Raw genomic sequence first — 72,089 nt, forward strand, 5'->3', positions numbered from 1 at the left:
ACACAACATATTAAAAAGCAGAGAGATTACTTTGCTGACAAAGGTCTATCTAGTTGAAGTTATGGTTTCTCCAGTAGTCATGTATGGATGTGAGAGTTGGACTATAAAGAAAGCCAAGCACCGAAGAATTGATGCTTTTAAACTATGGTGTTGGAGAAGACTCTTGAGAGTCCCTTGGGCTGCAAGGAGATCAAACCAGTCAATCCTAAAGGAAATCAACCCTGAATATTCACTGGTAGGACTGATAGTGAAGTTAAAACTCCAATACTTGGCCACCTGATGAGAAGAAGTGACTCAATGAAAAAGACCCTGATTCTGGGAAAGATTGAAGGCAGGAAGAGAAGGGGACGACAAAGGATGAGATAGTTGGATGGCATCACCTACTCAATGGACATGAGTTTGAGCAAGCTTCAGGAGTTGGTGAAAGACAGGGAAGCCTGGCCTGCTGCAGTCCATGGGGTTGCAAAGAGTCGGACACGACTGAGCAAATGAACTGAACTGAACCCCAATGTTCATTTCAGCACTGCTTACAATAGCTAGAACACGGAAGCAACCTAAATGTCCATCGACAGATGAATGGATAAAGAAGCTGTGGTACATATATACAATGGAATATATTGCTCAGTCATAAAAAGGAGTGCATTTGAGTCAGTTCTAATGAGGTGGACAAACCTAGAGCCTACTATACAGGGTAAAGTAAGTCAGAAAGAGAAATATAAATATTATATACTGATGCATATATTGGAATCTAGAAAGATGGTACAGATGAATTTATTTGCAGGGCAGCAATGGAGAACAGACCTATGGATGTGGGGGAAGGGGAAGAAGGAGAGGGTGAGATATATGGAGAGAGTAACATGGAAACTGTCAATACCATATGTAAAATAGATAGCCAATGGGAATTTGCTGTATGACTCAGGGAACTCAAACAGGGACTCTGTGACAATCTAGAGGGGTGGGGTGGGGAGAGAGATGGGAGAGAGGTTTAGGAGGGAGGGGACATGGGTGTACCATGACTGATTCTTGTTGATGTTTGACAGAAAACAACAAAATTCTGTTAAGCAATTATCTTTCAATTAAAAAATAAATGAAGTAGCAAAAAAAGAAGCAAATTAAACTCTTTACTAGTTATGGTTTAGGATGTATTTCAGATTCTTCTCCTCTTTCTCCTCCTTCTTTTACATAGACATAGGAAATTTTCAAATATACATAGAAATAGAGAAAATGATGTAATAAACTCCTATGCACACCTTACCTGGGGCTTCCTTGGTGGCTCAGCAGTAAAGAATCCTCTGGCAATGCAGGAGATGCGGGTTCAACCCCTGGGTCAGGAAGATCCCCTGGAGAAGGAAATGGTAGCCCACTCAAGTATTCTTGCCTGGGAAATCCCATAGACAAAGGAGCCCGGTGGGTTACAGTCTATAGGGTCACAAAGAGTTGGACATGACTGAGAGATTAAACAACAACAACCCCTTATCCAACTTCAACAATTGTCAACATTTCACCAATATTATTTCATCTATCCTCCCACTTCCCACCTTTTTTCTAGAACAGCAGACATTGCATTATTTCACCCACAAAATGTGTCTCTAACAACTAAAGAATTTTTAACATATAACCAAAATGTTTATCACATCTGTCAAAAGATTAATTATTCCATATTATCATCTAATTCCCAGGGAATATGCCAATTTCCTTGATTGTCAAAAAATTTTAAGTTACCTTGTTCAAATTAGAACTTAAAACAAGACCCAGGGGTTGAATTGGTTATATATCCTAAAACACTTCTACTCTTTTCTTTTACCTTTTATGCTAGTTACTTGTTGAAGAAATGGCATCTTTTGTTCTTTGGTATTTCCAATATTCTGAATTTGGCTTATGTGATTTAACATGTTATTTTGCATTTAACAGCATTTTACAGAAAGTCCCTCAATTTGGGTTTGTCTGAAATTGCTTCATGATTTCATTCAGGGTGTGCATTTTTGGCAGCAACATCACAGAAGTGATGCTGGCTTCTCAGAGTATTGCGTTAGAAGGAAGACAATAGTAATTTGTCCCATTATCATTTCTGTTAACTTTATTTGCTTGGTTAAGGTGGTGTCTGACAGGTTTCTACACTGTAAATTTTCCTTTGTAATTAATGAGCAGTCTGTGAGGAGATATTTTGAGACTACTTTTCTTCCTCATCGAACTTTCATCCTCCAGTTTTAGTATCCATTGATGGTTCTTGCCTGAATCAATTATTACTATATTCATTGCCAAATAGTGATTTTCTGATTATATCATTCCTTATACATTTGTCGACTGACATTCTAAAGTAAACAAGTACTTCTCTTTCTCCATTTACTTGTTTTTATCAGCATGGACTTAGGGGTTTCTTTTATATTCAGTGGGTTATATACATTTCTATCATTCCTTTTCCCATTTTTTTTATTGTGGTTAAGAAACACATACCATAAAATTTATTATCTTGGCCATTTTAAAATGTACAATTCAGTGGTATTAATTACATCCATATTGCTGTGCAAACTGTCACCATCATTTATCTCTAGAACTCTTCATCTTGCAAAATTAAAACTCTATACCAAGTAACCAATAATTCCTCATTTTCCCCTACTTCCAGCCCCTGGCAACCACCTCTTTACTTTCTATCTCGATGATTTTGACTACACTAAGTACTTCATTTAAGCAGAATCATATAATATTTGCTTTTTGTTCATCCATGCTGTAGCATATGTCAATCCTTTCCTTCTTTTAAGGCTGAAAAATATTCCATTGTGTGTACATATCATATTTGCTTCTTCATTCATCTAGCAATGGACACTTGGGTTGCTTCCACACTTTAACTATTGCAAATAATACTTCTATAAACCATGAGTGTGTAAATATCTCTATCAGACCTTGCTTTCAATTCTTATGGGTATATACTCTGAAGTGAAATTTCTGGCTTATATGGTAACCCTATATCAAAATGTTTTGAGAAATTTCCTTACTTATTTTCCACAATGGCTGCACCACTTTACATTCCAACCAACAGGGTTTTGATTTATCCACATTCTCACCACTTACAATATTCTGGTTTTTTGATAGTAGTTTTCCAATGGGTTCAGTTCAGTTTTAGTTCAGTCGCTCAGTCATGTCTGACTCTTTGCAACCCCATTGACTGCAGCACGCCAGGCTTCCCTGTCCATCACCAATTCCCAGAGCTTACTCAAACTCTGTCCATCACTTTATAGTCAATCCATCTGTGTCTTTGGATCAAAGTAAATCCATTCTAGATAATGTATTATTAGATCTTTTTTTTTTCTTCCCATTCTGCTAATTTCTGTCTTTTTGTTGGAGCGTTTAATTTGTTTTTATTGAAAGTAGTTACTGATAAGGAGGGGCTTCTGTCATAGTACTATTTGTTTGCTATAAGCCATATAGCTTTTTTGTTCCTCATTTTCAGCATTACTGTCTTCTCCTGTGTTTAGTTGATTTTTTCAGTAGTGAAATATTTTCATTTCCTTCTCATTTCCTTTTGTATGTTTCCTATAGCTATTTACCTTGTGGTTACTATAGATTATATAATTTAAATTTATACCACTCTAATTTGAATTTATACCATCTTAACTTAAGGAGATCCAACCAGTCCATCCTAAAGGAGATCAGTCCTGGGTGTTCATTGGAGGGACTGATGCTGAAGCTGAAACTCCAATACTTTGGCCACCTAATGCAGAGAGCTGACTCATTTGAGAAGACACTGATGCTGGGAAAGATTGAGGGCAGGAGGAGAAGGGGACGACAGAGGATGAGATGGTTGGATGGCATCACCAACACAATGGACATGGGTTTGGGTGGACTCCGGGAGTTGGTGATGGACAGGGAGGCCTGGCGTTCATGGGGTTGCAAACAGTCGGACACCACTGAGTGACTGAACTGAACTGAACTGAACTGAAGTAACATGCAAAAACTGCTCCTTTACAGCTCCATTCCCCACTCTTTCAATAGTTCATTTCATAAAATTACATCCTTATACACTGTGTTTGAAAACATAGACTAATAATTTATTTTGCATTGCATGTGTGCTAAGTCACTTCAGCTGTGTCCAGCTCTATGTGACCCTATGGCCTGTAGTCTGTCAGGCTCCTCTGTCCGTGGGATTCTCCAGGCAAGAATACTGGAGTAGGTTGTCATGCTGACTACAGGGGATCTTGCTGACTTAGGGATCAAACCTGCATCTCCTAGGTCTCCTACATTGGCAGGCAGGCTCTTTACCACTAGAGCCGCCTGGCCACATATAGAAAACAAAATGCGGAATTGCATGCCATTGTTACAATAATACTAGCTTTTATAATCACTCTGTATCTTCTTTTACTGTGATCTTTGTTTCTGCATAAAGCTTCAAGTTATTGTCTGGTGTCCTTTGATTTCAACCTGCAGGATTACCCTTACTATATTTTGTAGAACAGATCTAGTGGTAACAATCGTGCCTAGCTTTCGTTTCTCTGGGAATATCTTAATTTCTCCCTCACTTTTGAAGGCCAATTTTGCCAGATACAGGATTCTTGGTTGATTGTGCTTTTCCCTTTAGCCCCTTAAATATTCAGCCCACTGCCTTCTGACCTCCAAAGTTTTTGAGGAGGAATTTGTTAATAATCTTGTCAAAGATTGCTTGTATGTCAAGAATTTCTTTCCTCTTGCTGCATTCAAGACTATCTTACTGTCTCTGGCTTTTGATACTTTGGTTATGTCTCACTTTGAGTCCTGAGGTCACCCTACTTGGTGTTCCTTGAGATTCTTGGATTTATATTCATATCTTTCATCTAATCTGGGGAATTTTTGACCATGTTTTCAAATATTCTCTCTACTCCTTTCTCTTCTCCTTCTGGGACTCCCACAATGTATATGTTATTCTGCGTTATGATGACCCACAATTTCCTTATACTTTGTTCACTTTTCCTCTCTATTTTTTCTTTTTGTTCCTCAGACTCAATAATTTCAGTTCACTGATTCTTCTCCCTTTTCAAATATTCCTTTGAATTCTTCTAGTGAATTTTATTTCAGTTATTATACTTTTAACTTCAGAAATTCTAAGTTTCTTTTTAGGTTTTCTATCTCTTTACTCATATTTCCACTTTGTTTATACATCTTTAAAAAAAAAAAAAAAAAAACTTCCTCAACATCTCCTTTTAGTTCTTTGAGCACTTTTAAAGCAGTCATTTTAAAGTTTTTGTCTAGTAGATCCACCATCAGGTCTTTTTCAGGGACCTTTTCTGTTGATTTTTCCCCCCTTTGAATGTTTTTTGTATGTCTTGTGTTTTTGTTGTTGTTGAAAATGGGACATTTGAATTTAACAATATAGTAATCCTGGAAATCAGACTCTCCTTCTTCATTGGGGTTTGCAGTTTTGTTTTGTTTTTTAAATGGCTGTGTACTATCTCTGTGCCAAGAATCAATCAGAAATACAAAGTTAAGGTCTTTTCATGTATTTTTGATCCCACATCTTTCCCTGTGTATGCACAATGACTTCTTAATTTCCTCTCACTATAAAGTTGCTTTTTAAGTCTTAAATGCCTTGCTCTTCAAAAGGAAGAAAGGGAGAAAAGTGGAAAAGTGTGATAAAAAGATTGTTGTTGTTGTTTAGTCTCTAAGTGATGTCCAACATTTTTGTGACCTCATGGACTATAACCCACTAGGCTCCTCTGTCCATGGGGTTTCCCAAGCAAGAATACTGGAGTGGGTTGCCATTTCCTTCTCCAGGGGATTTTCCTAACCCAGAGATTGAGCCCAAGTCTTCTGCATTGCTAGTGGATTCTTTACCACTAAACCACCTGGAAAGCCCAGGTAAAACTATATTGGCCTTTTAAATTCTCTGGAAGTCACTCAGTGGAGGAGGGTCTTGCAACAAAGAGGTAAAGTACAATAACAATGACATCCCTCCTCCGTACCTGCACCTCCATGTTCATAAGCAACTATCAATGACCCTAACATTAGATTCTAAATATTTCATAACAGAATCCTTATTGTCCACCTTGATTCCACAAGCTATGTGCAAGCTGCTCCTGGAATACATGCACAGCTGTCTGATGTGGGGCAGTGGGGACAGAGATAGGTAGCCACTGCTAAGATAAGAACTGAAACTGACTGAAATTAATAACAATTTACCCTTTAAACCTTCCCTTAGAAGTTGGAAGCCTCCAAAAATACTTAAATCAAACAATTCTACTAGTGAAGTTGTTGTTTGAGTAGGAAGACTAATTTTTGATGTTTTATACTCTGCCATCTTCCCAGAGCTCTACTCCTCATTTATTTGGATGATCAGATGGTGTGGTCCTTCAAGCTTGCTCTTGTGTATTTTTCACAAGCCCTATAATTTTTCAAACACTTCACTTTCTGGCAGAATATGACATTCAGCCCTATCTCACACTTTCCCTATACCAGTTCTAGAATCTCTGTTTCAGGAATCTCATTTCTCTAAGAAACTTTATCATTGTAGTTTAGAATGGTATTTAGGAAGAAAAATGTGGATGCTAGGTATGGGAACTGCTTGGGAGAGAAACTGATAATAGGGTCTTTCAACAGACATGCTGCTGCTGCTGCTAAGTCGCTTCAGTCATGTCCGACTCTGGGCGACCCCATAGACGGCAGCCCACCAGGCTCCCCCGTCCCTGGGATTCTCCAGGCAAGAATACTGGAGTGGGTTGCCATTTCCTTCTCCAGTGCATGAAAGTGAAAAGTGAAAGCGAAGTCGCTCAGTCGTGTCTGACTCTTAGTGACCCCACGGACTGAAGCCTACCAGGCTCCTCTATCCATGGGATTCTCCAGGCAAGAGTACTGGAGTGGGGTGCCATTGCCTTTTCTGTTCAACAGACATATATAGATATATCTTAGGTATAGATATGGATCTCCATACTAACACACATCTACATTCATTTCTCTCTCTCTCCAACCATGCTGCTGCTGCTGCTAAGTCGCTTCAGTCCTGTCCGATTCTGTGTGACCCCATAGATGGCAGCCCACCAGGCTCCCCCGTCCCTGGGATTCTCCAGGCAAGAACACTGGAGTGGGTTGCCATTTCCTTCTCCAATGTATGAAAGTGGAAAGTGAAAGGGAATTCGCTCAGTCGTGTCTGACTCTTAGCGACCCCATGGACTGCAGCCCACCAGGCTCCTCCGTCCATGGGATTTTCCAGGCAAGAGTACTGGAGTGGGTTGCCAGTGCCTTCTCCAACCATGAGTTCACACTGATTCCTGCAATTCAAGTTGACTTTACTGCAAGTCTTAGTTTTCTCCCTCCGCATATTTGTAACTCCCTTCTCCTTGACCTAAATATTCTCAATATTTCTAGCCCTTGTTCCCTTCCCCTGTACATTATCAATCTCCTGATCCTCCAGCTGCCTCTTTGCCCCAGTCTCTCAGGCTTCACTCCCCCTGACACACTCAAGGAAATGAAATGAACAAGAACAAATATTTTTAACTGAAAAAAAAAATGAACAAAAAGAGAAGAGAAAGAGAAAAGTAGAGAAAAGGAAAAGGAAGAGGAGCCTTTTTACTCTTTTTACCTGTCTCCATAGTTAAACAGTATTCTGTGAAGGGCAGAATGCAGGATCATGTGTGGAATGAGGAATAATTGAACAGAGATAGTCAGCACTTTTCACCATTAAACAAAGCTCTGGACTCTTTCTCCTCAACCCAATCATTCTTCTATAGAGTATTGGGAGAGTCTATCAGATGTTTGTCCTTGCTTCAAAAGTCACAGATGTCCATTCTGCAAGCAAAAGAGTCTCCTAAGAAAACGCTTTCCTTATCAGTATAATGTTCAACCTAACCTGGCCAATCTGACCTCTAGGCCAATAGATGCACAGGCCACTGACCCTGGAACTGAGTGGACTCTGGTCATATGCAAAGGGACAAAAGTCCCTGATCAAAAGCAGGCATGCAGGAAAAGTTGGTCTTCTCTGGTGTACTCTTTGCAGAGCACTCAGACAGATTTGGCCAAGATGGGAAAGCAGTTAGAAGTTAGGGGCAGGATGCAGTTTAGAGCTCCATGACAGGGCTGATTTCAGGCAAAACTGTGAAACAGGCAGGATCTGTCCCAGGGTGGAACATCTGTCCAGAGGTGACTCCGACAATTGATTTCTCCTAGACCACTCAGTGGGATAAAATGGAGGGGAAAGGAAGCCTGGGAAATTCTGAGAGTTCAGTATACAGTGGGCCAGAACACCAGGGTATCAAGGAGTCTGGATTTTTAAATAAAGGAAGAACTTCAGATAGAAGAATCTTCTTCCAGAAGTGGAGTTAATTTCCAGATTTGAATTTGGAATCATCTGCCCAGTGCCAAATAAGAATGTAGTGGTGATAGCAGTAGAATTAAGTAAACGTGAGAAATGATCACAACTGCAAAGATTGAGACAAGAAGGGAATGAGACCCTGGTTCTCCCTAGCTAGTGTGGTTTGATCATTTGCTTCCGCACTTTCACTTCTATTCTACTGAATAGACTTTCAGTTGTTTAGAGAATTAGGCAAGTTAATCTAACTCTCATTGCCTCAGTTCTTACCTAGAAAATGAGAATAATAATATCCACTTTTGTAGGGTTATTATGAGAACTAAATTAGCAACTAAGGCAAATCATCTACTACAGTACCCATCACATTATTCTCCTTATTTTTATTTATGTCATGACCAATATCTTTCCCTTCAGTTTCTGTTTGCACAGTGTTGTGACCCCAGCTCCTCAAGTCACACCACATCAGGGAGCCCTGAAAGAATACTGACCACTAAATCCTAGACAATGTATCATAAAGGCTATAGCAAACAGATGCTGCAAACCTTTTTCTCTTCATGCTAGTTATGTATGCACACTTTTTATTCACTTGTCTATTATTGAGGACAGATGTTGGGTATTATGTGCAATCTGTGGAACAAAATGGATATGAAATTGGAGTCAGGGACTCCTGGTTTTGAATCACAGGCCACTTAGAAAATACATGATGCTGCACAAGTTACTTATCTATTCCTAGCATCTGTTTTCTCCTTAATAATAAAAATATGATCACCTACATTCTTGGGTCACTTTGAAGATTACTATTAAGGTACAAGTCCTGCCTGACATGTAGCAGTCACCAATAAATGGCAATGCTATCATTATTACAGAACACTCAGCATAGACTGCTGCTGCTAAGTCACTTCAGTCATGTCCGACTCTGTGCGACCCCATAGACGGCAGCCCACCAGGCTCCGCCGTCCCTGGGATTCTCCAAGCAAGAACACTGGAGTGGGTTGCCATTTCCTTCTCCAATGCATGAAAGTGAAAAGTGAAAGTGAAGTCACTCAGTCATGTCTGACTCTTTGCGACCCCATGGACTGCAGCCCACCAGGCTCCTCTGTCCATGGGATTTTTCAGGCAAGAGTACTGCAGTGGGGTGCCATTGCCTTCTACACAGCATAGACTAGGTACTAACAATACATTCAGTGAATTAATGAAGTGACTTCATATAATTTCTTTATGGCACCTTCATTGTTAATGGACTCTTCAACAATACATATCCTATAAGACCATCCAGTACAATGATCTCATTTTATAGAGAGAAAAACTGAGGCCTAGCCAGAGGCATAACTGGTAGGGTACCCAGCAAGGCAGACAAAGCCAGAAACCAGAACTTTAGACTCAGTATCCTGAGCTATCCCCACCAGCCTGTGACATGCTTTCTTGAAAGTTGTCATTCATAATGTTTTCTAAGTCATTTAGGGATTTCACTTCCCATTCTCTTTCACCAAGAGAAGCCAAGTCCCAGGATCTTCAAATGGGCCATGAGCAGTGGCTGGTGAAGCTGGGCAAAGTCTGGTGCTCCTGGGGCAAAACAAACAGATAGCAGATTTCCTCTACTGCCATGATAGCAAATGCCATTGTTTGATGTTCCTGCTCTGCATGGGAGGAAGATGGCAAAGTCCACCTTGTTTCTCAGCTGTCCCAAAGTAAACCTCTGATCTTTACAGATTTGTAGAAATTGGTGTCAACTGTTGGTATCTACAGTTGAATTATCTTACTCTTTTAATTGTTATAAATGTTCCACAGATAAATGTTCCTTTAACATAAATATATGCAACTTGTGCAACCTATCCCCACAGGATAGCATCTGCCTCAAAACAGATGAAGTAGCCTTTATCCCTATTAACTCTAAACACCCTAGGGGAAGGTGGTGTGAGGTTGTGGAAGAATCACTGGACTGGAGCTATAAATATACAAAAATTACACACCAAGGTGTGTGTGTGTGTGTTACTAGGGTGAGAGTCCCAGGATTTTATTAATCCTCAAAAGGGTCCATCAGTACCTCAAACATGTTGAAATACTAAACATTAATAATCTGGTCTGGTCTTCTTTCCAAGTGATAAGATACTTGATAGGTCTTCCCCAATTAGGGAGAGGTCCCCATTGGACCAGAATCTTTAGACTTCTGCCTCAGGTCTATTCTGCTGAAGACTGCATGGGTGGCTCTCCTGGTGGGGGAAACTGGTGGTAGAAACTCAAAGCCAGAGGCCATAGTCACTGGGTAAAGGATAAAAGCTCCAGTGTAAAGGATAAGCATGCCTGTGGCTTCCTAGGGATATCTTGCAAGGAGATAACCTAGGACCAGGTGTGAAAATCTTTCCCAGTCAAGAAGGACAAAATGACCTGGAGCTGTCTGGAGCAAGAGACCACTGAAAGTGGAATAAAATTTGTATAGGAAAAGGAAAACAAGGAGGAAGTAAAAAGAAGGTCTAGACCAAAGTGGACAAAGACATAAAACCAAGAAACCCAAGAAAGCAAGGAACTATGTTTTTGAATAATGCACAAAACAACAGAAGATGGAGCTCTGTAAAGTAAGAAACGCTTTCTTGAAAATAGCCTTATTCTAAAAGTTCAGGAAAGCAAATTTCACCTAAAACTGAATACCAGAAAGTATCATGGTCAAATACTATATAAAGTTATTACCAAAAATTAAATAAGATGAAAAATAACATATCTACAGACAATAAAGCAAGCCAGAAAGATGTATCCACAAAATATCTAAAATCTCCAAGCTACACAAAGTATGGAGAGAGCCAGAAACAGTAAAGATGTGGGTAAATACTAAAGATTTTTTTCATTTTCTGTTGTTGTTGTTGTTCAGTAGCTAAGTCATGTTAGACTCTTTGCAATGCTATGGACTGCAACACGCTATGTCCTTCACCATCTCCCGGAGATCGCTCAAACTCATGTCCATCGAGTCGATGACACCATTCCAACAATCTCATCCTCTGTTGTCTCCTTCTCCTCCTGCCTTTTATCTTTCCCAGCATCAGGGCCTTTTCCAATGAGTCCACTCTTCACATTAGGTGGCCAAAGTATTGGAGCTTCAATTTCACTATCAGTCCTTCCAGTGAATATTCAGGATTGATTTCGTTTAGGATTGACTGGTTTGATCTCCCTGCAGTCCAAGGGACTCTCAAGAGTTTTCTCCAATACCACAGTTTGAAAGCATCAATTCTTCGGTGCTCAGCCTTCTTTATGGTCCAACTCTCACACCCGTACATGACTACTGGAAAAACCACAGCTTTGACTATATGGACCTTTGTTGGCAAAGTAATGTCTCAGCTTTTTAATACACTGTGTAGGTTTGTCATAGCTTTTCTTTCAAAGAGCAAGCGTCTTTTAATTTCATGGCTACAGTCACCATCTGCAGAGATTTTAGAGCCCAAGAAAATGAAATCTTTGGCTGTTTCCATTGTTTCCTCACCTATTTGCCATGAAGTGATGGGACTGGATGCCATGATCTTAGTTTTTTGAATGTTGAGTTTTAAGCCTCTTTTCCTTCATCAAGAGGCTCTTTAATGCCTCTTTACTTTCTGCAATAAGGGTGGTGTCATCTGCATATCTGAAGTTATTGATATTTCTCCCAGAAATCTTGATTCCAGCTTGTGCTTCATCCAGTTTGGCATTTTGCATGATGTACTCTGCATATAAGTTAAATAAGCTGGGTGACAGTATACAACTTTGATGTACTCCTTTCTGAATTTTGAACCAGTAATACTGGTTGCTCCGTGTCCAGTTCTAACTGTTGCTTCTTGACTTGCGTACAGGTTTCTCAGGAGACAGGTAAGGTGGTCTCATATTCCTATTTCTTTAAGAATTTTCAACGGTTTGTCATGATCCACACAGTCAAAGGCTTTAGCATAGTCAATGAAGCAGAAGTCGATGTTTTTTTGGAATTCTCTTGCTTTTTCTATGATCCAATGGATGTTGGCAATTCCATCTCTGGTTCCTCTGCTTTTTGTAAATCCAGCTTGTACATCTGGAAGTTCTCAGTTCATGTACTGTTGATGTCTCGCTTGGAGGATTTGAGCATTACCTTGCTAGCACGTGAAATGAGTGCTACTGTGAAGTAGTTTGAACATTCTTTGGCGTTGCCCCTCTTTGGGCTTGTAATGAAAACTAATCTTTTCCAGTCCTATGGCCCCTGCTGAGTTTTCCAAATTTGCTGGCATATTAAGTGTGGCACTTTAACAGCATCATCTTTTAGGATTTGAAATAGCAGCTAGAGCTATTCCAAATTCATTTTAAAATATCATTAAAAGGTAATTGACAGCTTGATGTAAAACTATCACCTTTATTATTTTGTATATATTTCATTGTGGAGTTTCTAACATATGTAGGAGTAAAATGTCTGATAATAAAAGCACAAAAAATAAACCAGAGAAGTCAGGGAGGTAGTGCAGCTAGCTTGTGCTGGCTTGCAAAGGCTGTCTGTGTATCTCTTCTCATCTCTGACATTACTTTGATAGTTTGAAATCATTCATGGCAAGGGAATGTGCTCTGTGAAACTGGCAAATGATACCAATCTGGGCCCTTTTTACCTTGAACATCCGGTTGTTAAAAGTTTATCCACACTCCACTGGTGAAGGTAGAGCTGCACTATTACAGGATCTTACTGCGTTGGCCAAAAATAAGATGTTACAGAAAACCTAAATGAACTTTTTGGCCAACCCAATATGTTATCCACAAAGTGATATAAAGTTATTTGATGCCAGTCTTAAGATAAATATGTATATTACAAACTTTCGAGAAGATATTTAAAACAAATATCTTTTTATTTATAAAAATAGAAAAATTATTATTATAGAATAACAAAGAAATAAAATAATAATAAACCAATAGAGAATAACAAACTAATAGAGAACATAAAGTGAAATACTAAAAATTATTCAATTAATCCAATAGAAGGCAGAAAAGAGGAAATAAGGAATAAAGAACAGATGAGACAGAAAACAAACATCAACAATTATGTTATACATAAATGAACTAAACACTTCATTTAAAAGAAAAAAGAATGTCACACTGAATGGAAAAAAAAAAAAAAAACAGCTATATTTCTTTGTAAGAAGCCCTCCTAAATAGAAAGAAACATGGATTAAAAGTAAAAGAATGTAATACAATAAACCAAGAAGAAACTATCAGAAGAAAGAGTCATATTAATATCCAATTAATAAACTTAAAGAGAAAAAGTGTTACTGGACAACTAGGGACATCTCATAATGGTAACAGAGTCAGTTCATCAAGAAAGCCTGACATCCTAAATGTGTATGTACCTAACAAAACCTCCAAATATATAACGCACAGTCTGATCAAACTGGATGGAGAAATGAGAAAATTCATACTTTTAGTTGGAGACTTTAACTGTCTTCTCTCAGTAGCTAATGCAAAAAGTTGATAGAAAATGAGTCAAGGCAGAGGATTTGAATAATAAGTTGAACCAACTTGACCTAACTGCTACTTATAATACTATACTACATATTACAGAACTATACCAAACAATTAAGAATATCTATTAAAAAAAAAAGAGTATACCTGGAACATAGAAATAAACTACAAAAGCATATCTGGAAAATTGCCAAATATTTGGAAATTAAAAATAGCTCTTAGATAATCAACAGATCAAAGAAGTAATCTTTGAAAAACTGGAAAAAATTTACCTCAATGATAATGAAAATAAACATATCAAAATTTAGGGATGCAGCTAAAGTAGTGCTTGGATGGAAATTTATAATTTTAAGTACCTGTATTAGAAAAATAAAATGTTCTAACATTGATATAAGCCTGCACCTTAAGAATCTAAGAGAAAAAGGAAAAATAAATGAAAAATAAGTAGAAGGAAGGCTAAGAACAGAAAGTGAGATTAAAAAATAGTAGTGAAAATTTATAAAAATTAATTTTTGAGAAGTTCAAGAATATTGATAAAGCTATAGCTACATGGGTCAAGAAAAAAGAGAGAAAATACAAATTACTAGCAGGAAAATGGAAGAAGAGATATCACTAGACATCTCATATATACTAAAAGAATAAGAAAATCTTTTGAACAATTTTATGGCAAAAATAGACAATTTAGATGAAACAAATTCCTTGAAACACAAACTTTGCCACTGTATATTTGTCACTAATTCTTTCAAAAATCTAACAGGTTTTTCTTTGCTATGTTCATTTATTTATTCACTTATTCATTTATTTATTTTTGGCTGTGTGACTTAGTTCCCCCATCAGGGAGCAAACCTGGGCCCTTGGCAGTGAAAGGGCAGAGTCCTAACCATTAGAGGGCAGGAAATTCTCCTTCAAGTTTTCATTTAAATCCTTAGGCCTGTTTATTACAACTGTTCAAAGTTCATTGTCCGAATACCATCATCTCTGTGGTTTCTAGGTGTGTTTCCATTGGTTGATTTTTTGATGACTCTGGGTCACGTTTTGAGCTTCTTTACACATCTAACAATCTTCTCATGCCACATCTAGATATTATGCATGCCATCCTGTTGAGATTTTGTTGTATTCCTTTAGTGAATATTGAGGTTTATTTTAGAGGACAGTCAAGTAAGTGACTTGCAGATCTGGTTTATCCCACAAGGGTTACTGTCACTCTCAGTAAGGACAGTTATGGAGCAGGCCTTGCTGCTACTGCTGCTGCTAAGTCACTTCAGTCGTGTCCGACTCTGTGTGACCCCATAGACAGCAGTCCACCAGGCTCCCCCGTCCCTGGGATTCTCCAGGCAAGAACACTGGAGTGGGTTGCCATTTCCTTCTTCAATGCATGAAAGTGAAAAGTGAAAGTGAAGTCGCTCAGTAGTGTCTGACTCTTAGCAACCCCATGGACTGCACAGGCTCCTCCGTCCGTGGGATCTTCTAGGTAAGAGTACTGGAGTGGGGTACCATTGCCTTCTCCAGGAGCAGGCCTTAATTTACAGCTATTTCACCCCAGCTGCCTTCAGTGAAAAGCTTAGGTGTTCAGTGGGGTCTCTTCATACTGGTTGGTTAGGACCGTAATTGATTCCTGGTCTTATGGGAGCCCTGGGCATTGTTCAGCTTCTAGATCTCTCACAGTCATTCTCTGCCTAGCCTGACAGACTTCAGTTTCATTTTACACACAGGAAGATTAGTATTTGGCCAAGCATTTCAAGCAGATTCCAGTACGTATCTCTGCTGTATGCCAATCAAGTTCCAGTCACTTTGGCTTCCCCAAACTCCTATCTTTGTTCCTCAACTCAAACGTGATGGGCTCTTGTGGGTTCCTCCTCCCTTTGCTCTCATCTGGAAATTTCCTCTAGGCAAAGACTAAGGTCATCACTGTGCTCACCACTTTTCTTTGCCCTCTTTCAAGGATCATATAGTCCTGCACTATTATCGTCCAGTGTTTAAAAACATTTGCACAACATATTTTTCCCCAGTTTTTTAGTTGTTTATGGAAGAGGAGCAAATTCTGTACTGGTTACTCTTTCACAGGCAGAAGCAGAGATCCAAACACCAAACTGTACTTCACAGTATATAACTTGGGTTCCCATACAATGTTTATTCCAACATAGGCTGGAATCATGGTATAACAGAAATGGTAAAATCTCTGACAAGAAACTCACTTAAGTAAATGTAAATCACACTTTCAGGAAATTGAGTGAGGAAGGATAGTAGGATTAGATTTTTACAGTAATTTTGATATTTTTCAATTAATCTGATCAGGAGTTTAATTCTACCTGAAATTATGAATTTTAAATACATGAGTATACCTTTAAAATGCACAAACTCATTCTTTCTTCTTTATTTTCATTATGTAAGTCCTTGATACTGCGCATACTGATGCTTTCTTTGCACACTTATAATCACCACTCAAAGACTCCCTTCAGACAGATTTATTGCTTAAATTCAATTTAAGTGAGTTGACTCTTGGGTAAAATAATCAAAGAATAGACAGGGAAGTTGAGTTAGTCTTGCAGAGGTCTTTAAAATACATATAATTTAATAAATACTAAATTTTCACAAGCACAATTCTAGCATAAAGAAATCATTCTCTTGCCCTCCCCCTAAAAATCTGAGAACATTTCATGGTTTTCTGAGAAGACACAATAATTTTTATTCATTCCAACTTTCGCATCAGTTACAGTACACAATTATAAAGACAAGTGATGTTAACACAGACCCACCACGCAGACAAGTGAGGATGTGACCCCACTGTATTTTCAGGCTCTGAGCATCTCTGTGTTTGCCCACTTTGATCAGTTTTTAATTTCCATGGAATGTGCAGGCATCCAGAAGTTCTGTGAGCGGTAACATAAGAGAAAGATCGTCAGGTACTGCCTGGGCTTATTAAACACGATCCTTTTCCTATTTTCTAAAAGTAAATGGTAGATAATAAATATTCTTTTTAAATTTCTCTCTCATCCCTCTAACTGATGTCAGTGCTATTCTTAAACATCTACATTTTCCTCTCCTGCTCCTCATCTTTAACACATGATATAATTTAACAAAAATTCAGGCATACTCCCAATAATTTGATTATTCCAGGTCTAATTTTATTTCTCCAACTTATTTCTTTTAGAGGTAGCTGTGCCATTTCTACAATACACAAAAATAGAGAGAAATGATATACTTAGTGCTACTTCCATGTATGTATATATGTAGAAATGGCCTACTTAGTGCTAATACTTTGTTTCTATTAAATTGTATAAAGTATTATCTATAGGTTTTACTTAAAATCTTTGCAAATTGGTCCTCTGTGAGTGGTATATGTGTCATTTCCAACCTTCTCCCTACACTGAAATGCTAACACACATTTTCATTCTAGTAGCCAAAGAAAACAGACAAGGACATGTAAACAAGTTCAATTTGCAAAAGATCTCTAGTTCTGCTGTACCCTCTGTCTCCTTCAAACAATTTGGCCTTTTCAGGTAGTATCTTATACAGTTGCCTAATTGAGTTGCTTCCCTGGTAAGCCTGAATCTTCCTGCAGGGCCAGGAGCAAGCCCTCTGAATCTTTATGCTCCTATTGGTACTGGCCCAGGCTTGGCACAAGGTCATCTTTAAGACAAACATGTTTGCCTTGACGCACATGTAACTGCTCCTCGGTATTTATTCTACTCACCAGAGCGTAAGCAATGCTTCACATTAGCAATAGCCTGAAGATACTCTGGCCCTAAGTATTTTTGGTAAGTTGTTCTGTCCTGAAGGTTAGCCAGACATTCCGTGTCATCACTGAAGAGCAGGTCTTTGGCTGGAGATTTAAACAGCTGGAACATCATGTATTCAAACCCATTTCTTCCGAAGAGCTCCTGGGTCAGACAGACAGACAGAAAGTAAGTGACCAGCAGCCCGTGCCACGTGTTCTGCATCAGAAGCCCCAAGTCTGCTGGCCTGCTCGGCTCCAGCCCCTGGCAACCCTGGGACACAGCAACAGCTCAGGAGCCACTGGAACAAAATGGCAAAAAGTCCTCTGGGTTCAAAGGCAGGCCCTAGCTTTTCCCATCATGTGACTTACGAAAATTCTTGACTGAGCTCAGTGACCTTCAGTTTGTACGTGTGCATACTCAGTCGTGTCTGACTCTTTGGGACCCCAGGGACTAGAGCCCACCAGGCTCCTCTGTCCATGAAATTTTCCAGGCAAGAATACTGGAGTGGGTTGCCATTTCCTTCTCCAGGGGATCTTCCCAACCCAGCAACCAAAACTGCATCTCTTGTGCCACAAATGTTTTCCCACTGCACCAAGGTGGAAACACCTGAACTTCAATTTACTCATTTGTAAATGGAGGTAATTACATTAGATACTGACATGATATATGCAAAAAGTGAGAGTGTTAGTCATTCACTCATGTCCAATTCTTTGCAACCCCATGGACTCCTCTGTCCATGGAATTCTCCAGGCAAAAACACTGGAGTGGGTAGCCATTCCCTTCTCCAAGGGATCTTCCTCACCCAGGGATCGAACCTGCATCCCCTGCATTGCAGCCAGATTCTTCACTATCTGATAAAGAATACAGGGAAGCCCAATGTATGTAAAGCAACTGCTAAATAAAAAGAGCCCCAAATTCACTGCTCTATTACTATCCCACCAACAACTGGTGGATGTTTTCAACTCTCTGAGTCATCTTTACATGTTTTCCTGTGACCAGATCCCTTGCTACCTTGCATCTTCTGTTCTCTGAACCTGACCCAGACACTGATCATTTCCATTGCTTCCTGCCTCTCCCCCCTACTTCCTTTGTCCACTTCCTTTGTAGTGGAGATGGCAGCTGACCCTGGATGGAACCATCCCTTCAAAAGCCCAAGTCGAAGAGCCTCTTGTGTTGCCAGCTGCCTCTGGGTCATCATCCTTTAACCAGGATGTGTCAACAGCATATGCTAAGATATAGATTACTCATTTGGGGCTCCTCCAGGAATAGGGTGCACTTGGGCAAAAGGCAGATGAGGCTTTGGGATCAAAAAAAAAAAAAGATCATCTGATTCAGGCAGCCACTATTCCCTAGGGTCAGCCCTTTTTGGCTGCCTATAGAGGTTATGAGTTATCTGAATGTTGGCTCTTCGACTTTCATGAAGCCCAAAATAGTGCTCAGCTTGCCCAGCTTCAAGAAACACAGTGAGATCCTCTTTTGGTCAGGCAGAGTAATCCCTGTTTCACCTTTCCAACATGTAGCCCTGCCTGGTGGGAAGGGCACCTGGGCTGACTCCCTTATTTCCGGGACAGAACAAGCCCAGGAGGTACCATGACTCTGCTCAGTCTCAGGGAGACACTTGAGATGCCCATGTGTCTGGACTCTTCCAGTCCACTGGGATACTCTAGACAGCCCCAGAGCAAGAAGTGAGCACAGCCACCAGCCTCCCACTTTCATCAGAGGCAGGCTCCACTGCCCAGGGAGAAAGAGTGTGCAACTGAGCTGGGGTGTGTCTGTGCAGCTCTGCAAGTGAGCTGAGCATTCATGTGGGGGATGAGGACTGAATTCCCACACCTGTTGGTTGAAGAGCATTCTGCGGACAAAATCTGCCTTATCTTTCCTCGAGACCACAGCATGACTTGGGACTATGGCCAGGTGGCAGCTCTGAGCCTCAGTCACAGGCTTCCTAGAGCCATCAAGGCACAGCAGCTGGAAGTCCTCGGGTTTTAGATTCTTCGCCCAGGCTTCAGGGTTCTTTCCTGGAGAGAGAGAGAGGAGGTGGAGGGGTCACAGCTAATGACTTCAGTCAAGGCACCCTCACTGGGGGGTGTGACTGCCTACCAGTGCCTGGGAGAATGACAAAGGCACAAACAGAACAATAAAGCCTTTACAATAAAACGGAAGAGAAACATTCACAAACTCATAAATTCATTTGTCAGTCCTGTTAAAGGCAAAGATTTCCTCAACAGGCCTGAAAAGTGCTAGTCAAAAAACAGAAGATCGGCTGATTAAACTATATTAAAATGAAAACTATATTAAAATGAAGAATGTTCATCAAAAGACATCATTAAGAAAGCAGGGAATTCCCTGGTGGTTCAATGGTTAGGACTCCAGGCTTCTACTGCTGGGCGCAGGTTCAACTCCTGGTGGGGAACTAAGCTCCCACAAGACTCACAGCATGGCCAAAAAAAAAAAAAAGTTAAAGGCAAGTATTTTCAAAGAGGGACAAGATATGTGCATTACATATAGCTGACAAAAACTTGTGTCCAGAAAATACAAAGAATGCCTAAAAATCAAGACAGCCAGACATGCTTCTATGGACTGCGGCCTTTGTGTGTTTGTTGGTTGGGTTCAAGGCCAATGTGATAACCAACCCTGTCCAGTTTGAGCAGACATGAAGAATTTTTTCATTCCCTAAATAAAGAATGTTAGGACCAACATGACTGCCTGGGGAGTGATTTCCCAGGAAGGACTCTGAGTTTTCCTGAGGGAGGAAAGAGCAGTGCCAGTCCATACCGTCGGTGTTCTGCAGGACCGTGGGGTGCTTCACAAAGGCCACATCTCCCTTCTCAACCAGACACCTGCACAGAGAGGGCCAGGTCAGCAAGGAGGATCCACAGAGGCGGGAGAGAGCTGCTCCAAGACGGAATCCCTGGGAGCTCCCACCCCCTCCCCCAGGCAACTGGGCACATCTACCATGGCCCACTTACTCCACACACACTGCTCTAATGCCTGCTGTCCCTGGTAACTTCAGAAGAAATGTCCTAGAAAAAGAAATCTGCTTATTTAGATTCCACTGTTAGATACCCATTGCTTGCTTCCTTAAACAGTGACTGGTTTCTCCACGGGAGATGCTTGTGTTCTATTAACAGGGCTATCCAAAGATAATTCTCTGGCTGGATCAAAACTCATGTCAGAGATTAAAATCAGTGTGGAAGATGTGATTCTGAAGGAGCCTTGTCACACCTTATGTGTCTACACAGCCTTAACAAAAGTTAATGTGCATGTATCACGAGATATTTTTCATGCTTAATCTCCTGAAAAACGTTTCTCAGTGTTTGAGGTGCATGCTTTGGGAGAAACGTTGAGCACACTAAAAATAAGTTTTGTGACATTCACTCAGTTGGAAATTGATATTATTAATTTTTAGGAACACCTCTCCAGTTTTCTCTGTCCCATCATCAGGCCCCTCTATCCTTCACTAGAATCAGTTACTCCCAGAAATTTTCCTAAGCAATCTTGTCCTATTTCTTTGTCTTAACAACCTCCCCCCAATAATCCCAGGCTCATTCATGAGCCCAATCGTCCGTCTCAGGTGTGTCTGCACCTCAGCAGTGAGGTAGACAAGAGCTCCCCGATCCTTAACTTCACCTGGACATTCTGGCATCCCTTCTCCACTCTAGACCTGTGACTCTCCAAGAGTGGGCTGGACCAGCAGCATCAGCAACTCTGGTAACGGGTTATAAATGCACATTCTTGGGCCCTGGACTCACTGGCTCAGGAACTCTGGAGTGGGGTTCAGCCCTCTGGGTTTGAATAAGCCCTGTGGAAGTGTGCTCAAGTGAGTATGAGAGACCAGTGCCTGAGACAGTGTCCCCGCGACTCTTTGTGATCCCATGGACTGCAGCCCACCAGGCTCCTCTGTCCATGGGGATTCTCCAGGCAAGAATACTGGAATGGGTCACCAGCCCTCCTCCAGGGGATCTTCCCAACCCAGGGATCAAACCCAAGTTTCCCGCATTGCAGGCAGATTCTTTACTGTCTGAGCCACCAGGTAAGCCATTCTACAGAGCAGGGACCCCAAAATGTTCTCCCACTTCCTGTAAACTTCTGTCTCTCCATACACCCCTCCACAACACTTACACTCTGTCATGTACTCTGGCTTCACAGAAGAAATAAAGAGATCATCATGTGGGCTTCCTTTCAGCATCCTTCTGTTGAATCTGGCAGCCCTAGACTCTAGCACTCTCCTGCCCTCCAGGGACAAAGGAGGAGGGAAGGCCTCCCTCCAGCTAAAGTCTCCTCCCCAGGGGCTCTGCACCCCATCTCAATCCACACTCAGGCACTTTCCACGGCAGTCATCCTCTTTCCCCTCTATAACACTCTTCACTGGGCTCTTTCCATCAGTATTTATGCTTTTTTGAAAAAATAAACAAACACTAAGCCTTGCCTTGACCCTACACTGCCCTTAGCAATGGGCCTCTCCCCTAAAGTCATCCAAATACCTAAGAGCGTCATAGCACCTACCATCAGCATTCCTGCACAGGACTCCCTGACCCCTGCCAGTCATCTTAGGGGACTGACTTACTATTGAATCTGCTCCCGCCTGGGTCACCAGAGCCCATTCATTGTACTTGTTTTATTTGATGTCCCAAGTCCATCCTTTCTCCAGTCATCTTTGTTTTAGACTAAACATAATATGTCTATGTATCTGTCTTGGAAGTCTTTTCTCTTCCACTGATTTGTCTTTCATCACATAAACCAGCCTGTATTGATCACAGTATTAAGTAGTACTGTAATGTGATTTTTAAATCTAAGAACACAAAATTCCCTTTGTGTAACATTGTTTTCTAACTCTTGGCTCTTATTTGGTCTACCAAGTGTTAATATTTTTTGAGTTCTGTCTAGGCCTCCCCATCCCCTTCAATCCACCTGGTCACACTGGAAGCAGCTAGGACTTTACAACACAACTTCAGGGCGTGAGTTGTGTGAGCAGGAAGATTCCCCCTGAACTGGGCTGACAATCACCCTCAATGCTGTGTTGAAGCTAGACTGTGGTGGGGGAGGGGGACAGGGGAGACACATGGATTTCTGTTAGGGGTTATAATCCGGGAAGAGATAATGGTGGTTTAGATCAAGGTGGTATCAGCAGAGATGGGTGATGAGGTCAGTTCTCGTTACCCTTTGCAGGTAGAGATAACATAATATGATGATACAGGGCCTCAGAGAAAGAGAGGAGACATGGTTAAGACACATCAAGACTTTGACTTTTTCCAAAAGGAAAAACAGAGTTGCCTTTAACTGAGATGGGGAAGACTGCAGGAGGTGCTGGTTTGGGTGGGAGTGTGTGAAATTCCAAAAGCTCAGTTTGGGACATTTAAACTTGACCTGGTGATTAGACATCCAAGTGGACATGCCCAGTAGGCAGTTAGGTGTATGAGTTTGGAGTTTCATCTGGTGTTTTGAAGAGATGTCTGAAGAGGAATGTAAATTTGGGGATTGTCAACATAGAACTACTATGGAGAAGGAGAAGTGGGCGTCAGAAGATGAGATGGTTGGATGGCATCATTGATGCAATGAACATGAACTTGGGCAAACTCCAGGAGATGGTGAGGAACAGAGGGGCCTGGTATGCTATAGTCCATGGGGTTGCAAAGAGTTGGACATGACTGGGCGACTGAACAACAACAAGAACTAGATAAAACCACTAAAGTCTGAGCATTAAGAGACAAGACCAAGGCTGGAGCCCCGGGGCCTGCCAATACATAGGGGTCAGGGAATGAAGCAGAGCCAGCAAAGGGGCTGAGATGCAGTAACAGGAGAAGAAGGAGGGAATCCAAGAAAGTGTGGTGTCCTGAAGCCAGAGAAGAAAATGTATCCAAGAGGAGGAAGAGATGGGTGGTGCCAGTGATCTGGGCTTTGGATTTATTTGCAACACAGAGGTCCCTGGAGATTTAAAAGGACAATTTCAGAAGTTCCCTGGTGGTCCACAGGCTAAGACTCCTTGCTCCCAATGCTGGGGCCCAGGTTTGACTCCTGATTATGGAACTAGATCTCACATGCCAGAACCAAGGGTTCACATGCTGCATCTAAGGATCCCACATGCCACAATGAAGACCCCATGCAGCCGGATAAATAGATTTTTTTTAAGTGTAGTTTCAGCTGTGTGGTGGAAGTGGTGAAAGGTTGTTGCTGACCCACGAAAAGATGCCTGGATTCTTGGCCTCTGGAAGAGAAGAATTCAATCTGGGGCCAGTGACGAGGCTTGATTGCTCAGAGCTTTTGTGCAATAGAGTTTTATTAAAGTATAAAAGGGATAGAGAAAGCTTCTGACATAGATATCAGAAGGGGGCAGAAAGAGTACCCCCTTGCTAGTGTTAGCAATGGCGGTATATACCTTTTAATTAGTTATTACAATAAATCAAAAGAATGTCTCAAGTTTGTGAAAATTTTACCAGACTTACTCTAGCAATTTATATTTTAGGATAACAAGATTAGAATTTGACAATAGAAAGATCCTCCGGACCCACTCCCATAATATACATTCTAAGATATCAGGATTAGTCAGAGGTATTCAGGAAGGAGAAACTGTCCTTCAGCCAGATATATTGTAGTTGTATAATCTCTAGTACAGAGTTTAAACTGAGTTGTGTAATTGACTGAGACTAGGGCTTCCCTGGTGGCTCAGAGGATAAGTGTTTGCCTGGAATGCGGGAGACCCAGGTTCGATCCCTGGGTCGGGAAGTTCCCCTGGAGAAGGAAATGGCAACCCACTCCAGTACTCTTGCCTGGAGAATCCCATGGAGGGAGGAGCCTGGTAGGCTACAGTCCATGGGGTTGCAAAGAGTTGGACATGACTGGGGGACTGACCAACAACAAGAACTAGATAAAACCACTAAAGTCTGAGCATTAAGAGACAAGACCAAGGCTGGAGCCCCGGGGCTTGCCAATACATAGGGGTTGGAAACGACTGAGTGACTTCACTTCACTTCAAGGAATGCAGAGGGAAAAAAACGTTTGTCCTTTTCTCCTCCTTGAAAATTCCAGACTCCCAATCTCCACTTTGAGAGCCCCAGACCCCTTTCTCCTCCTTGGGGACCCTGAACTTCTTATCAATCTGCCTAGGAATTGACTTTCTGTGGTGCATGGGGGTTAGTGGCGGGGGCTGGGTAGTGGCAGATATGGTGGGAATAATCTTCCCACTTGCCAACAATGAGGAAGAATGTCTTCTGTAGATAATTTAAATACAATAATGAAAACCAACTCCATTGGTTGGGGAGGGAGAGGTGAACAGTTTCTTAAACTAGGTTTGGGGGAGACTGAAAGGAGAGAAACTGAACTGGACAAGGACATTAGAGTAACCTCCTTCAAGGACTTCTGTTGTAAAGAAGTGAGAAACAGGAGGTTGCTGCAGAGGACAGTGAGATCAAGAGAAGTTTGTCTTATTTCTTTATGTTTAGGATGAGAAAGAAGCAGCATGTTCATGTGCTGCTGGAAGTAATTCTGTGGATAAAAAGATGTGATGACACAGGAGGAAGAGGAGAGGCGTGCTGGGGCAACGCTCTTCAACAGGCTGTGGGGAGGCGATGCCAGCACAGGATCAGGCTCAGCAGGAGCTGGCCTGCTCGTCCCCAGGAGGAGGAGTGGCAGCGTGCCCACCGGCATGGAGGTTAGCACACGCACAGATATGGCAGTGGCACACTGGTGTTTCTATCTGGATGACCTCAATTTTCTCAGGTGAAGGAGGAAACAAAAGTGTGATAGATGGAGGAAGAGACACTGGATGACTGAGGAGAGGAAAGAGCATGGAATGGTCTTGTAAGAGAGTGGGATGGTAATGGACTAGCGACGGTCTGGCTCATTGGAACTGGCTTCTCATCACGTTACTCGGAGGCCAGTCAGCTTGGAGGCCCTGGCACCGAAGGGGAATGTTGGAGCCAACCCAGGTTGCAGTTCAGCCAGGAGTAGGTGACTGGCATTTGAGGATGTGCACAGGGGAATAATGAATAATTATCACGGTTGGCTGTAGAACGTATGTGGTGGTCTGGAGGGGGAAAGGTTTATAGTGGGGGGTGAGAACAGGATCAGTGGATCTCAGGTCAGTAGGAATGCTGGAGACAGGAAGCTGGAAGCAGAGCCAAGGCAGGCAGGAGGCGGTGGGGAGAATGCGATGCCTAGAGCTAAGACTGTTCTTTGCATCCCCATCTTCACGATGGAACTCCCGAGGTTCTGGACAGAACTCGAGGTCTCTGTGACACTATCATAATCATGCCAAAATGGGTCCGTGGACCTTAATACCGATGCACATCCCAGTGGAAGGAAAAGTTCAAATATTTTAGCCTCAGTTTAATGTTTATCATATATTTATGTGGTAGGATCTGTGAAAATATGTAATTTATGTATGGTTTATGAAAGTGACAAAGCTTTGGAGAGGGAGGGACAAAGTAGTCTGGCCATGTGATGACTAGAAGCCTTCTTTATAGACGCTCCCACATTCTCCACACAGCCCCAACTCCATAGCACCCTGGAGGACCCTCCATACTTAGCATTAACTCTACCTCCTGAGCCAGATCTCCAAGGGCAGAACAGCCAATGGCTGCAAGCCCAGCCTGCCCTCCCTGGGCCCACCTCCCAGTGCTCTCTCTGGGGCCTTCTCTGGCTTCAGGCACAGCATGATTTGTCTAGCTTTGCCTTTGTCCTAGCTGTTCCTTCTTCCTGGATTATTCTTCTCCAGATTTTCTCAAGCCTGATTCCCTTTCAGTATTTAACCCTCAATATTTAACAGCCCCTCCATGACGCTGAGGCCTTCCCTGACCACTTTTTCTAAAATTAACCCCGAGTCACTGTCACATCACACCCCTCGGTCCCACGCCCCCATAAACACACCCTATAGCACTTACCACAGTCAGGAAGTGATCATCCTTTATGCGTTGTGTTACTCCCCCCATGAGACACAGGGGCCACGTGTCTTGCTGTTGCTCTAACCCACCCTACCTAGAACAGCGCCTGCACCTACTATGTGCTCAATAAATATTTATTGAATGAATGGAGGAGCCCAGGAATATGTTTTTAAATGTACTCATCAAACAGGTATAAAATGCACATATTCAGTGTCCTTCCTTTGATCTCAAACTGGGCTCTGGAAGATCCTGTGACTTGTCCACAGTCATATAGAAGGAAGGATCAAAAGCAGAAGTAGGGCTGTGACCTGTGCTTATCATTCTTGCCCCTCCCCAGGCGCCCTGAGTCCATCAGCTCTGCCCAAGAGTGCTCCAGGAAGGGACCGGACCTGAGTCCTCAGGGCCCCTGGGAATCTGCATTTCTGCTCTCCAGTCCTGGCCCCTTCTAAATGCAGCACCCAGATGGTGGGGTGCTGAGAAAGGAGAAAGGACAAGAGGTTCACTGGGTTGGTACCAAAGCAAAAGGCAGTGGGCAGATGCTACTTGCCTGAGCGCCCCACTGGAGCCGTAGTACTGCTCGTGGCTGTTGGGAGCACACATGTGGGCTGGCTTGAAGCTGCCTCTGCACAGAGCGCAGAGGCTGGACTCCGGATCAGACCCAGGGGCACAGCTTTGACTGAAGAACTCATCTGCACAGGAGGACACCAGAGGTTAGCTTTCCCTGCCTGTGTTGGCAAGAAAGCCTCAAATTTTGTTGCTAAAATTGCCTGAGTGACATAAAGACACATTCAGGTGTTTAGTACCATATGATTAGAAATAAGCACCTATGAAATAGAAAAAGAAAAATGGTTGCAGCTGGAGCAAAGTAAAAGGGACCTGGCTGAAGCTGGGACAAGGGTCTGTGAGATCACTGAAGTCCTGGCACAGGGCAGCAGGGGGAGGGATGGACACGGATTTAACTCTAGGAGAGTGGACGAAATTGGAAGTTTTGGTTGGTTGACCCTGTCCTGCACACTTTCCAATCTCTATTGCCCTTGTCCATCTTTACAAGATCTGCAGTTATGACTCGAAGGACAGGAAGGAGCCCAAGAGGCCCAACTGCCCAACCCTGTGCTGAGCCCCAGGGTACCACTATGATGAAACCACAGAAGCCCTGCCCTCCTGGAGCCCAAGTTCATGGGGTGACAGTCACAACTCAAGTAACTACAGCATGAATTAGCATTTCCCCATAACTGTATTTCCACATCATGTTCTGGGAAAAAGAATATGGCTCCACAGCTACAAATAAAGGAGCCTGGTGCAGACCTAGGGGTCAGGGAGAGGTCTCAAGTGGACAGATGAAGAATGAATAGGAGTTACCCTAGTGAAGGGCAAAGGATGAGCTTCCTAGTCAGGGAGCAGCATCTGCAACGGCTAGGGCAAGGGTTGGGGGAGGGGGGCAGACAGCACAGAGAGCTTAATGGAGGCCCCCTGGGCCTGAACCACTCAGGGATCCAGTGAGTGAGAAGGGTCAGGGTCCAGACCACGTGTGACGGTCTACATCTTTGTGTACATTTTGTTTTTATTTATAAAGAAATGGGGAGCCTCTGACAGGCTAGATAATGTTGGGCCAAGGGTCTAGCAGGGTGAGTCAAGACAGATGTGGGGTGCAGGCAGCAGGCTACTGCTGGAGTCCAGGGGACGTGAGGGCAGCTTGGAGTCTCCCAAAGCAGAGGGAGGAGCTAGGTGGAGGGAGGACAGCTAAAATCTCAGGCTGGATGAGTATGCGGGGATGACAGGTTGGTTTCCAGCTGGAGCCAGGGTACAGACTGGGAGCCTCCAGCAAGCTGGGTGGCTCTGGGGCAGGACCAGGCTTGGTAGGGAGAATGCATTCTATTTTGTACAGGTTAGGTTTAATGCACTTTTCAAATACAAGATTAGATAATGTCAAACAGGCAGTTCAATATATGCAGGTTTGGAGGTCAAAGAGAAATCCACGCTAGGGACAAAACCTGACATTGTCAGCATATTGACCTAATCACAGTGACAGCAGCGAACCTTGATCTAGTGCTTGCTCTGGGCCTAGCTTTGCACGTATAATATTGGTTTAGATGGTCATCTAGGCTGTAGGCATAGATGTGAGTGCTTGGAGGTTGAGTTTAAAGTGGAAAAAGTTGCTTTAAGCAACTCAAACATTTATTAACCAGGTTGGGAAAGAGGGACTTTGTAGGGGTAAGGGAAAAAAGAAGCTAGTGTGTTTTCACAAAAAGCCAGGAGACTGTGGTTTAAGATGATTCAAAGAAAGTTCATGGAGGAACAGACTGGAGCCCATCCTTCCAACTGAGCAACACGGAGGTCCTGGTAGCCTTGACCAGAGTTCTCCCTGTGGAATGAGACAGGGGAGTCACCCACAGCAGGGAGTGCAGGGGTGAATGGCTCAGACCATGATTTTAAGAGGTCTAGCCATAAAGGTGGAGAAGGCGATGGCACCCCACTCCAGTACTCTTGCCTGGAAAATCCCATGGACGGAGGAGCCTGATGGGCTGCAGTCCATGGGGTCGTGAAGAGTTGGACACGACTGGGCAACTTCACTTTCACTTTTCACTTTCATGCATTGGAGAAGGAAATGGCAACCCACTCCAGTGTTCTTTCCTGGAGAATCCCAGGGATGGGGGAGCCTGGTGGGCTGCCGTCTATGGGGTCGCACAGAGTCGGACACGACTGAAGAGACTTAGCAGAAGCAGCAGCAGCAGCCATAAAGGCAGAAGGAGAAGGTTAGGAGCTAGAGGGGATGGTAGGGAGAGGGAAGATTTTTCAAGATGAAAGACGTTGGGTGCATTTACAGGTTGAGAGAAATTTGCATATACCAGAGGAAGAAATGGTAACTGAGGGTGCAGCTCTGGGTAAGGGGTCGAGGCAGGGACCGATAGCCATGTGGGTAGGAGGACTTGCTAAGCAGATGCAGCCAGCAGGGGCCCTGGGCTTTGTTGGTGAGGTATTGATGGGAACTGTCCTGATGGCTTCAAGTGTCTCTTGCAGAGGCAGACAAGATCATCTGCTCAGAAAGGGTGGTAGACAGGTGAGAGTGGCCTGGAGGTGTATGGACAACTAGGACACTAGGGTAGTTACTGGGAAGTGCGGGGAGTGGAGCAGAGGAACAGTAGGCGTGCTCATGAGCCTACAGTTGTCTGGGGTATGGGTGATGCCGAGGCCAGCGGCTGGAACATCTGCATGGAATGAGCTGCTGTGCCCTGTGACATCCTCCACCTGTGTTAAGCTGCTCAGGGGCAGAGCGCCAAGAGAGCGGGTGGTGGGGTTCCTGCAGGGCTGGGACTTGTCACACAGCTGGGGAAAGCAGGGGAGCAGGAGCCTTTTAGGTATTGGCTGAAATGACTAATACAGAAATGTAAGAGAGGTGAGCGGTGAAAGCTAAAGCACTCAAAGGGTGAAGCTGAAGCGTACTGGTGTGACGTGTTCAATTAAGAAGGCAGGTTCAGGTCTCTCATCTTCTGAGATGGCCCACACTCTGTGTAGGTGTATATCTCCCCAAATAAACCTTTTTCACACTTAAAGAAAGAGAGCAAGTTTAAATGGAAAAACAACACATGCACACTAGCACACACATTACACACGCACACCTACACCCCACTCTACACTCCACTCTCGTTTTGCCAACAGGCCTCTTCCATGAGATCTAGCCATAAAGGCCGAAGGTCTAGCCATAAGCCATGAGCTAGCTTCCATGAGCCAGACGAAAGACATAAAGAGTGGTGTATTTCCCTGAGATCTGCTCTTTGAGCCAAACCACTTCCGCGGAAGCAAGATGGGAGGAGAAAGGGGGGTCCTGCTAAGAAGATGTGAAGCTTGCCCACATGTCTATCCAGCCCCTGTCCACCACCCACTTATGCCATTCGTTGAACTGAATTTCTCCCCTACATAGGCACACCGCCACTCAGAACACACTTACCCAATTTACATGACCCAGTCTGATTGTATAGGAAACCCATGGGGATGTTCCAGCCAGCAGAAGTGCCAACTGCAGTGTGGCAGGACTTCTTGCCTCGCAGAGAGTTCCAGGTTAGGTTGGCATCTGACTTCTTGACCACTGCCACAACGTAATAACCTTGCAACAGATACCAAGATGCAATTTCAGTACCTCCCAGGCCCTCCCTAAAATTTACTCCAGAGCCACTGCAGCTAACCTTCACCTGTCAGTCTCTCAGGGAGGGACCACTGGCTGGAGCCACCTGTTTGAGTATTTCTGTTGAGTAGAAGTCCAAAAGAAAGTACTTTAATGACTTCCTTTTTAAAGTGAAGTCTCTGATTTTCTAGGTTTATAGTAATACCATTTTTTAATGATGACAATTTAATGTCTTCCTTTCCTCAATTTTTTAAAAAAAACTCCTTTTCTTATTTTACTGAATTCACTCACAAAATAATGCCAAATGTATTTGGTGAGTGTGCGCATTCTTGTCTTGCTCCTGATTTTTACAGGACCGCCATTGACATTTGATGTAGTCTATCACAGTATTGGGACAGAATTCTGCTTGTTGAGTAAGACCTAAACTCCAAGGCTGTTTAGAGACTGAAATCATGGGTAATGTGGTTCACCACCCCCACTCCCATCCCCTCCCAACACACATGCACACACCTTTTCTTGCTGTTGTAGTTCAGATGTCTATATATTCAAGTTGGAAGTCAACATAGCATTGGAAGACCTCCCTCACCACTTACTAAACTGCCTCAGATAAGTCACTCAGCATCACCAGGATCCTAAATCTCTCATAAATGAAATGGTAACAGTAATACCCATTTGGGTACTAATACCTATTGAAGGAGATGAAATGTGTTAATATGATCATACTGTACATTAGGAATGGGAAGGGGAAGTTACATGGATAGGTTTCTGGCCATGTTGCTAGCAGCAGGAGCAGTACTAGAGCCACTTTCTTGGTGAAGCAGATTCTCCTGCCTACCACACTGGGCTCTATGACACCATTCCAGTGGCCAAACACTGTTAAAGTACCTTTCTTTGAGCTGTAACAATTTCAACAAAATGGCATTAACTATTGTCATCTGGGGTGTGGGTGTGTGTGTGTGTGGCTTCGGGATTAACTCCTCTCCATCTCTACTCCAATCTAACCTTCTCCATCACCCTGAACTGTCTTCCAAGCATCCTCATTGATGCACATTTGTATATCACTGCAGTTCTTGGAAATTTCAATCACTCGTGAAGCAATTACAATTCCTTAGGACTTCATATATTTTATAATCAGAATGACTATATGCTGTTCCTTAGGTTTTGGGATACAGACTCAATTCAGCTAAGACTGTTAGCCAGGAAAGCAGGGAGGAAAGAGGGACAATATATCCCAGATTCTGCTCCCTTTGAAGGGGAGAAGCTGTGGGGTGAGTGGCTTTGCACCCCGAAGCCTCTGCGGAGCTGGGTGGTGCAGGGCCTCTGTGACCCCACACTTAATGCTGTGATGCTCCAAGCCCCCAACACCTCCCCTAGCTCTATCTCATAAGAAATTCCAAACCAAGTAAGCACTTGGTTTCATCTCAAGATCCCCTATCACAATAGTTTTCTGAGTTGAATGCACATCAGAATCATTCTGAGGGCTTGCTGAAACACAGAGCAGCAGCCGCATCCTGGAGCTCAGCAGACCTGTGGTTGGACACAAGAAGGGTCATTGCTAATAAGTTCTCAGGCAACACTGGTGCTGCTGGTCCAAACACCACATGACATACACACTGCTCTAGCCAATGCCCTAGATTACCCAGGGCACTTCAGAAACAGATAAAGACCGTTTCTGCCCATGAGATGACACAGATGGCAAAACTTGTCACCTGGCCTCCTATTCTGAAGAGGAGGTTGACTCTCTGCTATTCAAAGCCAGCCACTAAAAGCTAAGGGTTAATTTCCTTTCCCTCCTCCTCTTCTTCATTAGCAGCATCTATGACTCCCCTCTTCCTCCTCTGAGGCCTCCACGGGGCCCCAGAAATGTCAGAAATGGGCTCCTGTCCCTTGCAGAGATGGGTAGCAGCCTGTGACAGGGAGCACTGTGGTGGGTCAGGAAGGGCAGCAGGTTTCCAGTCATGCTGCCTTGAACAAGCCTAGGTGCGGCCACTCGCTGCCTGTGTGGCCCTGGGCCAGTCACACAGTCCCTGAGCCTCACTTTCCCATCTGTGTGATGCACACAGCGACACCCACATTCTAGAGGACTGCTGAGCAGGAGCAGCGCAAGCAGGAGCCCTCTGTCCACTGGCACATGCTCCACAAACAGAAATTATTTCACAGCTCATGACAGATTTGCTCCTTCACAGTGAACTGTGGCAGGGTCATCTCTCTCTCTCTCTCTTTTTTTTTACAAGTCTAGTAACTTTGGTTTATTTGTAAGGCTTTCCTCAACCCCTCTCCCCCACAACAGGCCTTTACCTTTGAGCCCCAGTGTTACTGATTCTGACTCACCTTTCATAGGTGTGTTCACACACTTAGACCCAAGCTGCTCTTTGCCATCTTGAGACACTAAAAACAATTGAGGTACAGGTCGTTAAACTCTCACGTTACTCAAGTCATGATTTTCTCACTCTCAACAGTCAAGAACAAAATGAGGAGAAACGCTGACCAAGCAGTTTGTCATTGGCATCAACAAGCTGATTCCCTGCCATCCTATTTCACCTCCTCTCCCCTGACCTTTGCTATTTGAAATTAGGCTCCATCCCAGAATTAGCTCAACACTTGGGGAGCTACAGAGAAAGAAAATGAAATGCTCATTGAAGGGGGTGAGGGGGAAGCAGAAGCCATAAAAACCTTCACAGAGGCTTTTCACTTTGCCATGTGATTCTAGGCATCCTGACATTCTTCCCTTCAGAGCTTTGGGCTGTGCAAGCAGTCACTACAGTCTTGCTAGGTTGTAAGGGAAGGGTCCAACCCATGGTTCAGAAAGACTGGTTACAGTCTGCATTCTACCCTGGACACCTCATTCAACCTCCCCAAGCCTCAGTTGTTATGGAGACACCACTGTTTACTTCAAAAAAAAAGTTGTTTTGTTTTGAAGGATAAAGTATGGTTTCTCACTGCCTAGCAACTTAGGGGTTTAACAAATGAACCAGCTTTATTTTTCCTGATAGATGGATCCCCACCAAGACCATGACCTGTAGCCCCAGTCCTTAATGTTCTAACAGCTGGAGTGAGTTCATTTGGATTAGTAAACTTGGCAAAAGGATCTAGGCACCTGTGGCTCTTTCTTCCTTGAAGAGAATGGGGAGAGGATGGTTTTGACCTCCTTATGTGTGACAGAATGTGTTTTCTTCCGTACTAAGCCGTGGAGCCAGTCAGCCAGTAGAACTGTCCACCTGAACTGGTGGGCAACTCTAACTCAAGGGCAATTTAATGAACCCTGTGGCCAGTTCTGTGCCATGGTCTCCAATATCACTCCTCCAGCAATAAAGGTGTTACTTTGATTTCTCTCCAAGTTTCATATATGTCTTAATTTGTTCTGACTCTGGGAAAATAGATGTTATCTACTAGTACTCTATGCTGGAGAAGGCAATGGCAACCCACTCTAGTACTCTTGCCTGGAAAGTCCCATGGATGGAGGAGCCTGGTGGGCTGCAGTCCATAGGGTCGCTAAGAGTCGGACACAACTGAAGCGACTTCACTTTCACTTTTCACTTTCATGCATTGGAGAAGGAAATGGCAACCCACTCCAGTGTTCTTGCCTGGAGAATCCCAAGGATGGTGGAGCCTGGTGGGCTGCCGTCTATGGGGTTGCACAGAGTCGGACACGACTGAAGCGACTTAGCAGCAGCAGCAGCAGCAGTACTCTATGCTCCAAAAACAGCTATTGTTATCTCAACACTGAACTAAATTATTCTTTGCCTTTCTATGTCCATAGGCCAGAGGGAAGAAAACACAGAGACCCTCGCCTCCACTTACAGTAGTTCTCTGCCAGGACAGGCACCAGACCACACTTGCCCGCTGTGTAGATGAAGCCTCCATCCAAGCTCATGGCGTCAGCCTCTCCTTTCTGAAGTTAAGAAGTAAAACAGTAGCACAACAGTGAGGTTGTTATCCTGTCTCAGCCTCAGAAGTTTGCATCTCATTGGCTTCACATCATGTGTCTTTGTGATAAACCAAATGGCGTGTATGACCCAAAGCTTCTGCCACATAAACCCAGGGTTTAGAAAACTGGACATGCCAGAGGTCCCAACCCAGATCATGCTCCCTAGACATCTCTGTGCCCTCCATGAGGCCCCATTCTTAGTGCGGGCCACGCTCTCCTCACATTTCCTTTGTGACCATTGTCACTCACTCAACAATCCATGTGGTCAGACTTAGTGTATTTAATCTGTTTCTACAGGAGATGTTTTTTCCATATGGCAGAGTTCAATTCTGTTCCTATAATCCCATTAGCACTCTAGTCTAATTAATAATTTATTAATAATTAACTTATGATTTTAATCAGTGAACTTTTCCAACAACAAAGCCAAAAATGCGCACTTATATTTATAGATAAGGTAGTGAAGAAAAAACATACAGACACAGGAACACTCTTTGCTCTTTCCCTACTAACTGCTCTTCTAGAAATCTACCTTAAAACAGTAGTAACTACAGAAGCAAAAGCTTACCTTACCATGTGCTGGGCCCTTTTCTAAACACTATAGAGATTTTCTCATGTACTCCCTCACAGAACCCAGTAAGGGGGGTACTATAATTCTCCCCCTTTTATACATTTTTTTAACTGAAGCAGAGAGAAGCTAAGTAGTTTATCCAATAGATGATCACTAAGATAAACTCAGGTGGTTTAATTTTCTTAGCCTCTGCTCATAACCACTATGGAATGTGTCAGCCTCTGGGACTGACTGTTCCAAAGGACACATCCCTAAATACTTTCTATGTACATTTTTTTTCATCCATCAAATGAGTGAAAAAAATCTATTTCATGGGCTTATCATGAGGATTAAATGAGTTAATACAAGTTAAGAGCTCGTACACATGCATGGCACACAGTAAGTAATTTCAGATATATTCACCATCATTAATATTAAAGAGGCTTCCTCAAAAATACTGATGGGTATAGAACAAAAATATCCAATCACATATTATCTATAATAGACAAGGATTCAGAAATAATTCAAATATAGACATTTAGAATTGAGACATAAAAATTTGGTGATCTAATATGCAGCCGTTAAAAACATTCTAAATGAATATTTCATTACCTAAGAAAGCATGCCAATTGTGCTCAATAATTGAAATAATAACTATTAACATTTATTGACTGCTTATTACACATTAGGCAATGTTACAAGCACTCAAATTCATTTAATCCTTATAATGGACAAATTCAGGAGACTATATCAATTGCAAGACCTTAATATTATGGGTTAGTCCCAGAGGGGTTTACTGCAATTATTATCTTTTGAAGAAAAAACTGTAGTGTTTTCTAAGTTTGTCAAATTTTCAGCCTTTTATTGATAATTTTTTTCCTAATCTCCAAAACTGAAATGTACAGTTATTAACAACATAACACCATCACTCAGAAATTATAATGAGTTTTGAGTTGTGAAGTTGTAAATGATATTATTTTTCATTTCTCTTCCAGCATGTAATAATTTTATCACGGGAAAAAAAAAGAGTTTGCTTTCACAATCCACAGGGGCTCTGACCACAGGATATCACCCCACATCCTAGGCAGGACCCCTCAGAGCTCCCTGGGCTCCAGAGTTGAGCTGAAGATATGGGTCCTGGGCTGCTCTGTTTCTGCCCTGGCAGAGCTGAAGGGGGAGGTAGGGCCAGTGGGGTGGGGCTTCAGAGAGTGGGGCTGGGGGAGGCAGCATGTAACTGGCATGTCTCAGCCTCACAGCTGATGGGAAGACACGGGGAAGGGGCCTCCAGCACCAAACGCACAGCAGCGCTGCGTCCAAGTGGCCAAGGCAACTGCAGAGGCGGGGCCTCCTTACCGCAATGGCAGCAATGCAGTCCTCGGTGCTCTCCTCCACGGTGCACGCCAAGATGCCGCCGCTCAGCGCACTCCACCGGTTACACTTGACATGCTCATCATGGCCCACTGTGCACCACATCACCCTCTGGGGATCTTCTGCCTCTGGGATCGCTAGAGAAGAGCCAGGGATCCAAAAGAAGCCCCAAGATGGGAGAAGGATTCAGAGTGGCTGCCCAACCGGGCTCTTCCTGGCAGCGGCAGCGTTGACATGTCTCATGCCCATGTCACCACCTATTCCCGCGTATCACCTCCAGGAGAAATGGCCAACTTGGCTCCCAGACAAAGCAGTGAAGGCAGAGCAAGCCCCTCCTGACCTCCCTACTCAGACATCACCTCCCCAGGGGAAGCCTCTGCCAGCACCAGCCCAACTCAGGGCCTTCTGGGTTTTTTTTCCTCACAGGACAGAGATCTCCCATCCAGAGAGCATCCTCCAGTTGGAAGCCAGTGTCATTTGTTCTGGGCGGGTCTGCTTGTTCCACCCCCCATCCCCCCACACCTGCTTCTGCCACCAAGTATGTCCACATCAATCACAAGGGCTTTGGCAGATGTGCCATAAGTACTGAAAAAAAAAGAAAAAGAAAGAAAGAAAGGAAGGAAGCATGGAGAGCCAAAGGAAAGCAAGTGCTGGATCAGGGCTTGCTGGATCAGTGTGTGCTTAGTCGCTTAAGTCGTGTCCAACTCTCTGTGACCCTATGGACTGTAGCCTGCCAGAATCCTCTGTCCATGGGATTCTTCAGGCAAGAATACTGGAGTGGGTCGCCATGCCCTCCTCCAGGGGATCTTCCCGACCCAGGGATCGAACACAAGTCTCTCATGTCTCCTGCACTGGCAGGCAGATTCTTTACCACTAGTGCCACCTGGGAAGTCCAAAACCCTCTGAAATTCTAGCTCCGATCCCTGTGGTGGCAGAGGCTGTGTTCCCACTTCAGTTTAGGATGGGCTCTATTCCTTATCAAATAGACCCCCTGTGGGGTGGGGCAAGCCTGGCTAACACAAGGAGACAGGACTGTCGTTACTTAAATATGAAAGTCACTCAATCGTGTCTGACTCTTGGAGACCCCATGGACTGTACAGTCCATGGAATTCTCCAGCCCAGAATACTGGAGTGGGTAGCTTTCCCTTCTCCAAGGGATCTTCCCAACCCAGGGATCAAACCCAGGTCTCCCACATTGCAGGCAGATTCCTTTACCAGCTGAGCCACAAGGGAAGCCCAACAATACTGGAGTGGGTAGCCTATCCCTTCTCCAGCAGATCTTCCCAATCCAGGAATCAAACTGGGGTCTCCTGCCTTGCAGGCAGATTCTTTACCAACTGAGCTATGAGTGAGGCCCCCGTTAATACTTAAGTAGCCTGTAATCTGAAGGTCTTTCAAACCCTTTTGTGAACCCGAGGTTCAGGCCTTTCCCAAGTTCAGCAGAACATCCCCACAAGAATCCAGCACAGTTGGCCCTCCCTTGGACCCTGCAGGCCAGTGTGGGTTGGGTGAGGTGGGGCTTGCAGGTCCCAGGAAAGCCTCCACGGCCCCGCCCTGCCCTATGCCCAAGCTCTCCAGGTCTTCCCAGGAGCTACACACCTCTCCCCAGATGCTGAATGACCGAAAAATATTCATATCCCAAGTACAGCTTGGCATCCATCTTAGGTGGGACTCTTAAAAACCCAATGGCAGCATCTGTAAATAGCAGGTCTTTCCCATGAGGAGAGTAGAAGAGCTGGAATTCTGCTGACTTGTCTTTTCCAAAGTGTTCCTGTTCAAAGGATAAAAGAAATAGTAAAGGAAGGAGGCTGGCAGAGAGAAAGCAAAGTAAAAACAAATCCCCAAATCAGGCGAATAGAAAGGGAGAGAAATATGAATGCCTGAGAGTGAAGACCAAGGCCCTCCAAAGTCCCTGTGGCTCACAGGGTTCTCCAATCTTCTTCAGCAAACACTTCACTCAAATCCTAATTTGCCTGCCTTGTGTGGCTTCAGGGAAACTGCCAGGGGCTGCCTCCCAGGTCTGTACAAAGCGTAATGGTCACCATGGGTCAGGAAGCTTCCATCTCCTATGCTGTGTTTCCATGGGTGGGGCAGCCAGTGATGGTGACCTTGTTGCTGGACTTCATCCTGTGGGCTTCATCCTGGAGTGGGTGGTGATCCAGGACCATCTAGCCTGGGGGTCATGAGCCTTAGGTGCACCTGACGCCCCAGGCCTGCCGTGAAGGACTTCAAGCAGTCCTCTTTCTGGCCCTCCCAGAAAACCAAGAGCCCTTTGCTTGTGACCCCACTGACTGGCCCAAAGCTGTTCCTGATGGTAGCTGACAGTAGCAGCTCCCACATGCTCTTTGCAATGTCTGCTTTTTGCCTTTGCAATGGCTCTTCATATTGCCTTCTCTGGCAAACCCCACATCTCCTTGGAGTGTCCACAGCTTACTCTTGGGGCCCAGAAACCTTTCCAGATATACCCTGCAAATCACTCTCTTCAAAGTACACAGTTCATGCGTGCAAGGCTGTGCCCCATGGTGGTGATCCGTGTGTACAGTGTGCTCACTGTACCTTCCACAGTCATCTGCGAGTGATCCCATGGCAGGTCTGTGTCCAGTTCATCTCTGAATACCTAGTGCTGAGCACAGGGCACTAACGGAGATGGGACAGGTGAGAGATGTGGGTGTGCTGGGAGGGAGGGCCTCCAGCACAAGACACAAAACGCTCAGAGTCAGAACCTGCTGCTGAGGGGTCCAGGCCAGTGGGATAAGAGAGGGGAGCAGCTCCTGGAGGAGGGGCCTCTGCACTGCAGCTTGAGGATCCCTATACAACCTAGAAGAATAAAATGGGGCAACAGTGGCCTTCTGCAGAGTCCTTGGCCCATGGTGTTGGTGATGCCAAGGGAGAGAGTTTTATGGTAACTGCTGCCCATCACATATCCAGACCAAGTGCTGGTCACTGAAGCGAAGGACATGTGGTGTGGTTCCCACTGTGCCCAACACCAGGATTTCCACAGTGGCTGGAAGAGAGTGAGGGAAAGCACCCCAAATCCGAGCAGGGACCCTTATGCAGGAGGGGAAGACGGGGCGGGGATACCTGAGCCTGACTGAGAAGCTCCCAGATCAAGTCTTCTTTGCCATCCACACTTCGGGCCACGACAGCATGGGAAGGGATCCGGGCCAGGTGGCACCCCTTGTACTCGTGCACAGGCCTCCGGGTGTTTTCCCTGCAGAGCAGTTCGTACTGGTCCCTGTCGGCCTGGTTAGCCAGGTTCTCTAGAGGAGGGAAGCCTACATGAGCTGACAGCCAGCAGACAATGAGCCGTGGTGCCCACCCCTCCCAAATTGTTTGTTTAGGGATTTGTTGAAATAGCTTTCCAAGCCCAAGATGGAGCCACTCCTATCTGCTGCCATGTCTGTGATCTGTGTCTGTGATGCCGCATCACCATGGAAAGTTAGATAACTCCCTGTGCCTGTAAATGTTCTGCTTAATAGAAATGCAGTCTATCCAGTCAGCCAGGCACCCAATGCCAAGCTAACTCTGGGCTCTATACCTCCTTCCTTCTTTCTTCTCAACCTGGTCAAAGTGACCCTGGCCCATCAGATATTACCTATTTTTCTCTTCATTGTTCTTTATTCTTTATCCCATCAAAGCTTCCTGCCTTCTGCAGTTTTCCAGTTCTCTGAATGGCCCACTTAAAGAAGTGCTAACGTTTATATCACCTGAACTGTCTTCTTTCATCATTTTTTAACAGCCTGGAGAGGACTAAAAGAGAATCTTTTCCAAATACATTTGGACAGGTGAGGATGCTGAGCCCTCCGGAGATGAAATGACAGATTCTCACTGCAGAGAGACCAGGGCTGGGACGCATGCTCTGCCCAGAGCTCTGCTAACAAGAATGGTGACAGCAAATGCTTTCTGAGAGCTCATAACACACCAAAGACTGAGTTGAAGCTCAGTTTCATTTAATCCTCATAACAACTGGGGGAGGCTGGTAATGTGGTTATCCCATTCCAGAGATAAGAAGACTGAGGCTCAAAGGATTAAGGGAACTCATCAAAGTCTGACCTAGCCTGGGACTGACACAGCGCCATGCTGCAGAGACAGTTCAGGTCCCTAAATAAAGTGGCAATACTCCCCTGGGGACAGAGTCTGCTGGGGAAAGGTGGCAGTGGGTTGAGAGATGGATGGAGGCCTACGGGCTCAGTCAGGAAACTATATAGGTATATAGGTACAGAGAAGGACCAAAAAGCCGTGTGAGGAAAACAGACTCTTTGGTTCCCCTGGTCTAGGTATTAGAAAGTATTCTGGGTTGAACTGTGTCCCCCTAAAATTCGTATGTTGAGGTCCTAATCCCCAGCACCTCAGAACATGACTTTATTTGGAAACAGAGACAGCTCAGGAGTAATGAGTTAAGATGAGGCTGTAACTGGTATCTTAGACAGAATACTAGCACAGAAAAAACACGTTAGGTAAAAAGTTAGGAAATCTGAATCAAGTGTGGACTTTAGTTAACTAAAAAAAACAGAAAAAAAAATCTACATGGAACTGCAATGTACCAAGAATAATAAGACATTTTGGAGAAAAAGCAAAATGAGTTGAAGCAGAGCTCGGCTTAGAAGATGTGAAACGTTACTTAAAAACTGTAATTCAAGCCATTTAGCACTGATGCATAGATAGACAAATACATTACACAGGATAGAGCAGTGGTTAGAAAACTAGAGCCTTGTACAAAATCTAGCTTGTTGTCTGTTTTTGTAAACAAAGATTTTTTGGAAACAAAGAGATGAGGTCAAAGTGGAGTAGGATGGCTCCTGATCCCATATGACTGGTATCCTTCCTAAAAGGGGAAATTTGGACACAGACACACACACACTGGGAGAACGCCATGTGGAGGGAAAGACAGAGATTGGGGTGATGGAACTGCAGGCCAAGGACCCCAAAGATTGCCAGCAAACATCAGAATCCACGGGGGTGGGGGGAGCAGAGAACAGGTCCTCCGTCACAGCTCTCAGGAAGTACAGCCCTGCCAACATCCCAATCTTAGAATTCTAGCCTCTAGAACTCAGAGAATGAATTTCTGTTGCTTAAGCCACTCAGTGTATTATAGCCACCCGCTATATCTCTAGGTTCCACATCTGCAAAGATTTTTTTTTTAATTCCAGGAAATTCCAAAAAGCAAAACTTGAATTTGCCATGGAGGCAACTATTTGCATAGCATTTACATTGATTAAGTATTATAAGTAATCTAGAGATGATTAAAAGCATATAAAGGATGTACACAGGTTATATGCAAATACTGCACAGTTTTAGGTAAGGAACTTGAGGACCTGCAAATGCTGATAAACTGAGAGATGACTGTACTCTGTAATGGCAGCCCTAGCAAACTCATATCCTAGGCTGATAAAATCTTATACTGAAAGAGAATGAGTAGTACAATTCGAGTTCCTGTGAACAGTTCCATTTTAACCAGACATGTTGCAGAGAAAATACATTTTAAAGCTTTATATTAAAAGAAAAATTTAAACAATTTTTGCAATGTTAAAATTAAAAGAACAATATGATCTAATAGCTTCAGAAAGAAAGAACGTTTCCACCTCAGTCTTTCTAGAGCCCAGTGGTGGGAGCAGCTCGCCAACACTCATTTTCACCCCTAAGCCCAGTACATAGTCTCTCAGAAACTCCCACTTAAAAGGTAATACGGGATTGTGTGTGATAGTGGACATATGACTTTCAACAAAGGGAAACCTAGATGGTCTCAGACAATTGGTGGTTTTCAGAAAGTGAGGATGTTTTCAGTTCTCTAGAGTGAGTGTTAGAATATTTTGTCCATTGGCCTAACTGGGACAACGTGAGCAATCACAGAAAATAACAATGACAACTATTGAGAGTAACTTGATTTTGGGAGAAGAGACCCATAGATTCCCCTTCTAATGAAAATTACTGATAATAAGACACACATCAATTGCCAAAAGGCTAACAAACCAGGTCAGTGTGTTATAATGAGAGAACAGTGGATTATGAACGGCTGAGATGAGGGAACAGAGCCAACACACTTCTGTTTCATGTTAGGGAAAGAGACCAGCCTGCAAGGAACCAAGGCCCCCAGAAAAAGTGAAGGCTCAAAATTCTGCTTGAGGTAGCAGACAATGATTTTAAAAATGAACTGAGTATAAAATATATATCTCTTGTTTAAACATCTAAAGTGTTATAAATGTGTCTGTGCCTGATAGAAATTTAATTGGTTATAAAACCTAGAATCTGAAAACTGAATTCATATGAAACACTATTTGTTTCTGATTGCCCAAAACTTTTGAAAGGTTTTTTTTTTTTAACGTATAAATAAAGAAATACATTTTTGTCCATAGTAGTAATGCTTTGCAACAGATTTAATTATAGATGTGCTAACAAGTTCTGCAATCATTATAAGAATTTATTTCTTTAAGGTGATTAAAGAAAACATTTAGGAACCGTTTATAAGGAAGCATTCAGGAGATCATGATTAAATCTGAATTTGGCATTTCAGTGACTAAGAGAATCTAATTATTAAAACTTGCTTTATTAGTTGGTAAGTAACGATTTAAATGTTCAGAAAATTTGTTCAATCGATTTATAAACTGAACAAACTGAACACTAAACAAAGCACCAATAATGGAAGTGTCATTATACAGAAACTCTATTTCATTAAAGATCTTGGCACAACCCATCTCTAGATATAAGGAAACTCAGGAAAGAAGGAGTTCCTCTGGCCAGGGTGTGGCCACAAGATTCTTCCTCCATCTGACTTACCAAATACCGTCAGATGCCTCACGAAGCTCACGTCCCCCACACCATCCTGCAGACACCTGAGCAATAGGACAGCTGTGTTCAGACCACTGTCTACAACATAGGCTCACCCCCCACCCCGCCAGGAGCCCCCTCCTCAGGCTCTGCCCCAGCAACTGGCTCACAGGGCTTCACCTGCAGTTTCCCAGGCTTCAGTCTGTCCTCGCAGAGGCAATGGCCCTGTCTGAGGAGTCTTTGAACCCTCAGAGCCAAGCCCGGGTCTGAAATAGGCAGAAGCCCCATAAGCCCCATCCCAGGCAACTCTGGGGAGGGATGGTCCAAAAGAAGGACCCTCAGCTTCCTCTTTGTAGGCAGCCTGAAGCAACAGAGTTTTTGTACTTTTTTTTTAAGGTCAAAAGCCTTTTACAAAGACGACCTACTCCTGTATTCTCACATGGCGAATCCCATGGACAGAGGAGCCTGATAGGCTATGGTCCACAGGGTTGCAAAGAGTCGGACACGACTGAAGTATCTTAGCACAGCACAGCACATAGAGTATAAAAACTCCAGACAGCCTGGATACCTGGTCAGTTTTGCTCTGGTTTCGAATGTTAGTTATGTCCCTTGCAGGCATGTTGTATAGAAAGGTGCCTTCGGGCACAGGGCTGAGGAGGAGGTGGGAAGACGTAGCACGCGTATCTGGCATGGAGATGCTCAGGCAGAGAAGCCAGTGAAGGGTTTCGGGGGAGGACCTGATCTTTGGCCTGGCTGCGTGCTCAAGCCTGTGTCTATGGATCCCAGAGGCCTCCCTGGTCCAGACTCCAGGCTCTGGGTAGATGAGAGCCCCCCCCCCCCACACACACAGAAGACTCCTTTGTAGGACAGGCAGGAACGAGGATGTGCCGTGGGAGACAGTCAAAACCCAAGGTTTCACCAGGACACTTGAGGTTATCCGGGGCAGGCCCCATCTACTCCCTGTTCTTCAGTTTCCCCAACATCAGAGAGAGGAGGAGAAGGGGGCCCACTCACTTGAAAGCCCCCGAGTAGCCGAAGTACGGTTCGCGGTGGGAGCAGGCACACTTGTCCATCCCTTTTCCAGCACACAGTTGGCACAGTCTGGGGAAGTTCGACTGATCTGCACAGGGGACGCAGCTGCCCGCGAAGAACTTGGCCGCTGCTGCTCAACACAGACACATGGACTTCAGGGCATGAGCTGGTGAGGCCTCTGGGTCGTGTGTGTGTGTGTGTGAGTGTGAGTGTGTGAGTGGCCCTATGTGAGAGCCCAGAGGTTTGAATGCATTGCTTCGGACTGTCATGAGGAAGTGGGCATGTAGAGGTGGCCAACAGTGCCTGGTCTAAAGGCGTGGATGGCTCACGCGTGGGCCTGGGTCTCCAGAACTCCCCAGTGTATCCACTGCGGGGCTCAAAAGCTGCTGAGCTGCACCGAACCAGGCGGCTCCAGTTCTCCTCACCTGGCTCAGTCACCAACATGGAGGCTCGGGAATGGTGGTGGGGAGCACAGAAATCTGAACACTCAGGAACCCCAACAGTCCTTCCTTATCTCAGGAAATAGTCCCACCCACTCTTCTCCTTTTCTGATCATGGCCCATGGTGGCTCACGGGAATCCCTCTTCCAAGAATTCATGGGAGGGGGCTGCATTCACTTGCTTCATGTGAGTGGGTGTGCCAACATAACCACCCAGACAGACGTCCAACATCTCAAGGCAAGATGGAACCCCAAGAAAACATAGCCAGAGCTGTGGCCCAGGTTGCAGCACCCCATCTGACCTCTGCAGCTCAAAACACAAGTGAAACATGAATGTTGCAGAGCTGGCAGGGCTCAAAAAGAAACACTTTTGCAAAGTGCAGAAAATCTGGTTATCTTTCGGGCGCGAAAAGGCACCCTCGGTTCACGCTGGCTCATCATAACTGAGCTCTGGTCCACTCATCTCCTCTCGCCTTCACCCCCAGCCCTCACCCAAGGCACTGCGGCCCGACTGCTGGTGGTGTGGTGGTCACCCTTAGAGAGTCTTCCTGGGCAGCTGGAAGGGAGCTCCTCTTTCTCCTGAGCCTCCACCATGGCCCTTGTCAAACCCCACTGCTGGGATACCATGCATGTGGGGCTGCCAGGAGCTCAGAGACAGGGTCTCTTTGGCTGAAGGAAGGGAAGTCCCAGCTGCCAGTCACAAGGGTCACTGGTGTGGCAAGCCCAGCCAGTACATGTTTAAAGCAGGTTGTCCTCATCCCATCTTGGATTTCACGAAACCCGTATACCTGGCAGTGATTGTAAGGCCCCAATACAATCCGTGTGGGTCCCAGCAGTAGGAACCCTGCCAGAGGGCACCCCACCCTGGCCAGCTTACCTTCTTGGGACCAGTCAGAGGGAAGAAGCATCCTCATGGGGATGTTCCACCCAGCAGACCACCCCAGGCCTGTGTGGCAGGACTTCTTGCCCTGGAGCTGATTCAGCTGGAAGTTGCTGCCCTTCTTCACCACAGCTACGACATAATGGTGAGTCTGTGGATCTGCAAAGCAGCAGAGAAAGAAGGGCCGAGGCAAGATGTCGCATCATTGCTACTAATCTTCCAGAGTGTGTGCAGTGGAGCCTGGGGGATTCTAGGACCTGCAGCACCTTCTGGTTAACAGGTAGAAAAGGAAAGGGAAAGGCCCCTGATTGACAGAAGAAAGCAAACTGTCCCTTTTCAAGGCAATAGGCTGGAGGACCTACAGCTCCCAGTCACCGTGATGTTACTGCTTCTCCCCTTCTCTGCTCCTCTGTCTGCAGCACAGACACGAAGGTGAAGGTGTGGGAGGAAGGTACACAGGGCATCTGAAGATTTTACTGAGGCCTTCAAGTTGGACTCAGGTTGAGGCAGGCTGTGCTCCTGCACACACTGGCAACGTTTATGGACAAGTAGGACCAGCATCTCATTCTTCAGCTCCTTAAAGTCCCTTCTCACAACATTCACTGCCCACGTTCTCTAGCACCTGCAGGGGACTTGGCAAAAGGAGAGCCTGTCCGGGGATATGCGTCTCCAGAGAGGCGTCCCGTTGATGCAATCCCACTGAGTGGGCGTGGACTCCAGACAGCACATCCCCTCTCACTCAGCAGCACCCAGCAGCATTCCCATCAGGAGGCTTAAAGTCCACAGTTTCCCAGAAAGACCCAAGCTTCCAGCCCCCACAGGTCAGCGCTGGGGACAGCCTTCCACAGTACAAAGAACCCCAGCAACTTGTTCCCTGCAAGTGTAATACCGACAGAGTCCTTGCCTCCCCCCACAGCAGCTGTGTCAGGACAGAGACCTGGGTCTCCATGAGGGACGCACCATCTTTTGACCCATAGAACTCTGCCACGACAGGCTTCAGGTTGTAGGGCTTCAGACCTGCCTCATAGACCAAACCGCCATCCACCATCACAGCATCTGCTTCGTGTGCCTGAAAGAAGAAAGGCCAGACATGAATGAAGCCCCTCAGCTCCGAGGAAGACTCACTTAACTCTCTGCCAGGGTCACTTGTAACCCCTGGGATATTTGAACGGCTCTGATCTCCTCCATCTCCCTCATGTTGGCTCAAAAACCTTTCCCCAACCATGCTTTTAAAACTACCACCTCACAAATGCTGAAAACACTGTTTTTCTCCTGAGCCCTTAGCAACCATCTGACAAATCTTCTTCATTTATTGTTTGTCCTCCTCCTTGGAATGCAAGCTCCACCAAGTTGGAGATGTTAGTGTTCTGTTGTTTTATCTTAACAAAGCCCAGCACCTATTACCAGTAGAAGTACAACAGATGTTGTCGGAAACGTGAGTGAATGAATCAGAATATTTCCATCCATTGAATATTTCCATCCATGTTGCTGTTGCTCAGTCACTAAGTCGTGTCCGACTCTGTGATCCCATGGACTGCAGCACTCCAGGCCTCCCTGTACCTCAGTGTCTCCCAGAGTTTGCCCAAGTTCATGTCCATTGAGTAGGTGATGCTGTCCAGCCATCTCATCCTCTGTCACCCTCTTCTCCATTTCCATCTGCATTTCCATCCATAAGAGTCATGTTTTACACTCTTAAGTCTGGATTGCCTCTTCAAGAATCTGTCAAGGATTCCTTCCTTCCTGAGAAAAGCAGTAACCTCACAGCCTCTTCTCAAAAATCAGGTTAGATCAATTCCCTAGCTCTTATGGAAATCTTTTTTCTTCAACTGGAGGGCATGGCAACCCACTCCAGTATTCTTGCCTGGAGAATCTCTGTGGAGAGGAGCCTGGTGGGCTACAGTCCATGGGGTCATAAAGAGTCAGACACTATTGAGCGACTAAGCATAGAACAGCTTACAAATTTATAACTTATAATGAGCATTACAGAAAATAAATAAAAGCTTGTGTGTATCCTTACAGGATCTTTCCAAATTTTTTCCAGAAATGATGTATAAATTTATAATTTATAATGCCAATAGCTGCTGCTGCTAAGTCACTTCAGTCGTGTCCGACTCTGTGTGACCCCATAAAAGGCAGCCCACCAGGCTCCCCCGTCCCTGAGATTCTCCAGGCAAGAACACTGAAGTGGGTTGCCATTTCCTTCTCCAATGCATGAAAGTGAAAAGTGAAAGTGAAGTTGCTTCAGTCATGTCCGACTCCTAGCGACCCCATGGACTGCAGCCCACCAGGCTCCTCCGTCCATGGGATTTTCCAGGCAAGAGTACTGGAGTGGGGTGCCATTGCCTTCTCCAATAATAATGCATGCCAATTTCATGCAAAACTATCAGCAAGAAATGCTATCTTTTAAGAAATATTACTACATTAAAAAATATAAACTGTTACTTTAAGGATGTTTTTATTTGCATTTCTTTGATTATTAAAAAGGATGAAGACTTTTCCTTCCTCATTTATATCATCTATTAGTTGTAATTTCTGTGAGCAGCTTGTTTATAGCTTGTTATTCTTAAGCATTTCTTATAAATTTAAATGACATCTTTATACAGCTTTTAGATCACATTGCTTTGTTATAGCTGATGTGAATATACTTTTCTCTAGGCTTAGGACTTTAATTTTTTTTTTTGTCAGAGATTAAAAATTTTTACATTTCCAAATTTGTCTACTTTTGTGATTTATCTTGTTAAATCTAGCTACATTAGTCAAATTGAGTCAAGCTAGGAGTTTATTTTGGTAAATGTATTAAAAATCTCAGTTGATTTTATTTCTAAATGGCTATCCAATTGTCCAGCTAAAGATTTCCTTTCTCAGTCTTTTCTTTGAAAGTTTGCCTTGTCACACAGTATCTAAATCTATGTGGATCTAACCATTAAGTCTGGACCCAATGCCGTAGTGGTGGACATTCATAGTTTGCATCTACATCATATCATGTGGATAATTAGCTATTTTTAGAAAGCTGGAAATATGTCTAAATCTTGTTCTCTTCCAGGTCTTCTACATCTGTCCAAGGACCTTGTTCTTTGCAACACTGTTATTAAATATGTTATAGTTTCAGACAGGCCTCAGCTACTCCCCTGCTCATTTTATTTTTCACAATACTATTTTATATTCTCATCCACACTTAAGAATTACAAAGTTATTTTATTGACTTAAAATTTTTTAATATTATTTTTATAAAATTATATTAAGTTGATGAATCAACTTTGGGAGAATATGCAAATATATGAAGTTTAGTCTTCCTATCTGGGAATACGGCATATGTTTTAATTTATTAATAATATTGTTCATTTATCTCAGGCTCTTGTATTATATTTCTTGTATTCTTGCAGATCTCTCATATAACTTTTTTCCCTGAAACATTTTTCTGTGTATCATCTTACATGTAAATAATATCATAATTTAGGGTTCTTTTTCCCCAACTAGTGACCACTGACAGTTAAAATGACATTAAATTGTGATACATTTATCTTTTACCAAAGTACTTTTCTCATTAATAATTATAGTAATATTTCTATTGATTTCATTATACTTTATAGGCATGTAAGCATCTGAACATATTGACAGTTTGTTTGTTTCTATCATTTTATATCATTGCATTACTAGGAAATTCCAAAAACAATATTAAGTAATAACAGTAACACTAAAACTCCTTGTTTATTTCTGAGTATTTATATATTTCTCTTCCAGTACAAATCTGGCTTTGCTTTACTATGGGCATTTTCAATGAATCCTTATCTATCAGTTGTTTAAATATTATCATTATCGCTGTTTTCACTATTAATAAATGTTGAGCACCTATATTTTCATCTACACACAGTCCCTGTACTTTCAAGTCTAGTTCCTTTGGGGAGAAAATTATTCTAGAGCAATAAACTATAGCAAGCACAGAAAAAGAACAAGAAAGTATGGATTTTCTCCCACTCTTCTTAGACAGTAGTGACTTACCGCAATGGCCCTGATGCAATCAAGGTAAGAGGTTCTCTTCACACAGGTGACATGAGGACCTTCCACTGAAAGGACTTTTTTCATATTGTCGTGGAAACTGTAGCACTTACTCGCCTCAAGATTCGAGACAGTGCACCATCTCACAGTTCTCTCAGGGACAGCCAGACACAGCCCTAGGGAAGGGAGGCCAGATGTGTAAGGGAGCCATAGTACTCACAATTCTGCTGGACGGAGAGGTTAAAGACAAGGTCAAGGATTAGCTGAGAGGAATAGACACAAATTGGACTGGCTGTCTGGTAGCTCCCATTTCTCTGACTGTACCTTTCCCTTTGGAAATAAAAAAGCCAAAAGCACCCTCAAAAAGTTAAATATAGAATTACTATATGACCCACTCATACTTTTGGGTATCAGTATATACCCAAAAGGATTGAAAACAGGATTGAATACTCCTGAGAAATCTGTATGCAGGTCAAGAAGCAACAGTTAGAACTGGACATGGAACAACAGACTGGTTCCAAATTGGGAAAGAAGTACATCAAGGCTGTATATTGTCACCCTGCTTATTTAACTTCTATGCAGAGCACATCATACGAAATGTTGGGCTGGATGAAACACAAGCTGGAATCAAGATTGCCAGGAGAATTAACAATAACCTCAGATTTGCAGATTGAAGAGGAACTGAAGAGTCTCTTGATAAAAGTGAAAGAGGAGAGTGAAAAAGTTGGCTTAAAACTCAACATTCAGAAAACAAAGATCATGTTTTTGTTCTTTTGCCATGTTTTGTTCTTTTGCCATGAAATGGTCCCATCATTTCATGGCAAATAGATGGGGAAACAATGGAAACAGTGAGAGACTTTATTTTCTTGGGCTCCAAAATCATTGCAAATGGTGACTTGCAGCCATGAAGTTAAAAGATGCTTGCTTCTTGGAAGAAAAGCTATGACAAACCTGGACAGCATATTAAAAAGCACAGACATTACTTTGCCAACAAAGGCCCATCTAGCCAAAGGTTTGGTTTTTCCAGTAATCATATATGGATGTGAGAGTTGGACTATAAAGAAAACTGAGCACCGAAGAATTGATGCTTTTGAACTGTGGTATTGGAGAAGACTCTTGAGATTCCCTTGGACTGCAAGAAGATCCAACCAGTCCATCCTAAAGGAAATCAGTCCTGAATATTCACTGGAAGGATTGATGCTGAAACTGAAACTCCAATCCTTTGGCCACCTGATACGAAGAACTGACTCATTGGAAAAGACCCTGATGCTGGGAAAGATTGAAGGCAAGAAGAGAAGGGGAGGACAGAGGATGAGATGGTTGGATGGCATCACCAACTTGATGGACATGAGCTTGAGCAAGTTCCAGGAATTGGTTATGGACAGGGAAGCCTGGAGTGCTGCAGGCCACGGGCTCTCAAACAGTCAGACATGACTGAGAGACTGAACTGAATTGACTCAAATACATATACACAAATATTCATAGCAGCACTTTTTGCAATGGTCAAAAAAGGTCGGAACAACCCAAATGTATAGCAAGGAATGACTCGATAAGCAATATATAGTATATCCATACAATGGAATGTAATCTACCATAAAAAGAATAAAGCAATGCTACAGCATTGATAAAACTCAAAAATAATATATTAAATGAAAGAAGTCAGACACAAGTGGCTACACATTATATCATTCAGTTTATGTGAAATATCCCGAATAAGTAAATCTATCGAGACACAAACTGGTGGTGGCCAGGGGCTGGGGGAGAGGAGGATGACTACAGGGTAGTCTCTTGGGTGATGGAACCATGCTGGAACCGGCTAAAGGTGGCATCTGTATAACCTTGTGAATACTGAATACTACTCAATCTATACTTTTATTTACTCACTAAATATTTGCTTATTTATTTGGCTGCACCAAGTCTTGGTTGTGGCACACGGGATCTCTAGTTGCTGCATGCAAACTCTCAGTTGTGGCATGTCAGACTTAGTTCCCTGACCAGGGATCGAACCTGGGCCCCCTGCATTGAAAGTGCAGAATCTTAGCCCCTGACTCACCAGGGAAGTCCCTGAATTGCATACTTTTAAATTACTAATTTTGTGTTAGTGAATTTCACCTCAAAAAATCTTATGGAAGGGAAGTTGGAACCTGAGTCTTTGTCTTGACGTTGCATACTTCAGCCTTCCACGGTAGCAACTGCTGGGGCATTAAAATCAGTGTCGGTTCATTTCACTAGCCCGCTGCTGCTGCTGCTGCTGCTAAGTCACTTCAGTGTTGTAAATAGTGTTGACAGTATTATGAAAGCAAAATGCTGTTTACAAATTTGCAGTATTTGGGCAAAATGTCAACTTAGTTGAAATCCAGATGAGAGTAACAGCAGTCACAGCTACCAGTTTTTGAGAAGGCCCTGTGCGTCAGGCAGTCAGCCACACTCACAACCCTCCTTGAACTCCTGCAACTGTCTTGCCAGTTAAATACTGATGTTCCCGTTTTGCAGATGAGTTTAAGCAAGTAAACAAAAAAACCTATCAGAGACTAGAAATGAAGCTAATCCTTGAAACCCCCAGGTCTGTTTGACTCCAAAACCTGTATTGCTCTTTAACTGCCTATAAGTAGGAAATATAAAAATCAATGGGGCAAGCGATATCAAATTTCACTCAGAGAAATCCGTACCAAAGACAGGAAGTGACAAATGGAGTGCTTCAGCTTTGTTTGAACAGGCCCATTTGATAGCAGCCACCCAGGCTAGGAGAGCCATGAGAGAGTGGAGCTGTTGGGCCACGTGCCCTTATGCAGAATAGACGTGTGCAGAGTAATAACTCACGTTGCATTTTGAGCCTTTCAAAGCATGCTTACCCTGCTTGCCAATGTATATTCTTAAAACGTTCTGCTCTTGGAAATAACTGGTAACCATGGAGACAATACAACTCTATAAATGAAAATAGCTTTGTAAGTAGATTAAGTTACACAAAAAGCTACTGTATACAATGGCAGTTTTTTTCTTTTTCAAAAGTATATACTTACTGTGAAAGCTTCTTCGGAAGGTCTGTATTTTCCATCACTTTTGCTTATGTTCCAATAATTAAAGCTGCAGCTTTTGCACTACTGATGTTTTTAAATTATTTTTTTTACTGAATGAAAGATTCAGTGCTTTACAATTTTCCAAAATATCACACAGTTGACTTCATACAATCCTATAATAATCTTTTTTTCCCTCTCCTACTTCTATATTACCCCTCACTCCTTCCCTCTCCCCAATGATAGCCATGGTTCATTCAGTGTGAATATAAAATAGGGTGAATGATATTTGCGTAGTTAGGGGAAAGCTAAAACCTTGACAAAAACATGGTACTAAAACAGGGAACTAAGCGAAACAAACAAAACACAAAACAAAAAAATTAAACCAGATAGACTTCTGTTTCCACCTATGACAGATAACTGATACGGGACTTGCCCTGGCACTTTAAACAACTGAAACAAACAAACAAACAAACAGGACCCTGGGAAAACACATATGAAAAAAAAATTTTTTTTAAACACTGGGAAACAGGCAGTTCATAATTATGATCCTTGAGAGAAGGGAAACAAATAAGGTAAGCCCTGAAATCACTCTAGCTTTCTTCCTGGACAAAATGTCCAGACGGCAGGGCAGAAAGGAGGAAACAGTCTGATGGTCATTCTAAGCTGAGGAGCCAGAGATCATAGCTCGGCAAGGCAGAGGCAAATAAGAATGTGCAGCATAAGGCACCAAAGAGCAGGGAGTGCAAAGAGAGAGGAGAAAGAGAGAGAAGTAGAGATCCAGGATTTTCACATCCTGGAGATTCCGGCTAATTATCAATCTGATCATTGTGGAGGCCAGGCAAGGACAACTGCTAGGGAAAAAAAAAATTAATGGGAACCTTAAACCAAGCATTTCACAGAGTTCAAATGGGGTTAAGAATCATCTGAGTTCACACCATTCAGAGTGGAGAAAATCTTATTGAGTAAATAGTACATTTTTGAAAGATTCCAGAAGTAAGCTAAACTAGATCTAGAAAGAAAGGTAATCTAGACACAGCCTAAACATCTTGAAAACTAATCATTAACATTAAGCTGATCTGAAGACATTACGAGTGCCTGCCAGAAAAAAGGTTGACACCCCTTAAATTAAAAACAAATCCAGTAATCAGTAAGGTAAAATTCACCGTGTCTAGCAACCAATAAAATTAATACACACGTGAAGGTGCAGGAAAATGTAAACCATAACCAGGAGGAAAATCAGCCAATAGAATCAGACCCAGAAGTGAAAGAGATGAGGAAATTAACAGAAAATAACTTTAGAACAGCTATTTTAAATGTTGAAAGTATGCTCAGAGATTTTTTTTAAAAGCACGAACATCAGTGCTGCCAGGGGATGTGGCACTTCCTTTCTGCTCTCACACTAGTCCTGGTATCACCACGTGCACCCTAAGCACGCAGAATGATGCCAGCAAGTCTGAGGACCTGTACTTGCCATGGAAATGCTCCACCAGCAACTGTAACATCAGTACCAAAGACCATCCAGATGAACCTGGCCAAGGCTGACAAAATGACAGGCAGGTTCGAAGGCCAGTTTAAAACTGAGGCTATCTGTGGGGCCATTCACAGGATGGGAGAGTCAAATGACCAGTCAAGGCTTATGGCATCGTGTAAAAGAACTTCTGACTGGAGAGGATCATGGAAATGTGAAATATTTTTCATAACTAGTGACCTCCTCAGAAAAGAAAAACATGAGTATAATGAAGATACAAATGTAAGATGTAAAGAGCCAAAAAGAATTGCTAGAGATAGAAAAGCTGAAATGAAAATTCCACTGGGTGGGATTAACAGATGCTACAGAAGAAAAAAGATGATCTGGACGACATTATTAGAAACTATCCAAAATGAAGCAGAGAGAAAAAAGATTGAAAAACAAATGATCTGAGCCTCAGTGATTTATCATATAGGATAAAGTGATCCATATACGTGTAACTGGAGTCCAGGATAAAAATGGAGGGGAGGGGCAGGAAAAAATATGGGAAGAAATATTCAGTCAGAACATTTCCTAATATTATGAAAACTACAAACTCACAGTTCTGAAGCAACCAGAGAAAAGAGACAAAATTAGGTACAGAGGAACAAGGACAATAAATATCTCAGACTTTTTGTCAGAAACCATACAAGTTAAAGACAATGGAATGGTATCACTAGAGTGCTAAAAGAAAAATAACTCACTAACTTAGAAATCTACAACCAATGAAAACAACTTTAAGAATTGAAGGAAAAAACAAACTTTTCCAGGCAAACAAATGTTGAGAGGATTTGGGTTCAGCAAACTTGCACTACAATGAATGTTAAAGGAAGTTCCAGATCCAGGCGGTTACACTGATGAATTCTATCACACACTTAAAACAGAAATCTCACCAGTGCTACACAAACTATCTTGTAAAGTAGAGGAGAAAGTAATACACCTAGAAAATATTCCTTAGAAAAAATATTCATTTTCTAAAGACAACAGTAACTTGATACTAAGTCCAAACAAAGATATTAAAGACAAAGTAAAGTACAGCCAAACATCCCCCATGAACACAGACACAAAAATCACTTACAAAACATTAACAAATCAGAAAATATTAATAAATCAAATCCAGCCAAAATTTTTGAGTACATGAATACACACACACATACACACAAACACACACACATATTTATCCCTTACCCAGGAATGAAAAGTTGAATTAAAGTGCAAAAATTAATCAGTATAGTTCACCATATGACAGAATAAAACAGAAAAATCCATATGATAATCTCAACAGAACAGAAAAGGTACTAGCCAATTCAAAATTCCAAAGTAAGGATAGAAAGAAGTGTCCTCAACCTGATAAAGAGCATATACAAAAAAAAATCACACTTACTGTCATACATAATGGTGAAAGACTGAATGCTTTCCTTTTCAGGTCAGAAACAAGTCAAAGATGGACATTCTCATCACTTCCAACAGTGTAATAGAGGTCTTAATCATTTTAACAAAGCTCAAGAGAGAAACAAAAGGTACACAGATTGGAAAAGAAGATACAAAATTGTCTATGTTCATAAATAACATGTTTCTCTACAAAGAAAACTTTAAGGAATAAATAAGTTTAGGAAGATCATCAGATTTGAGGTCAATATACTAAAATCAACTGGATCTCTACAATGCTAAAAAGATAAAAACTACAAAAATGAAACTTTAAAAATACTACTTACAATGACATATCTAGAGACGAGTTCAACAAATTATGAATAAGACCTGTACACGGAAACTACAAAATATTCCCAAGATAAATGAAAGAAGACCTAAATAAATAGATATAGAATGTTCATGGATTAGAAAACTCAATATTAAGATGTCAACTCTCCTCAAAATAATGTATAAATGCTATCCCAATAAAAATCCAAACCTAATCTTGCTTTTTATAGAAATTGATAACCTGATTCAAAACTGTGTTTGGATATGCAAAATACCTAGATGGCCAAACCGACACTGAAGTAGCACAATAGAGCCAGAGGATTTATACTATCTGATTTCCAGACTGACTATAAAGCTACAGTAATCAAGGCAGTATGATCTTGTCATAAGGAGACACTAAAGCTTAATGTAACAGGACAGTCTAGAAATTGACCCATATAGAGGCAATAGGTCTTCCCTGTAGCTCAAAAGGTAAAGAATCTGCCTGCAATGCAGGAGACCCAGGTTTGTTTCCTGGGTCAGGAAGATATTCTGGAGAAGGGAATAGCAATCCACTCCAGTATTCTTGCCTGGAGAATTCCATGGAAAGAGGAGTCTGTTGGACTACAGTCTATGGGATCAAAAAGAGTCAGACTCAACTGAGCAACTAAAACTACTACTATACTATAACACTACTACTATTATAGAGGCAATAGATTTTCAACAAAGCTGTCAAGGTAATTCAGTGACGAAAGGATATTCTTTTCAAAAACAAGTCCTGGAAAAACCAGATATCCATATGAGAAACATGAATCACAACTCTTTCTTTACACCACACACAAAAGTTAACTAAAAATGCATCATAAACCAAAATACAAAACCTGAAGCTATAAAACTTCCAAAATAAAACAAAGAGGAAAATACTTCAACTTGTGGGGCTAGCCAGTTATATTTTTAGAGATGACACAAAACATAATAACAGAAAATAAAAATTAGGTAAGTGAACCTGATCAAAGTGTAAGACATTTGCTCTTCAGAAGAAATCATTTAGAAAATGGAAAGCTAAGCCACAAATTTGGTAAATAATTGTAATACATCTATCCCTGGTGGCTCAGACAGTAAAGAATCTACCTGCACTTGGAAAACACAGGTTTGATCCCTGGATTGGGAAGATCCCCCAAATGGCTACCCACTCCAGTATTCTTGCCTGGAGAATTCCACGACAGAGGAGCGTAGTGGGCTACAGTCCATGGGGTCACAAAGAGTTGGAAATGACTGAGTAATGTGTAAGTAAAGTGTAAGTAATACACTTTATCTGACCAAGGATTTGCATCTAGAAAATATAAAGGGCTTTTTAACTCAAGAAGTCAAATAATCCAGTTGAAAAATAGGGAAATATTTGTACGGATACTTCATAAAAGAAGATATACAATAATATCTTCAACATTATTACTCTTCAGAGAAATGCAATTTAAAACCATTGTGAGCTACCACACATATCTATTAGAAAGGCTAACTGTGAAAATACTGACAACACCAAGTGTTAGCAGGATGTAGAGCAACTGAAAGTCTCATATTGCTGGTAGGAATGTAAAGTGGTACAACTACTCAAAAAAAATTGACATTTTCTTAACAAGTTAAAGATACACTTACCATTATGACCCAGCAATGCTACTCTTAAATATTCACCCAAAAGAAATAAAAACGTATGTCCACCCAAAGACTTGGATACTAATAGTCAAAGCAGCTTTAGTCATAATACCCCCAATCTGAAGACAATCTAGACATCCACTAAGAAGCTAGTGGAAAACAAACTGTAGCAAAGACACATCGTGAAATACTACTAAGCAGTAAAAAGGAGTGAACAATGTGGATGAATTTCTAAACAATTATGCTGAATGAAATCAGCCAGACACAAAAGACTAGGTACTGTATAATTCCATTTATGTGAAATCTTAGAAAAGGAAAAACTTATCTAAAGTGGGAAAAAATGGGAATGACTAGGAAGGGATAGTGGACAGTTTGAGAGTGACAGAAATGTTCTGTGTTTTGATTGTGGTGGTAGTTATGTGGGTAGGCATATTTGTTGAAATTTATCGAACTGTATGTGTACATAAAGGTATTATATTAAATGTAAGTAAAAGTTATTTTAAAAAGAAAGAGAGTGTATGTAAGCAAGCTAAGGGTCAATGGAGTCAAATAGCCTGGTGACTAGACCAGCCATCAATAACACTCCATCAGATCATGTGACAATTTCAAGAATGGGTACTCAGAGCCCACCTCAAATATTTCAATCTGGTAGCCCATGCTCACTGTGTGGAGAAATATCTTCCCCAGAAGAGCAAAAGATCGAGAAAGGTAGCAGCCAAGGTGGAGAGACAGGCTGTTCTGAGCCCCTGGTTCTTGGCTCTTACAAGGTTTCCTAATCACCACCCCTTCTCCACTGACAATTTTAGTTTAAGCTAGTTTGGTCGCATTCCTGTCATCTGCCACCTGAAGAATTTTTATTGGAAAAGAACACTGAGCTTTGAAGAAAGCTGGTCTCCAATTCCAGCCTTGCCCAGCACCAAGAGGGAGGAAATGTTGGGGTGGAGTGGGCAGAGGACAGAGGAGAGGCAGCTCTTGCCTCTGTTTAGTAAACACAGAGCTGACTGGGAGAGTGAACTCTTAGTCAGTGCCTGACACTGCCAGGAGAAGGATGGAGGAAGAACAAACAACACAAGCACTGTTCAGGGAGAATGGGGAGAGACCAAGGAGCTGCACTACAGATTCCCTGTGGCCACAGTTGCACCACAGCAGCAGCAAACCGGTCAGCCCTCCTCAGCCCCTGCAGAGCTCCCTCTGTGGCCCTAGAGGGCAGCACTTGGCCAGGGAGACCCAGAAAGCACTCCTTGCATTTCCTGCCTTCTTCTGCCCAGCCCAGGTTACCCCTCCCCCCATGATAGATATGCTGCCCCAGAAATGACTTAAGACAACCTGAGACCTTGACAGAACCAGGGCTGGACAGAACCCAGTCGTTCAGCCTGGGAGGGCTTCCACCTGCATGAGCTCAGCGACTTTGTGCTGTGACCTTCCTTGCAGTTACCCAACCAAGAGCCCCTTTCATTTAAGAGCAGGATTTTTTCCCAGTGATAACTCACCTGTGCCTAAAGCGCTGCTCTTAGGCACATGACCTCATGTCACATGTACAGCAACTGTGTTTGTTGTGAAAAAGTAATTTCTACTGAACTGAAGAGTAAATTAGCTCAGAGAGGACAAGAGACGACTCAGAGTCACATGGCACTGAGTGGCGGGTGGATCTCATTCTAGGGTGGGTGTTTGTCCCCTATATTTCTCCACCTCTCTAGTGTATACTAGGGATGGGAGGCATTGTATGTGCAGAGCAGGAAACGTCCTTCTGGTTAGATACTTGACAAGATTACCTCATGTGCTTCAGCCCCTCATTCCCCCAGTCTGTGAGTCCTGGGAGAAAAAAATCCGTTCTCTCCACTGACCCTGTTTCCTCCCCTCTAAATGGGATGAACAGCCTTCAGGCAAGGGGTCACGAACATTTTCCATAATTGTCTACCGAGGCAATGACTAGCTTTGTGAGCCATACAGTCTCTGTGGCAACTACTCAACTCTGCTTTAAAGCCTGAAAGCAGCTATTGTTGTTGTTGTCATTGTTTAGTCACTGAGTCAGGTCTGACTCTGCCACTCTATGGACTGTACCCAGGTTCTTCTGTCCATGGGATTTTCCCCACAAGAATACTGGAGTGGGTTGCCATTTCCTCCTCCAGGGGAATCTTCCCCACCCGGAAATCAAGCCTGCATATCCTGCATTGGCAGGAGAATTCTTTACCACTGAGCCACCTGGGAAGCCCGAAAGCAGCCGTGGATAGTATTTGAATGAGCCTGATCCTGTTGCAGTGAAGTGTTATTTATGGATGCTGACGTTTGAATTTCATTTAATTGTCATGTGTCAAAACTCTTTTTCTTTTTGTTTTCTTCCACCCATGTGAAGATGTAAAACCCATTCTTAGCTCAGTCTGCTGTATATAGGCGGCTGGAGGAATTTGGCCGGCTGGTCATAGTTTGTGAACTCCTGTCCTAGGCTATAGGGTTTCTTCAATAGCGACTGCCTGTCAGGTGTACTGATGCACCTCCGGGGGTGGAAGGCACTTTGCGGCCAGCCAGACTCTGGGCTACTTCGAAGCCGCTCTAGCCCAGGCAGTGCAGCGTCCCGCCGTGGCTGACCCTCTGCTGGTACCCAGTCCCCATCCTAGGGGGCCGCCCTCACCCAGCTTCCAGCGCGCACTCACCCAGGGCGCCCGCGCACAGCAGGGAGCAGATGACGAGCCTCATTCTCCTCGTTGACGCGCGACACCTACCCGGCTCCCGGGGCCTCAACTAGCTTTACCTGTCCACGAGGGGGCGGATCCGCCTCCTCGGAAGGGTTCCCTCTTCCGGCAGATCGCCCTCGCCACACCCCCATCCCTTGCGCGGGCATTTCGCCAGCCGAGCCTCGGCTGCATCTTTGCCCAGCGCCAGGAGCTGCGAGGCTGGGTCTCCGCTCGCCAGCTAGAGATCCGCACCCAGATATATGAGCCGCAGCAACCCCGGAGCCCGTTGGAGAGAGACACTGAGGCCCAAGGTGAGAGTGACCGCCTGGGCCCCAGGTTAGTTACTAGAATGCAGGTTCCTTGACTTCTAGACGTAGACGGCAGGTCTTGCATGACCCTCCCTTTCGGGACTGAGGGGCGGTAGACGAGGTGAAACCTATGGATCCCTCCTCTAGGAAAGGATGTGCACACGTATATACAACATTTTGAACACAGTTTTCAGGGATCCTCAGACTCTTTCTCCAAAGCGTCTCGGATGCCTACTCTGGGTCCCTCCCAGAAGCTCTCCAACCCCCAACCCCCATAAAATGGTCTCCTGCAACCCTGTCCTGAAGGTTGAGATCTGGTGAAGCGCAGGTGCAGACTGCGGAAGACTTCCTCCGGAAGTCTATGAACTCTCCCTGGGGCAAGTCTTCCGAATTTAGAGAGAATTTAAAAAACTTTTTCTTGAATGTAATAAACATAACATGAAACTTCACATGTCCCAAGTATAAAACGATGAATTATCACCAAGTGAACACAAGAGCATAACACAAGAAAAGGAACGTTAATAGGGTGGGGATGCCCCTCCTCAGTTACTTCCCATCTTCCCACAAGCGTATCCATTATCGTGACTTTTAGCAACACAGACTAATTCTGCTGATTGTTTAAGTTTACAGACATAGAATCATACCATATGTACAATGTTACATCTGGCTTCTTTCACTCAAGGTTATATTTGTAGGATTCATCTACCTTGCTGTTTATGCACAATCCCAGGCTTGGTGTTGCATCAGTTCAGTTCAGCTCAGTTCAGTCGCTCAGTCCTGTTTGATTCTTTGGAACCTCAAGGACTGTAGCACACCAACTCCCGGAGCTTGCTCAGACTCATGTCCATTGAGTCCGTGATGCCATCCAATCATCTCATCCTCTGTCATTCCTTTCTCTTGCCTTCAACCTTTCCAGGATCAGGGTATTTTCCAATGAGTCAGTTCTTCTCATCAGGTGACCAAAGTATTGGAGCTTCAGCTTCAGCATCAGTCCTTCCAATGAATATTCAGGACTGATTTCCTTTAGGATGGACTGGTTTGATCATCTTGCAGTCCAAAGGACTCTCAAGAGTCTTCTCCAACACCATAGCTCAAAAGCATCAATTCGTCAGCACTCAGCTTTCTTTATGGTCCAACTCTCACATCCATACATGACTACTGGAAAAACCATAGCTTTGACTAGACATATCTTTGTTGGCAAAATAATGTCTCTTCTTTTTAATGTGCAGTCCATGTTTGTCATAGATTTTTCTTCCAAGGAGCAAGCGTCTTTTAATTTCATGGCTGCAGTCACCATCTGCAGTGATTTTGGAACCCAAGGAAATAAAGTCTGTCACTGTGTCCATTGTTTCCCCATCTATTTGCCATGAAGCGGTGGGACTGGATGCTATGATCCTAGTTTTTTGAATGTTGAGTTTTAAGCCAGATTTTTAACTCTCCTTTTTCACTTCCATCAAGAGGCTCTTCAGTTCCTCTTTGCTTTCTACCATAAGGGCAGTGTCATCTGCATATCTGAGGTTATTGATATTTCTCCTGGCAATCTTGATTCCAGCTTGTGCTTCATCCAGCCTGGCATTTCACATGATGTAATTTGCACAGAAGTCAAATAAGCAGGGTGACAATATACAGCCTTGATGTACTCCTTTCGCAATTTGGAACCAGTCCATTGTTCCATGTCCAGTTCTAACTGTTGCTTATTGACTTGCATACAGATTTCTCAGGAGACAGATTACGCAGTTTGATATTCCCATCTCTTGAAGAATTTTCCACAGTTTGTTGTGATCCACACAGTCAAAGGCTTTGGCATAGTCAATGAAGCAGAAGTAGATGTTTTTTTTTTATGGAATTCTCTTGCTTTTTGTATTATCCAATGGATGTTGGCAATTTGATATCTGGTTCCTCTGCCTTTTCTAATTCCAGCTTGAGCACCTGGAAGTTCTCAGTTCACATACTGTTGAAGCTTCGCTTGGAGAATTTTGAGCATTACTTTGCTAGCCTGTGAGATGAGTGCAATTGTGCAGTTGTTTGAACATTCTTTGGCATTGCCTTTCTTTGGGATTGGAATGAAAACTGACCTTTTCCAGTCCTGTGGCCACTGCTGAGTTTTCCAAAATTGCTGGCATATTGAGTGAAGCACTTTCACAGCATCATCTTTTAGGATTTGAAATAGATCAACTGGAATTCCATCACCTCCACTAGCTTTGTTCGTAGTGATGCTTCCTAAGGCCCACTTGACTTCACATTCTAGGATTTTTGGCTCTAGGTGAGTGTGAGTGATCACACCATTGTGATTATATGGATTGTGAAGATGTTTTTTGTACAGTTTTTCTATGTATTCTTGCTGCCTCTTCTTAATATCTTCTGTTAGGTCCATACCATTTCTGTCCTTTATTGAGCCCATCTTTGCATGAAATGTTCTCTTGGTATCTCTAATTTTCTTGAAGAGATCTCTAGTCTTTCCCATTCTATTGTTTTCCTCTATTTCTTTGCACTGATCACTGAGGATAGGGCTTTCTTATCTCTCCTTGCTCTTCTTTGGAACTCTGCATTCAAACTCTGGGTTACCCCTCTCCTTTCCAAGAAACTTGGCACCTCTAATGCCTCATGCTCTTAAATAGATGTTTTCTGGGGCTTTATCCACATCTGGATGTGCTCAACAAGAGCACGGTTCTTATACAGGCTACTTCAACATGACAGAAGCACAAATGAGGATGACATTAGCTACTAATTTGTAATCTTTATTTTTTTAATATTCTAACATTTGTTAACTGAATGAATGAATTTTACAGGTTATTGTGTTCATTTACAAGTGTTCCAACTCCTCGTTTATTCATACCTTTGAAAGGAAATAGAGTCTAATATTTTTCTTGTTTTACATGCTAACCCTAAGCTGGAAAATAGTGTCTCAAGGGGTAAGGCTCAAAAAATTGTCAAATAGGTGAATAAAGGCACATGAAGGATTATCTCAAAAGTATATTTGAGCAATCTTCTCTGTAGGCCAGTGGACAAAAACTAAATAGGGTCAAGAGGTGAGCATTGCTCTTAAGGTTAATGATCTGCCTAAAGCTAACACAGCCTAAAACCAGTAGCCCAAGATGCCCAGTGACCTCTGAGTGGAGCAAACTCTGGAAAATTCCTATTTATTGTAACCAAGTTATATTGCAAAGGAAGGACATCCATAATCCTAAAGCCATCTCTGTTGCTTTGACACAATCATAACAGCAGAGCAGGTTAGATTGTATCATAGGAAACAATTTAAAGACTTCATGATGGCCTTTGGAAAATTAGGAATTTGTAAATTTATCATAACTGTGTGCCAGGCACTAAGCTAAGTGTTTTTCAGATATTAATTTATAGTAACCTCATAAGTTAGTTACTTTTATCATCTCCATTTCATACAGGAAGAAAGTGAAGCACCAAGAGGTTAAGTAACTTGTCCAAGGTCAGACAGTCAGTACATGTCAGAGCCAGTATTCAGGCTAGGCAGCCTGCTTCCAAGTCTATGCTCTTCCCCATGTGGCCTCCAGCATTTATCTCTGAACCCATTTCACTCTTTCCTCTTTCTAAGGGCCTTTCTGATAATAAAAACAGTTTTTGAAACACATTTGTTTAGACCCTGGCAACTTCAGAATTGATTAGGTTGGTACTAGTTGACATAACAGATGAAACTCCAAATCTCAATGGTTTAACATAATGGAAGTTGGCTTCCTGCTAGTATAAAGCCCAGTTGGAATCAGAGGTCTTATTTTATTGGAGAGGCAGGGGTGTGGGGGGTTCCACCTTCATAGCTCTGGTTAGTCAATCAGAGATACAGGCTAAGAGATGCTCTGCCATTTTCAATATGTGGTTTCCAAGACTGCCTTGCGTGTTGACACCTAGAATAAGGAAGTATGGGAGGTGCAAGAGGTTTCCATGAACCAGGTCTGGAAGTGCTATACATCACTTCTATTTATATTCTATTGGCTATAACTCAGTCACATGACCCCATCGAGATGCAGACAGGATGGGAACTGGAATCCCTGGCTCAGCAACTTTGTCCCAGCCACAACATACACTATCAAAGAGGACCACATGTCTTCGGTCTTTTGTCTTAGCTTGTGTTTCCCCAGAAAACACACTTTTAGACAAGACTTTTCAAATGTTTTATTTGGTAAAATAAAGAATATTTGCTAAAATAAAGTTAGAGAATGGGGAAGAGAGACAGGGATAAAAAGGCAACCAAAGGGTGTACTGACAGGTCAGTTACCACCATGGAGACTAGAGCTTAATTCCACTGGGGAGACTCTGGGAGCGAGGGTGAAATAGGCCATCTAAGAGGCTTGCAAACAAGAGTCTTTGTACACCAACTCCTGTCAGCAATCATTTGAAGGTTTTTTTTCCCATGGGTCATAAATCCCCTTGCCTCCTGGGCTACTGTGCAGGTGGCAAAGCCGACTCCTGGTGTCACAGAATGCTTTCATGCAAAGAAACACAGGTGCTGGCAGTTGGAAGTTTCCCAATATGCCTGTGAGTGGTAAGGCTGAGGGGATATATATGGGATACTAAGGATCTACTACACAGTCTCTGCCAGAATCCACTGGATGGTCCAGTGACATATGGACTAAACAGATTGATTGCTACACACCCCTCATCCCCACCAATCACATGGTGATATATAATAGTGGAGCAGGGACAGAACAACTACAGTAAAATTTCTTTTCAGAAAGTTCCGGAAAGAGGGGAGATTCCTAGCTGTTGCTCATCAGTATCAACTTTGAAGTCCTACTGGAGAGGCACTGGATAGTTCCTCTTTCTGACTCAGGTTCTGCTCTCTGAAAGTAGTTCCTTTGCTCAGTGTTCTCCAAAGACCCTCTTGGAGGGTCCTCCTTCTCTATGATCCTCTCTAACCAGGTCTAGACAGGGTATTGAGAAACTAGTGTTCCCTGAAGGCTGTATGACTTTTCACCCACTTCCTACTATGCAAGCTGGAAATTATATTAAAGTTTGAATACTCCGAATTTCTGGTTTTCTTCACAAAACAATGACCTCAAAACCTTAGTAGCCTTCAGATCTACTTGCTCCCTGTCAGTTTTACACATACAAGACAAGGGCAAGGCCTGAGTGATGAAGCTGGTGAAGATACATAAGACATATTTATTGTTTCCATCAAATCAGATCAGATCAGATCAGTCACTCAGTCGTGTCCGACTCTTTGTGACCCCATGAATCGCAGCACGCCAGGCCTCCCTGTCCATCACCAACTCCTGGAGTTCACTGAGACTCATGTCCATCCAGTTAGCAATGCCATCCAGCCATCTCATCCTTTGTCGTCCCCTTCTCCTCCTGCCCCCAATCCCTCCCAGCATCAGAGTCTTTTCCAATGAGTCAACTCTTCGCATGAGGTGGCCAAAGTACTGGAGCTTCACCTCCAGCATCATTCCTTCCAAAGAAATCCCAGGGCTGATCTCCTTCAGAATGGACTGGTTGGATCTCCTTGCAGTCCAAGGGACTCTCAAGAGTCTTCTCCAACACCACAGTTCAAAAGCATCAATTCTTCGGTGCTCAGCCTTCTTCACAGTCCAACTCTCACATCCATACATGACCACAGGAAAAACCATAGCCTTGACTAGACGAACCTTTGTTGGCAAAGTAATGTCTCTGCTTTTGAATATGCTATCTAGGTTGGTCATAACTTTCCTTCCAAGGAGTAAGCGTCTTTTAATTTCATGGCTACAGTCACCATCTGTAGTGATTTTGGAGCCCAAAAAAATAAAGTCTGACATGGTTTCCACTGTTTCCCCATCTATTTCCCATGAAGTGATGGGACCGGATGCCATGATCTTCGTGTTCTGAATGTTGAGCTTTAAGCCAACTTTTTCACTCTCCTCTTTCACTTTCATTAAGAGGCTTTTGAGTTCCTCTTCACTTTCTGCCCTAAGGGTGGTGTCATCTGCATATCTGAGGTTATTGATATTTCTCCTGGCAATCTTGATTCCAGCTTGTGTTTCTTCCAGTCCAGCGTTTCTCATGATGTACTCTGCATGTAAGTTAAATAAACAGGGTGACAATATACAGCCTTGATGAACTCCTTTTCCTATTTGGAACCAGTCTGTTGTTCCATGTCCAGTTCTAACTATTGCTTCCTGACCTGCATACAAATTTCTCAAGAGGCAGATCAGGTGGTCTGGTATTCCCATCTCCTTCAGAATTTTCCACAGTTTATTGTGATCCACACAGTCAAAGGCTTTGGCATAGTCAATAAAGCAAAAATAGATGTTTTTCTGGAACTCTCTTGCTTTTTCTATGATCCAGTGGATGTTGGCAATTTGATCTCTGGTTCCTCTGCCTTTTCTAAAACCAGCTTGAACATCAGGAAGTTCACGGTTCACATATTGCTGAAGCCATAGCAAAAATAGAAGAAGCCAAAGGTGCTAGCTCCCTGGGTCCTCACCCACACACTGAAAAGGATGACACTGAAGAAAAGGGCCTGGTGACTGCAATTGAGATTTGCAGTCCAGTTCCTCATCACTGGGGAACCAAATCTAGATCATAGCTATGTGGTTTTATATTCTGCAGCTCTATTCTGAGGGGAGCGATGCAGAGAAGCACACTTCATCAGAATCTGGGACGTGATGACAAGCTATCTGATGACATTCTTCTGGGGCAGGTGGGAAGACAAGTGGGAGGTGGCCTCCATCCTCTCATGTTCCAGCAGGATCACAAAGTGTTTGGCTTAAATGTGCTGCAGTTTCAACCTTCACCTGTATGGATATGTAGAAGTGTGCCAGGAAGCCATGGCAGAGCTGTTCCCCTACAGTAGTTGCCACACTCACAATTCTCTCCTGGACTAATTTTCAAGCCTGATTGCTATTCTTAACCCCATACCTGTTTCTCTCTCAATTAATGGTACCTAACAATCACTTCATGGTAAATAGACGGCAGGGGAGGGAATGGAAACAGTGACAGATTTTATTTTCACTGGCTCCAAAATCACTGCAGATGGTGACTGCAGCCATGAAATTAAAAGACACTTGCTCCTTGGAAAAAAGTTATGACAAACCTAGACAGCTATTAAAAAACAGAGACATCATTTTGCCTACAATGGTTCATATAGTCAAGCTATGGTTTTTCCAATAGTCATGTATGGATTTGAGAGTTGGATTTGAGAAAGCTGAGTACCAAAGAATCGATGCTTTCGAACTGTGGCACTGGAAAAGACTCTTGAGAGTCCCTTGGATTGCAAGGAGATCAAAACAGTCAGTCCTAAAGGAAATCAGTCCCGAATATTCATTGGAAGGACTGATGCTGAAGCTCCAATACTTTGGCCTCCTAATGCGAAGAGCCAATTCACTGGCAAAGAACCCAATGCTGGGAAAGATTGAGGGCAGGAGGTCAAGTGGGTGACAGAGGATGAAATGGTTGGATGGCGTCATCAAGTCAATGGACATGAGTTTGAGCAAACTCTAGGAGATAGTGAAGGACAGGGAAGCCTGGCCTGCTGCAGTACATGGGGTCTCAAAGAGTCAGACATGACTTAGAGACTGAACAACAACAACCCAGGTTAAGTAGGAGGCCCATACTCTTAGGTCTTTTTCACATGGATGGGTTATAATGTGCATTTGTTCTGGAAAACTTCTCTCGGGTTTTGTTTCATTTTTAGGGCCTAGATGCAATCAGCTTTTCCAACCTTGCAAAATCCAAGTTTTGGATTTTTAAATTCCTTTTACTGTTTGCATGTAAATAAGCTAATCCTTCCCTGAGTTTAGCACTTTCTTATAATACCAAATTAAATGCAACCAATAGCAACCAATGCATGCTAATAGCATCCTATTTTACCTCCTCCTCCTCCTCCACTTCAGTGGATTCAGTTGATCTATATGTTTTACCTTCCAGGTATGAAGACAACAGTTTAAATAAATATTTTGCCACCACAGAGACTATTTCTATAGTAAGAAAGATCATTTACTAACCTCATTTTTAAATTATGCATCCCCTTATTTGTACATAGTCTTTGTGGTGGCAAAATATTTATTTAAACTCTTGTCTTCATACCTGGAAGGTAGATCATAGGCCTATTAAGCGATGAAGTGTAGAAGGAGGAGGTAAAATTCACCTCATTTTAAAATTATACATCCCCTTATTTATACATGGGGCTTCCTTGGTAGCTTAGATGGTAAAGAATCTGCCTGTAATGCAGGAGACCCAGGTTAGTTCCCTGGGTTGGGAAGATCCCCTGGAAAAGGAAATGACTACCCACTCCAGTATTCTTGCCTGGAAAATCCCATGGACAGAGGAGCCTGGTGGGTTACAGTCCATGTGGTTGCAAAGAGTCAGACATGACTGAGCAACTAATGTCAATGTTGTTTGTATGTATTTATTCATTCACATCACTGGAAGCAAATATAAAACACTATCATGAAAAGGCCTGGTTTAGTTTGTTTTAGTTTTCAGAAATCTCATCAATGTAGCAAAATATAACAGGAAATATTCTTTTTGTTGTTGTTGTTGTTGTTGAAGACTTTTTTTTTTTAATTTTATTTTATTTTTAAACTTTACATAATTGTATTAGTTTTGCCAAATATCAAAATGAATCCGCCACAGGTATACATGTGTTCGCCATCCTGAACCCTCCTCCCTCTTCCCTCCCCATACCATCCCTCTGGGTCGTCCCAGTGCACTAGCCCCAAGCATCCAGTATCGTGCATTGAACCTGGACTGGCAACTCGTTTCTTACATGATATTTTACATGTTTCAATGTCATTCTCCCAAATCTTCCCACCCTCTCCCTCTCCCACAGAGTCCTTAAGACTGTTCTGTACATCAGTGTCTCTTTTGCTGTCTTGTACACCGGGTTATTGTTACCATCTTTCTAAATTCCATATATATGCATTAGTATACTGTATTTATGTTTTTCCTTCTGGCTTACTTCACTCTGTATAATAGGCTCCAGTTTCATCCACCTCATTAGAACTGATTCAAATGTATTCTTTTTAATGGCTGAGTAACACTCCATTGTGTATATGTACCACAGCTTTCTTATCCATTCATCTGCTGATGGACATCTAGGTTGCTTCCATGTCTTGGCTATTATAAACAGTGCTGCGATGAACATTGGGGTACACGTGTCTCTTTCCCTTCTGGTTTCCTCAGTGTGTATGCCCAGCAGTGGGATTGCTGGATCATAAGGCAGTTCTATTTCCAGTTTTTTAAGGAATCTCCACACTGTTCTCCATAGTGGCTGTACTAGTTTGCATTCCCACCAACAGTGTAAGAGGGTTCCCTTTTCTCCACACCCTCTCCAGCATTTATTATTTGTAGACTTTTGGATCACAGCCATTCTGACTGGTGTGAAATGGTACCTCATAGTGGTTTTGATTTATCTGTTTGTAAAATTAAAAAATGCAGGAAACAAATATAAAAAGATAGTTATTTTTAATATATGGGCAATGTGAATATGAATATTTCCTCATAATCAAAACCACTATGAGGAAATATTCATATTCACATTGCCCATATATTAAAAATAACTATCTTTTTATATTTGTTTCCTGCATTTTTTAATTTTACAAACAGATAAATTTCCCTTTAGGCTTACTCCAAGCAAAGTCTAGAGCGTCCGGCTCTAGGTGACAGAAGTGCTAAGGAAACAGGAAGGTGAGGGGAAAGTTAATGCCCAGATCCCATCTTCAGGGGCAGCTTCTTAAGGGCACATCACAACTGTTCTGTGCTTTCACTAACATCTTCATGGGTGAAAATCCATATAACTATTTTCACCCTTTCCTAAAGGATGACTCTTCAAACAAACCTTAACATGAATCAGAATCATTCTGAGGGCTTGTTGAAACACAGAGCAGCAGCCGCATCCTGGAGCTCAACCGACCTGTGGTTGGACTCACGAAGTTTCATTTCTAATAAGTTCTCAGGTGATGATGGTGCTGCTGGTCCAGACACCACATGACATACACAACCACTGCTCTAGCCAATGCCCTAGATTAACCAGGGCACCTCAGAAACAGATAAAGACCATTTCTGCCCATGAGATGACACAGATGGCAAAACTTGTCACCTGGCCACCTATTCCAAAGAGGAGATCAACTGCCCTGCTATTCAAAGTCAACCATTAAAAGCTACAGTTAATTTCATTCTCAGATGGTAAAGAATCCACCTGCAAGGCAGGAGACCTGGGTTCACTCCCTGGGTGGGGACAGTAACCTGGAGAAGGGAAAGGCTACCTACTCCAGTATTCTTTCCTGGAAAATCCCCATAGACAGAGGAGCCTGGTGGGCTACAGTCCATGGGGTCACAAAGAGTCAGACACGACTGAGTGACTAAACACAGCACATGACTCCCGTCTTCCTCCTCTGAGGCCTTCACTGGGTCCTAGAAATGTCAGGAATGGGCTCCTGTCCCTTGCAGAGATGTGTGGCAGCCTGTGACAAGGAGCACTGTGATGAGTCAGGTAGAGCAGGGGTGTTCCAGTCACACAGTCCCTGCGCCTCACTTTCTCATCTACATGATTTGAGAGGTGGCTACCCCCTCACAGTTGAAAGACAGTGTGGGGAGGGGGTGGTTGGAAAATATCAGGTAAATTGTCACTCAGTTGAAAGATATTGGAGGAGGCTTGGTTGAAAGATACCAGGGAATAATCACTCAAGAGAAAGACACTGAGGGTAGGGGAAGGTTCTGGTTGAATAATACCAGGGTTTGCTCAGTTGTATGAGACTAAGTGGTCTGTACTGAGTGGTTGGATATAAGGCTGATCTGATGCTTTTCCTCAGTTTGTCTGCCTCCATAGCATTTGTTGGGATAAAAGTGAGGATATTACTGAGAGCTTTGCTCTGAAGGAAAGGGATAAGGCTTCTCCCAGCTGCTTGCTGTTTTCTTAGGCAACTGAGAAATTTACAGTAGTGGAGGCAGAATCCTCATACCATGCAGTAGTCCCATAGGGAAACCCCATTCATTAACTAAAACACTTTCTCATCCAGGGGTCACAAATAAGAATTGGCCATTCAGTGATCTGAGCACCCATGGTGGTCTTAGATCCCAGAAGGGAGAAATTGAGGCATGCGAGAGGGCTGAAATGCCTCTAAGGTTAACCCTAGAGGGTTAAGTTCACAAGCAGTGCACTGGCTTACCACACAATTTCATTAGTGAATTTTTTAATCTGAAAAATTCAACTTTAAAATGGGAAATACAGCCTCTCCAACACAGAAACAAGGGATATCAGAAAGCCAGCCTTTAACTGACACCCAAGCCAAGGGTTAAGGACATACAAACTTATACTTGCAAGTACCTACTCAATTGGGCAAACTGTACTAAAGAAGAACTCAACCTAAAAAAGGCCAAATCAGGGTTCTTCTCATATTCAGAAATTGCTGTTTTTGTACACACAGAAAAAGCCAGCCACAAATCAAACAAACTGAGTGGAATGCTTACTTTGATTGGTATTTCGGAGAAGGCAATGGCACCCCACTCCAGTACTCTTGCCTGGAAAATCCCGTGGATGGAGGAGCCTGGTAGGCTGCAGTCCATGGGGTCGCTAGGAGTTGGACACGACTGAGAGACTTCACTTTCACTTTTCACTTTCATGCATTGAAATGCTTAGGAATGCTTACTTTGATTGGTATTTAGAAGCTACTAAACTAAAAAGGGCTGCTAGAACTCTGTCTCTTCTTTTGCTCCTCCCACATATCTTTTTCTATTTGAATTGCCTGGTTCAGATGTTGTATATTTTCTTTTCCAACTCATCTGCCTCCTGCTGCTTTTTCTTCCCCAATAAAGGAAGGAAAAAAAAAAAAAATCAGAAGTGATTGTAACTCCCTTTAAGGAGGAACCTATTACAGGGAGAGATGAACCATCCTTAGTGTTTACAACACACCCAGGACCTAAGCAGAACTTTAGAGCCTT

The 72,089-nt window shown here is 43.2% G+C and overlaps 1 protein-coding gene across 2 annotated transcripts; it reads right to left on the bottom strand.

The window, feature by feature from the left end:
- Window positions 1–16,149: 16,149 nt before the first annotated feature.
- On the bottom strand, window positions 16,150–59,974 carry INHCA (inhibitor of carbonic anhydrase). Of its 2 annotated transcripts, XM_005201957.5 has the most exons (17): window positions 59,875–59,974; window positions 49,376–49,548; window positions 46,337–46,445; window positions 45,374–45,535; window positions 44,040–44,187; window positions 43,035–43,090; window positions 39,342–39,520; window positions 37,860–38,031; window positions 36,246–36,397; window positions 34,219–34,309; window positions 32,749–32,805; window positions 30,244–30,399; window positions 26,845–26,986; window positions 20,194–20,258; window positions 19,252–19,436; window positions 17,394–17,580; window positions 16,150–16,569 (listed from the first exon to the last, which is right to left on the bottom strand). In XM_005201957.5, exons 1-17 carry the CDS (start codon window positions 59,915–59,917, stop codon window positions 16,535–16,537), a joined length of 2,112 nt encoding a protein of 703 aa, XP_005202014.2. In that variant the 5' UTR covers window positions 59,918–59,974; the 3' UTR covers window positions 16,150–16,534.
- Window positions 59,975–72,089: the final 12,115 nt, after the last annotated feature.

This window comes from Bos taurus, chromosome 1, assembly GCF_002263795.3.
Source record: "Bos taurus isolate L1 Dominette 01449 registration number 42190680 breed Hereford chromosome 1, ARS-UCD2.0, whole genome shotgun sequence".
NCBI classification, from domain to species: domain Eukaryota; kingdom Metazoa; phylum Chordata; class Mammalia; order Artiodactyla; family Bovidae; genus Bos; species Bos taurus.

Excerpts from the sequence above, each read along its gene's own strand:
- INHCA (XM_005201957.5), bottom strand. The coding sequence starts at position 59,917 with ATGAGGCTCGTCATCTGCTCCCTGCTGTGCGCGGGCGCCCTGG. Across the intron at positions 32,806-34,218 it reads TGTCCTGGCAGAGAACTACT|TGTCTCAAGATGGCAAAGAG; the intron begins GTAAGTGGAGGC and ends AATTGTTTTTAG. Across the intron at positions 17,581-19,251 it reads GAATGCTCTTCAACCAACAG|GAGCTCTTCGGAAGAAATGG; the intron begins GTGTGGGAATTC and ends TGTCTGACCCAG.